The 72,089-nt window shown below is 45.2% G+C and overlaps 1 long non-coding RNA gene across 3 annotated transcripts; it reads left to right on the forward strand.

Moving 5' to 3' along the window:
* Positions 1–15,927: 15,927 nt before the first annotated feature.
* LOC132593246 (uncharacterized) lies at positions 15,928–58,618 on the forward strand. 3 transcript variants are annotated; one of them, XR_009558609.2, is made up of 5 exons: positions 15,928–16,482; positions 16,565–16,629; positions 17,406–17,618; positions 50,219–50,378; positions 56,490–58,618. It is a non-coding gene; the product is annotated as an uncharacterized LOC132593246 (long non-coding RNA). The 3 variants fall into 3 exon arrangements; XR_009558608.2 differs by lacking the exon at positions 56,490–58,618 and having other exon boundaries at positions 50,219–51,584; XR_009558607.2 differs by lacking the exons at positions 50,219–50,378; positions 56,490–58,618 and having other exon boundaries at positions 17,406–24,706.
* Positions 58,619–72,089: the final 13,471 nt, after the last annotated feature.

Below are 72,089 nucleotides of genomic sequence, written 5' to 3' on the forward strand. Positions count from 1 at the left end.
CAGGACCTACAGTAGACTTGGAAACTATGGCCTTCCATATTATGCTGGACTACAACTCCCACCACCCTTGACAATTGGCCATAACCAGCTGAGTCTCATGGAAGCTGGAACCCAACATAATATGCCTGTGACTGCCAGGAAGAGGAAAATAAAAAGGGGTCCCAGCTCTTCCGTAACATTACATAATAAAGCTACATAATGGCCAGATGTAGTGGTCATTGAAGGAAACCGCTATTGGAGGTATGTAACCAAAGCGAAAATTGGCGCTGGTGATGGGTGATAGAGTGGGCCTCATTTTCTCACTTCCCCCTCTGATGGAGCCAAACAGAGTGACTGAATGGAGACAGTTCTTGGAAGGGAGGATCCATTTGGAAGGCTCATTTCTGTCTCATTTCTCTCTTCCCTGCAGAAGAAGCCAAGAGGAATCACCATTGGTGGTGGCACTTCTGGAAGGGGAGAAGCTAAGTGGCAGTTAGCTCCAGCTGAGACAGCCGGGAGGGGGGGGGGGCTTTCTCACTTCTTCATATGTTGGCCACCTTCCCAGAATTCCATGGGAAGAAAGATTCATTGTTCAACGACTTTGGCAAACTGTTGCTCCGTGAAGGGAGCAGGGGTATCCTAACAACTCTCAGCATCCTTAACATACTACAGTTCCAATGATTATTGGGGGGGGGGGAGCTATTACTGTTAAAGTGGTATAATAGTTTTTTTAATGTGTGGATGTGGCCATTGGCAATGCACCTTTGAGCTGAAATTTGAAGGAGCAGGAACCTAGTGGATGTACACAAAGGACACCCCACCTAAGCAGGTAGAGACTGTGCTCTGGTGGCAGTGCGGTGATAAAGATTAATTTTCTTAGGTCCAACATTACTCTCAGGGACCTGCCTGAAATTATAAATGTACCATGAAGAGAAAGCCACATGGAGGATGCATAAACTGTTAGGATTAGAAGCAATTGAGTTGCATCAGCAGAAGCTGGCTGAGGGACTTACACATAGAGTCATACCAAGGCTTAAACAAATGCTTGGTTTAATGGAGAAAGTAAAAATAACAAAAATTAAAATAGGCTTCCACACAACCAAACCACCCACCAAGAGCACACTGGGAAATCGCCCAGCACAGAGGCAACACACAACACCCCTGATATACTCTGCATCATCAGCTTCACAGCAACACCTGTCGAGCTGCTCCACAGCTGCAGAATTCCAGTCACTAGATCTTTCCTGACTCTTAAAGGTACAGTGAAACAATAATGACACTTTTACACAATCATTCAACATAAACCACTTTACTGTAAAATGACTTGGAGGTGGGGGACAATGCAGCAGGCTGCTGCTTGTAATGGAGGACTGAAACTAAAAACACAGTGCCTGAGAACTGACTGTGCTGAATTTGCGGGCTCATGTTTCAGTTGCAACGAGCAAGCTTACTGCCTTGACACATGTTTCTACAAGTTTCAGGGAGCCCTGGGCAAACCACTCTTGTTCACCCCCCCCCCCACAAATGCTTGTTGCCCCTGTCCCTATTGTTGCACCTCATGCTGCCCCCACTCCTACTGGTGTACACCATAATGTCCTAGTCCCAGTTTTATACCCCATGCAGCCCTTTCCACAATGGAGGATAATGTCTGAAGCAGGGAGCCTGCTCTGTGTGCAAAGGCTTTCCATGAACTTAAGCACTCCAGACCTTCTCCTCCAATCCATGTAGAATGGAAGACAAAGCCAGCATGGGATGTTCTGGTGGTCAGAGCCATAAATTGTGGCCTGGCTCTTCCCCTCCCATGATGATAATTGTGTGAGGGGAGAATGACTAGAAGGGGATGTTGGAGATTACATCTACAAGTCTGGCCATTCCCTTTCCTATTGCCGATGCTTGGTCTAGCACTTTTGCTTTCAGTTCTTAGATACTTTCCCCACTAAATGGCCCTTTGGATCTGAAACTTTAAGACGCGGCGGCAGAACTTGGGAATAATAATGAACAATTATTGCACAGGAGAAGGTTCCAGCTGGTGTTATATCTGGTGGTTGAGCATATATCTAACTAAGGATTGTTATTTAAGCAATAACCCTTGAGAAATTGGTCGTTACCAGCATTAAACGACTCAGCCCATTGCCAAGGATGGTTAACGCTCTAATAAACTGGTCATTAACTGCAGTAACAATGAATTTCGAGGGGATTATTGCTATTATAAACCTTAATCAATGGTTTATAACAGCAGTAATGTGGTCCTTTCTTTCGGCAGTAAGTAGGGCGAGCAGGAGCAGACTGGCTGGGACAGTTTCCCCTGGGCTGATAAGGCAGACTCAGGAAGTAAAAGCATCAACTACCAAAACCACAGCCCAAAATAGCACCCCTTGCCCAGAGATTTTGACCACTAATAAGGGGATACTGTGTTTTTAGAGCATACTTGGGAAAACTTTCTGTCTCTGCAAGTTAGACCTGGTTATAGACAATATCTTGAGTAGCCCAGTTCAAACTCTCTTGGAATGTTTCAGTGTATAGATTTTGCTCATATTTTCAGTATAGTGGTGACCAGGAAGTAATTTTCCACTAGTCCAAGTGGGCAAGTGGTCTTGGGGACTTTTTCAAGCCCTGTAGCATTAGCCCACTTGCATGAGTTCTCTGTAGCCATTTGCTCCATACATACAGTATTGTCAGGAGAGGCTATGTAGTCAAGTGGTTAGAGTTTTTGGGCTGTGATCAGTGAGTCTATAGTTTGAACCCCTAGTCTACTAGTCTGGTGAACCCAGGCAGTCTCTGCTTCTCATACCCTAACCTACCTTACAGTGTGTGCTCCCTTGAGTTCTCTGGAGGAATAATGGGATAAAATACATATTAAAAAAAATCTCCAGCACACCTTTCTTCTGCCTCTTGGTCTTGGGTTGTACAGGTTAATCAGGAGTAGGGGTTTGTACACACACACACACACACACACACACGGTTTGGTCTCAGAGTTTTATGCCTTCCAACTCTTTGATTTTTAGGGAGGAACCTCAGCTTGGTGGCAGAGCACATGATTTGCCTGCTGAAGGTTCCTGTCTCAATCCCTTGCATTTCCAGTTGAAAAGGCTATTGGGAGCAAAGCTAGAGAAGATCTCTGCCTAAGACCCGTAAGAAGACAATACTAAGCTAGCTGGCCCAATGGTCTGAGTGACAAAGTATAGATATGGCACACCTTTAGTGGATTCATGGTGATTTGTGCTCATGGTGCTATTGCAATCCCACTTTCAATACTGCTTGTGCCCTCAACTTCCTGTTGAAATCCCTCAGCATTTAATGTCACAAATATACTTTTGTTGTGCCCCTCCAGACAGCAATAAAGTGGTAGCATTGGGGGAACATAGCAGAGCAGAACAAACAGGTGTGGCGATAGCACTTTATTTCATCTTCTTGACATTTCCTAACCTGTTAATTTCCATGTTTTGTGTGATCTTTCACATGATGTAAAACCCACTTATTGAAATCTAGTGAAATCCAGTGAAAGTTTAATGCTCATTCTGCGCTAATTGTTTCTGGCGGGGTGGTGGTGGGGGTGGTGGAGGGCGGTCCATTTGCGAGTCTGGAAACCTGAAATATCATGAGGGTTTTGTGTTGTTAGCTTTCCATGGTTTTCATAGATCAGTCCCCCACCACTCATGTATCAAAATTTGGGGTGGTATTTTAGCATACTACATGGTGAATCATGAGGGAAGAGTAGGGTGCGCAAGCAGAAAAGTAGGTGGATAGCGATGTGCCCTTTGACATTTATTATATCATAGCACGACCATTGGTGTGACTGAAATTTAGTGCAACATCATCAAAGTTCTGCAACATCATCAAAGTATATCAATCAGTAAGCCATTGTTCCATAATGCAACAGGGACAGCAGCATAAAAGGATGCTTAGAAACTGGGACAAAAGTGCTAGCATTATAACCAAGAAAATTAACACAAGAATCCCCATATCTGAATGCAGGCTAAAACAAAATAAACCCACCACTAATGTGCGTGTGAGGGATGCGGGTGGTGCTGTGGTCTAAACCACTGAGCTTAGGGCTTGTTGATCAGAAGGTCGGCAGTTCGAATACCCACAATGGGGTGAATTCCCGTTGCTCGGTCCCAGCTCCTGCCCACCTAGCAGTTCGAAAACACGTCAAAGTGCAAGTAGATAAATAGGTACTGCTCCAGCGGGAAGGTAAACGCTGTTTCCGTGTTCTGCTCTGGTTCACCAGAAGCAGCTTAGTCATGCTGGCCACATGACCTGGAAGTTGTCTGCGGACAAACACCGGCTCCCTTGGTCTATAGAGCAAGATGAGCACCGCAACCCCAGAGTCGTCCACGACAGGACCTAACGGTCAGGAGTACCTTTACCTTTAACGTGCGTGTCAAGAACACATTACAAAATACAGCTGCAATAAAAGACCAGTCCCTGGAGGAGCTGAAGGTGAGTGACCACCTCAGTGGGAGCCTAAGAAGATCAACACAAATGTCACTTTTTCTTTCCTTTTTACCCCAACAAAGGGGAGAGCCAGGTACCTAACAAAATGTTCTGGGGAACAGAGACATATTTTCATTGACAGGTCCTAACTGGGGAACTCTATAGCCATACATGTTTGCATTGAGATTTAACATCACTAGGCTAAATGTGCAGGCAGAAAGCATTATTTATTTTTCAGGCAAGTGGTCCCTTCTCTCTCTAAATGCAACATTTTAAAAGGGAACACATTTTCAACTGCCTTTTAAAACCCACAGCTGCCTAATATAACAGTTAAGAAAAATAACTACATGCCACAGAAATACACAGTGAGCTACAACTCAGGGGAAAGCAAAGTTCTGGGCATATGCCATAGAAAACAGACTGGTTGATGAATGTCTTGAGTCCAGTGTATACACATATACACACAAATTATTCTCTCTCTCTTTTAAGTGTCAGTGAAATATTCTTTCTAGGATTATTCTCTCTCTCTCTCTCTCTCTCTCTCTCTCTCTCTCTCTCTCTCTCTCTCTCTCTCTCTCTCTCTCTCATTTTTTAAATGACGTGTTTATAACATTAGTGTCCAACCAACTTTGGCCTAGAGTATACCCATTGAAATTAATAGATCCAAGTTATCCATGTCTAATAACTTTGAGTTAAAGTTATTAGACATGGATTAAAAAAAAAACTAATAACTTTGAGTAGGACTAACATTGGATACAACCCATTATCTTCCAAAGATGGCCCTGGCATCCTTTTTGTTAAGAACACTCCAATGGCCAAATATTGTAATGGAGGGAGAGCCACATGTTCAATGGATGCAATAGGATAGAAAGATGTTTAGCTACAGAATAAGAGGGTTTGACTCCCCAGCCATTAAAGCAGCCTTCCCCAACCTACTGTTCTCCATGTTTTGGACTCCAACTCTGACCGATCCTAGCCAGCATGGACAATGATCAGGGATCATTGGGAACTGTAGCTTTGTGAGGAGAGCAAGGTTCTCCCACCAACTCCCAGCACCCTTCACGAACTACAGCTCCCAAAATTCTTTGGGGAAAGCCTTGACTGTTTAAAGTGGCATCATGGGCAAGACAAAGAAGTTCTGCAAAATCCAAACACATTGGCAACCCCGAGAATAGACTACTGGGGATGTTGCAGAATTTCAAAAGTAGCTGAGGTTTAGATAAACAGCATGTGCCTTAAGAAAGAAAAGCTAAATTGCAACTTTACAAAGGAGGAGAAGGTTGCATTGGCATAAACTGAAAAGTTTACTTCATGCAGCATGGAAATAAAAAAACCTCATTCTGAAAGTTAATGATTTATTTTATAGTTTCATTATCAGGGTCACATTACTCAATAGCATTTCAAACATGTCATTTGTACAAACTATGGTAATTAAAATTTATAACGTACTTCATCAGCAGCATATGAATCTTTTAGCCAGCACTCTGCTGTCATATAAACAGTGTAATTTCAGCTGCAATTCACCCTTTATTGGCTCTCATTTGTGATTTAACAGCCATCAATGGCTGGGCTATAAAGAATAAATTAACCATCCGTAAACCTGATGATGACAGGGACAGTCAAACAGACTTAAAGTGCTCGGGTTCTGGTTACCCAAGTAGGATCAAATAACAGGGAGGTATGGGTGGAAGGGGGGAAAGGTGTCAGTGTGGCTGCCAGCCCAAAAGGTTAAACCAATAACCACTGCCCAGGTTCTCAGAACACCAGCTTAAAGGACAGGAGGCCTCTCTTGCACTATGGAACATTGGGAACTGCTTTATACGAGGATATTTGTCCATCCAGCCTCATATTGTCTACTCTGATGGAGGTTCCCAGGGCTTCAGGAAGAGAAGGGTCTTTCCCATCACCTGCCAAAAAATACCCTTGACATGCCAAGGATTGAGTCTGGGACCTTCTGTTGGCCATAGCTCAGTGGTGGAACACCAGTTTTCTATGCAACAGGTCCATAACATCCAAGTGTCCTGATTTTCCAGGGACAGTCCTGGAATTATGAAAGTCCTCCTGGTTTCTGATTCCTGGAATGTCCCTATTTCCCCTGCCAGAGCTGCCACCACTGAGTTCGGGAGGAGGATGAGCCAACGTTTGTTCTGAACAGCCATGATGACAACAGCAAGGGACCACCCCATTGCCTCTCCATGGCCTCACCATGGCTGCTTCCGCCAGCCTTCTTCCTTGGGCAAGGGGGAGGAAGAGATGCTGCCACCAACAACTTTCAGGTTTTCCTTAAAAGCTGAACAACCTTTGAGGTTCCCTGGTTTTTACTTTTTGAAATCTGGAAACCCTATGCCCTAGAATCCCTTCCATAAAGTACTGGCAATCTGGAGGCCCCTCTCTCTTATGTTGAATCCTTGACGTCACCAGCAATATTGTCATTAGAGACACCAAGGGTATTCTTTGCGGGATTATGGATGGTAAGATAAATTTGGGCTGCATTAAGGGGAGGGGTTGTAGCTCGGTGGCAAAGTATCTGCCTTGTATCCTGAAGGTCCAAGTTTCAATCCCCAGCATCAGGGCTGAGAATGTTTCCAATCTGGAATCTGCTGCTGCCAATCAGTGTGGATGATGCTGAGCTAGATGGACCAATGGTCTGATTGAGTCTAAGGCAGCTTCCCATGTTCATGGGGTGCAACTCGGCAATGCAGCAGAGCAAGTTAGGCATGTGCCAGACAAGACTAGGACAATTAATCCAGGTAGACAGACAGTTCTAGGAAAGCATTCAGGGTATGAAACAGAAACAAGCAGAAACAAAGGTCCAACAACAGGAAGACAAGGCAGGGGAGAGAGAGTACAACTCCTGCTTCCAGGCAAGTCCTTTATCTGCAGGCTGAGCTGAGCTGTAAGTATCACAATGCAGCATAGGCCAAGGAGGAATCTCTGTAGCTTGTTATTGATATCATCACTTACCCAACCACATTTCAGACAACAAGGGAAAGAGTCACATATTGCCAGAAGCAATAAAGCACATATTTATTTGTTTATAGGATTTCTTAGCTGTCCTTCACCATAGGTCCCCGAGCAGGTTGCACAAAACAATGATATGATGTAAAATAATATAAAATCCATACTTAATACAACACCAAAAGTACAGTTTAAAACCAGGTCCAATTCACATTCTTAGAACTTGCGTGCTGTTGTTGTTTAGTCGTGTCCGACTCTTCGTGACCCCATGGACCATAGCACACCAGGCACTCCTGTCTTCCACTGCCTCCCGCAGTTTGGTCAGACTCATGTTCGTAGCTTCGAGAACACTGTCCAACCATCTCGTCCTCTGTCGTCCCCTTCTCCTTGTGCCCTCCATCTTTCCCAACATCAGGGTCTTTTCCAGGGAGTCTTCTCTTCTCATGAGGTGGCCAAAGTATTGGAGCCTCAGCTTCAGGATCTGTCCTTCCAGTGAGCACTCAGGGCTGATTTCCTTCAGAATGAACTTGCGTACAAACCCCTAAATGACCTGGGGTTGCAGCCAATGGTTTGACTTCACTCCCAAAGGCTCTCTCCTCCGTTGACTCCTGCGAAAGATTGATGCCAGCAAAGTATCCAACTAAGTCCATTTCAGAGTAGACCCACTGGAATGAATCAATGAAATATATTTGTGTTCATTGACTTCAAAAGGTCTACTCTGGTTAGGACTAATATTGGATGCAACCCTTGGGGCCCAATTACCTAAAAGAGTGCCTCCCTCAATATGAACAATTTTGTGCCTCATGGTTCTCAGCCTTGCTCTGTGTGTGTGCTGTACAGTTGGTACTGCCCCACGACAGGGCCTTCTTTGCAGTGGCTCCTCATTTAATGGAATGCCCTCCATGAGACAGTGCATCTGTCTCATTATTAACATTCATGGAGAATTTAAAAGCATCACCCAGGCATTTGATGGCTAAAAGGTACTGTTCCTAGCAATCTTGACATTGTTTATCTGTAAAAATGTTTGATTGTTTTAAAATGTTATTAATTTTGCTGTATTGCTTTGCTCCTTTATTGTTCTTTGTCCTGGGCTCCTTTAGGAGGAATGTCAGAAGAGAAATTAATTATATCAGAGTTGTAGCCAGTGCTACTCATACTCAAATAGATCCATTGAAATTAATAGACATGGCAAACTATGTTAGTTGGTAAAGGTAAAGGTAAAGGACCCCTGGACGGTTAAGTCCAGTCAAAGGCGACTATGGGGTTGTGGCGCTCATCTCGCTTTCAGGCTAAGGGAGCTGGCATTTGTCCACAGACAGCTTTCTGGGTGATGTGGCCAGCGTGACTAAACCGCTTCTGGCGCAACGGAACACCATGACGGAAACCAGAGCGCATGGAAACACCAACACCGTTTACCTTCCCACCACAGCGGTACCTATTTATCTACTTCTACTTGCACTGGTGTGCTTTCAAACTGCTAGGTTGGCAGGAGCTGGGACAGAGCAACGGGAGCTCACCCCGTGGCAGGGATTTGAACCGCCAACGTTCTGATTGGCATGACCAAGAGGCTCAGTGGTTTCACAATGCTACAATCCTAAATAAATAGATATAATGTTTCTTGCCTGCTCTACCAGAAACTCATCCTTGGGAGGATACGGGGGTGGGGTCTGGTAAGAGAAAGGTTATTTTTAGTTCAGGGATGGTGGAGAGTTTTGTTCAGTCTGTATTTTTAGGAAAATTGAACAAACTTGTACTTCCCAGAATGGATCAGAATGCAATGATCCTGTATAGAGAAGCTTTTTAAGGTTTAATGTTAAAATTCCTTCCAGTAGCGCCTTAGAGACCAACTACGTTTGTCATTGGTATGAGCTTTTGTGTGCATGCACACTTCTTCAAATACCAATTATGTAATAATTATGTGTTATTCAGATACCAATTATTATCTTTTTGTATGTTGGAAGCCACCCAGAGTGGCTGGGGTAACCCAGTCAGGTGGGCAGTGTACAATTCTTATTCTTATTCTGCCTTTTTTCCTGAATTTTGCAATGCAGTTGTTGGCTCAAAAACACCAGTGAATTTTAGGAGAAAATTAGTATAGAATTATATATTTTAGGGTGAATGTTTTGCTCCTCCTTCCCATAACCCACAGAAAATGAGGAAGAACACTCGCAAAACTGTCATTGGCCAGAGATAGATAAATCCATCCATCCCTATTGTAGGTAGGATTGAACCTTACCAGGATCCCTCCTTGTGTATATTAAGCAAGCAAGTTAATCCAATATTTGTTAAATATTTGACACCAGCCTATTAACACCTGTATTAGGCATTCAATGGGCTAGGAGGGCAGCTTCTTAATCAGATGACAATTATCCAAGGCTTTGTTTGTGTCTATCCTTTGGAGAGGAAACAATGTGGTTGAATGGAATCCCTCCCCCTACAGTCAAGGCTGACAATTGAAAAAGCTCACACATGACGTGGATGGGATTTGTTACCAAGACATCTCTGAGGAGTGCAGGTCACACAGGCCAATAAAACTGGCCTCATAAATTTACCCTGGCGCATGGGATTACACCAGCATTGCTGAGGTCACCTTCTCAAACTGATTTATCACCAGCCTATGGGTTTATAATACTGTTTATAGGGGCTGCTGCTTTACCCACATGAACTAGATATTAATCAGAGCATCCCGGGTTCCGCGTGGATCAGTGGAAATGGAAGAGAGAGGATGGTAATGGGCTAGGGTGGGATGCAAGAAGAAGCAGTCGGTTGCTGATTGGTTGATTTTCAGCCCCAAGTTTCCTGTGCTTTAAAGAATGCTATCCAAAGGCCTGCAGAATCTCCAGGCTGATGTTTGCTCCAATTTAGTGCTAAAGAACAGGTTTTCCAGGGGAAAGCGTAGGGGGAAAGGCAAAAATGCTCAGACCTACGCTTTCTAGGCATGGGACAAGCAGAAATGTGGACAAGTCTGCTGTCTTCACAGAACTACATCTAGATCAAGGTTCAGGATTTAGAGAACGTTCATCCATCAGATGCTCTGTTTTCTTCTCTGATGTAATGCAAGAGCAACACTCAGCCATCATTCTTTCCCCCCCTTTTAAAAACAACAACAATACAAGCTATACGGACACGGGGGACAGGGACGGGGAACGGGATGGCAACTTAATTTAGGATGCCAAAACAGCAAGAAAACTGAGCATGCAATTAAAAGCCATTATTTACCATTAGAAAGGAGAAAGAACAGATCTTCCAAAGGAAAGTGGATGGCATAAATTGCTAGAGAAATTGCTAGAGAAATTGCAGAAGAAACACCAGGATATGAAATATGGTGTATTAGTTCTCATCTATTCACGGCACAAAGCATAACATCTTGTTTCCCCCACCCCCCAAAAAGCATATTATATTAGTTTCTAAGTTTGCAAAATATTCTATCACTTTTACCAAGCAGCACTAGAACCAGCAGCCCAGCATGAAAGTGCAGGACAATAAATCATACTCTGATCAACCTCCTATATTTTGCTGCGGTAGAACTGGAGAAAGTGAAGAGAGTCACTAAGTGTCAGCCTTGTTGCTAAATTTGTTGTCCCCTTTATCACCTTACAGAGTTGCTTTAGGAAGCACCTGTTGTCAGGCCTGGGGCCTTTAAACATTGTCAGACTGTTGTCAGACCATCAACGTTTCCTTACATGATAATGTTTGTGTGTGTGGTTTTGTGTGATCTCTCACATAACATAAAAGCAACTTCTGGAAATCTAGCTGAATCCAGCAGAAGTTAACCACCACTACCACCCTTCCCCACCACCCCATTTCAATGTTTCTTGCTTCCAGGAAAAAAAAAATCTATTTGCAAACCTTTTAACCCAGAAAACTGTAGGAGTTTCCCTGCATTTTCCATGGACACACCACTGTTGCTCACATGAGAAAACCATCACACTTCTGCTTTAAGCAACAGTTAGGATGCTAAAGACAAGGCAATCTTTGTAGCTTGATACCATTGATGCCTGAAACCTTGGAGAGTAGCTGCCAGTCAGTGCAGAAAACACTGAACTTGATGGACCAATAGTCTAACTCCATAAAAGGCACTTTCCTGTGAAGAGCCATCTGGTCAAAGTCCCTGTTGAAGATAAGGACCAACAGCAGAGGCCTTGAAGTTACCTATCCACCTGGACAACGGGCTGAGCAGTCACACAGGTCACATTCTAGATCCTGAATTTCTATTTAAAGTACACTTATTACTGCTAAATTTGCATCTCAACACATAAATTAGCATATGCAAATTCAAGACTCTTCAATGTCCTCTTTAGTCGTCTTCTCCGGTGATGTGTTAAGTGATCATCTTGCTCCTTCCCACCACACTTCTCTTTTATAGAAGATCTTCGGCTCTGCTTGTTCCTTCAATCTGATCTTAAGTGGCGACGGTATCCCCTGTTTACATCTAGCAGACAGGCTGTTGGGTAGTTTGCCTTGCTTCTGCCACCTCCCATTATTTCCCCTGCTGCCATAATGCAAGGGGACAGGTGAGATGTGCTTCAAAACACTGTAATCATATTTTAAATGGAAATGAAATGTGCGAATTAAATGTAAATTACAGCAGAATGGAAGGACAATCACTATTAGTTAAGGTCTGACACCTATTTTTGCAGACCTTTCCTAAATGCCACAACTTGTTTCTTCGCACTCATGACGAGAGCTGGTAATTAGGTGGCAGCTGCTTGCAAAGGCAGGCCAGCGGAGGGAGGGCCTGTCTGCCGCCCCACACACCGGCACAGCTGAAATGGATGTGGACGGTGGGCTGGTTCTGCAAAATTATGAAATGGGAATCATATTTTTTATTCAGGAACCATTAAAATAAACCTTAGTGGTTTATTGCCCAGAAAAGATAAGGGATTAATAGGAAGGGACATTTTCGCAGAGTCAATTCATTTAAAGGCTTCCCCGGTTTGCCTTTATATTGGAAAAATATGTAGCTTGCCAACGTACTGCAATTTCCCCGTTAGCTTCAATCTCCACCTGCCTTTGACCCACACACCAAAGGTTTTTGCAGGCTCGTCTTTTCATTGCAAAAGCAAAGTGTGCTTTTGTTCTCTCTGTGAAGAATCAAGTCTGAGATTAATACCTGTAGTTAGGGCTCCCAACACATTCCTACTTCAATGGAATATTCCAACTGGAATATTCCAACATTGCTGTCAGATTTACTGAAATCTAGATTACTCCCACCAGATCTGTACCTTCTCCTGGAAAGGATATTGTTTATAATACTAGTGTAATGTCCGTTATATGTTGTTACAATACCGTGTATGGAGTATTGGGGGAGGGATAGTATCTGTGATGGGGGACGTGTTGTGCTTCTTCTGGGGTGATTGGTTTACCTATGGTCCCCACCCTGCACTCATCTCTCACCTGTGGCTCCTAGAAGCTGCCAAGATGCAACAACGGCCATACCCTGGGAAAGGCTTTGACTGGCCAGCTAAACCAGGTGAGGGTAGCCAATGCGTCTCAAACCCTCAGTGAATTAGGAACTTCCCCTGCATGTGAAGAGAGGCTCCAGCAGATTGAGCGGACAAGACCAAGAGAGGGTCCAATGGTCAAGAAGGCGATTTCTGCATGTGCTGCAGAGGGAAGTGAGGGACAGATGGGGCTCATCAACCTGGGAAGACAGCCCATCTAGGATAAGGAAAACTCTGATTCCAAACCTCTGCTGCCTTTTGGTATATCTTTGGGAGAAGAAAAAGCTCAGGAGTAGGCCCTACACAAATCTGGAGTGGAGTCCCTAAAACAGCTCGATGGCCCCTTGTACGCCTCCTTCTGACCACAGGCAAGCTGGTGCAAAACATATTGCTATGCTTTCCTCTGAACCACATTGGCAAGGCCAAGGGGGGGGGTCTTGTTGTCTGGGCAGCCCAGGACCGTCCAAGATCATGCACTGTGGAGGTCCAATTTGGTGCTGCTCTTGTGGTTTGACTTCACCCCTTAGGTAAAATGGGTCATCCCCAATTGGGATCGGAAGCCAGTGTGGCTTCTGTCAATCTGGGATATCTTGCTTAAAATGAGAGACTTGGAGGGTATGTAACTATGTTTTATAGAACTGGAGGTGGGTTCCCTCAGTGGTCTTATGGACCCAACTCATAGCCTGGATAACCTTTAAAGAATTCTACTGTCTCCAGAAGAAGACAACCTGTTGAGGTTGCTACAGTGTGAAGTTCAGAGAACTTAAGAAGGAAGCCAGGAGACTGGGACTGCATTCGGATGTGGGGTTTATTGCATTAGTTCTAGTGTTTATAAGGCTAGTTCTTCTGCCCCAATTTCTAAAGTTCCTTTCACACTGCAGTACCTGTTCGATTATGGAACTGTGGCATTTTCATTGACCTACCATCACATCACACTAACTTTTAAATAATAGGGAAGAACCGTATGCCCAGGATACTACCCCAAATTTCTTCACTTTAAAGGCAGTGGTGTAATTATGAAAACTGTCAGAAAATCACAATGCAAAACCTTTGTGATTTTCTGAGTTAACAGGGTTGCAAATGGATTTTTGTTTACTGGACAAATTTAACAATACTGAAAAAAGTGCTAAACTTCTACTTCTACTTCTAGATTCCACTAGATTTCCAGAAATGGATTTTACATTGTGCAAAAGATCACATAAAACACAAAAGCCAATGGGTAATGGGATATTGGGAAGTCAGAATAAAGAGCTGCCTGAATGTAGCCTAATTGTGGACTGATCCTGCAACATGAGGAAATATTTAGTGAAAAACGAGCATACATCTTTTAAGAGTTGAATGACAGAAATACAGCAGATGCCTATGGTTTGCGGAATGGAGGTTGTGATGGGACAAGGTGTACCTGTTAAATTTCTGACTGTTTCTGTCTGTTCTAAAGGTAAGGAAGGAGAAACAGTATCTCTACGTGAGAAGTCTGAGTGTTCTCAGCTTCCTTTTGGCCTATGTCAACCTTGTAGGAAGTGTGAAATTCTGATGGGGGAAAGAGGAGGGAGAATAATTAAAAGAGGAATATGATGTCTGAAAATAAGATGAGAACCTCAAAAGAAGATTGTGGATTGAAATGTGCAAAAAGATGTCCTTTGAAGATCTGAAATATTAAGTTCCCTGCTAGATCAGAAAACTAGGCAGAACTGGCATCTGCGCAAATCTAAGGATGGATGAATCCATCCAGTTCAGTTTCAAGTTCTGTTTGCAATATTTCTGCATCAATTAGATTTTTTTTGGGGGGGAGGGGGAAACCTCATGAAAATTTGACAACATTTTAGTGCACATTTCTCCTAATATATACATTTTTTGTATGCAATCTCCCCAAGTATCATGCATTGTTGCATGCTATTTTCACAACATACACATTTTTATCCACATTTTCCTCTCATATGCACAGTTTTGTAGACCTTTTGTTTGCACAATTAGATCACAAATTTCAGAGAAGTGTGAATTTTGAAAGATACAGGTAACTGCATTTATGCCCCCCCATTGCTATGCCCCTGACCTCAACTCTACAAACTTTAATTCTATCTCCAACTATGAGAGCCTTCCCTCTAGCTATCAACTGCCATTGCTGATGTCATCAGCTGGAACAAAAGCAGCGCCCTAGCCCTCCTGCATTGTGCCTATAGACAGCTACAGCTGAGAGCTATGCATGTGAAGCTAAATTATCCTGTATTTGTGAGCCATCTTACAGAGGCTTTACACTCAAAGTTGACATACGGTATACATTTTTAGGATGGCATATAATTTCCCAGAGAAGACTGAACCGTTTGCTTGATGGAAGGTTGCCATCATTCCCCACCCCCACCCCACATCTGTGAAACATTCAGCAGATGAAGCATATCCCAGCACTGCGTTCACAGTTCTTATCCCCTCGCCCAATATTCATGACAATGCAGATGAACAGGGCCAAAGCCTTTTGATGAATTGTAGCATCACTGCTGGCCATTGGGCCCCAATAAACAAGGGAGACCCAGCTGGGACTTGTCTCTTCTGAAGGAACATCTGCAGATGTATCTCATTTCTTTAACAAGGAATATCTCAAACAACTTATAAATCTCTGTCGAGGTGAGCCCCCCCCCTCCCCCAGCATGCTTCATGCTGCTTTAATGTGCTCTTGGAAAGTTTGAACTTTCAGATCTGCCACATGGATTTCTGCATGGGGTGTAATGAGGCCTTCACCCCACTGGCTCAAGAAGACTTAGCTGCCATGATACCCAGCAGCTGTTGACTCCTTTTCCCTCTCTCAGCCAATTCACTGCACATGCCCAAGCCTTTCCCTGTTGCCTCCTTCCTTCCCACACTGAATCAAAAGAGCCACGTGTCGAGGATCTGGTGTTCTCCTCCCATATTTTTTCACAAAGCTCCTCCAGTTGTCAGATGGGGAAAGGGTACCATCTGGCTAGCCCTTGTTTACTGCACACCCTGCCAGTTTCAGCTTATTAATCATATTTATCCAAGTATCTTAATTACTCCCTGTCTAGAGACTCGCCTTGCACTCAGCTGTTGACCCTCCCTTTCTTCTTTTTCTCTGTTTTAGTTATTTTCTATCATTAATCACAAGACCAGTGTGGGCAGAAGAGGAATTCCCCAGCTTAGATTTCATTGGCACTGTTTCCACTCCCACGGTGGAGGGAGTGGAGTTCATTGTTGGCTTCTGATAAACTTCCTAATTAATCCATCTGAGATCAGGGGCAGACTAATAGGAGACTGTGCCTTTTGGTGTTTGCAAGGCAGAAATGAGTCTTGCCTCTGGGTGGGCTTCTGATGCCTGCACAGCTGCTTCCTTTACAGCAGGGATGGGAAGCTGTATGCAGCCTTCCAGGCCTCTTTTTATTCAGCACTCAAGTTTCTCCCCAGGCTACACCCTTCATTGGTTCTCCTCTGGACCTTCTTTGAGTGCTTGGCCTTGGATGGAATGTGCCCTTGAACACTGGTGCCCATTTGGACTGCTAGGGTGGAATGCAGGAGCCACAGCCAATGACAGGCTGCATACCGACTGGTTGAAAGAAAGAAGACAGACTGAGATTGGTGCGGCAGTGGCTCATTCGCCCAAACAGACCACCCTCCACTGAAGGCTGAACTGTGATGATGTCTCTGGAGGGATGTGTGGGTAAGTGTGTAAACCTCTTGGTTTTGTATTTCTGGAATGTCACCTACTGAGAATCACATCCAGGTTTGTTTGTTTTTTGCAGCCAGAACTCAGTTCCAGCACTTCTTAGGTGGGCACCATTGCCATTATAAGAGAACAAGGTTCATGGTGAGTTCCGGCAACTCTTTTTCTAGAAAAATAGCACTGGTCACATCCATATCTTCCTTTTGCCCCACCCATTTTTTGCCTCTGATCCCCCCCCCCACTGATATGCTCCCCTGCAGAAGATTGCCTATGATGAGGGATTGCTGCCCTTGGGGTGAGACAAGATTCCCCACCCCTGTTTTACAGCAGTGGCACAACTGAACTAGACTGGGCATGATTTTTCAAAGACCTCTGTTTTGAAACTTTGCCCAACCATGCTCAAGAGATAGGTTTGGAGGAGTCTACTTTGGTAACACCAGTGCTTAAATAGCTCCTCTGGCTTCTGGCCCATTTGTGAGGACCAGTTAAAGCACTTTGAAAGCCCTACATAGCTTGCGTCATGGACATCTGAGTCTCCCATATCAACCTGCCCATAAACTGAGGTCATCTTCAGATGCTCTCCTCCAGATTTGTCCATCATGCCAAGTGGCATCCCATTTGTGGATTTTTCTCTCCCAAGGAGGCTCACCTGTTGCCTTTCCCGATGTTCTTTAGATGCTAGATCAGGTAGGGAACTTTTGTCCCTACAGATGTTGCTGAACTGCAACTCTTATCAGTTGTCAATGTGCAGGGATAATGGGAGTTGTAGTTCAGCAACATCTGGATGGTCAAAGGATCCCGACACCTGTGCTTGATAAAGTTTTTATTTTCCCAGGTAATTTGTCTCTGGTGTACTTTTTGGTTCTGGATTACTGTCACAAACTGCTGTTTTATTGATCATTGGGCTTGATTCCATTCAGCCGCGAACTGCATTCTGCCATCAATTGCCCCAGTCAGCATGGACCTCATCCTTGATGGACAATCTTCTACATCAGAGGAGGCCCACCAGAGGTCACTGAACCACAACTCCCATAATTCCTCACCATTGGACCACGCTGGCTTGGAGGGACCAAAAGAAGCTGACATCTAACAAACATCTGGAGAGCCACAATATCCTTATCCTTGGCCCAGAGGTACTGAAAGCTGTGGTGAACCATAGGAACCCTCCATTTCAATTGTTCTGTTTTATATTTCTGATTTTTGTACAGAGAATTCATGCAGTGCTCTGAAAAGCATAAAACAGTGGAGGATTCACAATGTATTGGGTCCATTTTGAAAACAAGTCCAGATAAACTAGAAGCATAAAACCCAGACAGAAATTAGGATGATGTGGATTAATTTCAGGAACATCCCCACTGGATACCAAATGTACCTTGTAGCATTTTGATAGTCACTCACTGCTCACAGGGATGGGTAACCCAGGATATGCACTTGCCAGGAAGAGACGCCATTAAGGACTGTAATTTGTTGATCCAGCCTCCGCTGGCATTTCAGCAGTGAGAGTGGCACTGTTTTCTTTATGACCTCATAAAGTCACAGCCGAGAGGCCGATTTAGAAAACAAACTGCCTCAGGTTGACAGATAATTAGATACAGGGGACATATTATATGCCTTTGCATATAAATGCTCTCCGAAGCCCGTTGGTTCATCAGAAGTTTAGGTTAAAGGAGAAGCAGGTATTCCAGACGCATCAGGGTGTATTTTCTGATGCATTTTAAGACGATGGCTTATAGCACCTTCATCTTAATGTCGTCTGTGGAACATTGTCAGCACAACTGCACTTTGTGAATGGTCCTGGCTTGTTTTATTTCTGCTTTGGTATTTACCCGTCAGCCTTTTTTGCTAGTGAGAGAAGCAGAAGAAAAGAGGGGAATTAACATCACTGGAAATGGTCAATGTCTCTCCCCAGCCCCATGTCTTTTAGCAAGAAGTCCCTATCACTTCAATGTCATGTTTGTACCTTTAAGGGTATGGACATTTTAGGGTCCTTTTGGCCTAAGGTGTTCAAAGTACATGGTGCTTTTCAATTAGCTATTCTTTGGTTTGGGACAATGACAGAGAATATGAAAAGGTAGTGTGAGCTTTAAGAAGAAGGTGAGCGATAAGAAGATCAGATCCCCTGACTTTTTTCTTTTTAAAGGAAAGATTTAAATCATTGGTGGGATGGGGCTCTGCTTTTGGATGGAAAGCATTGCTAGGGCTGACATGTGCAATGCAATATGGAACTTTATTCATCTAAATTTCCCTTCCCAAAGCTATTAGCCTCCCAGAGGAAAAATATGCAGGCAGGCTACAGGTGTGGAGCTAAAAGATGGTTTCATTTATTAAATAAATATTGTTTTATTGTTTAAAAACACTTTTATGCTCAGAATCCTGAGAATTGTAGTTTGTTAAGGGTGTTTGGGCCTTAAGGTTCCAAGGATCCTTTGAAGAAAATCATGACAGGTAATGGTGATATGGTGATCTAAGGCTGCCTTAAATGGAGGGTGTAGATATATTCTACTCCCCCAGGTTTCAACTGCTAAAGCAGGAGAGGGGAACCTCCAGCCTGCAGGCCTTCTTAGACCTCCCAGGCTGTCTGCTTGGCTCTTTGGGTCATTTTAGCCAAGCCACACCCACCTGCCCTGCACCTGGTTTTCATATGATGTCAAGAACAGGACAGGTAAATATCGGGTCACCTGATGTCATTGTGATTGTCGCCTGTCAAACGTGGTCCATGAGGGTGGGTTGGGGAGATCCGGAGCCAATTCCCCACCCCTGTGCCAATCCCAAGTAGCAATTTGTGAGCAAAAGGCAAAGCAAAAACTGGGACAAAAGAGGAGCGATGATTTATGGCACATGGGCAGATTTGAGAACATAGAGACAATGAGAGCATCTTGCCTCCCAGTCCCTTTCCCACACCAAAGATGTGACTCGGGCTGGGTCCTCGCATGATTCAATGAGCCTGGGGCCCAATCTTCCGCCCAGTCCTCCAAGTTGCAGAGAAGGCCCCGGGGTCCTTTGCTGCCACTCACACCCGTTGAGATGAGTCCCGGCTTTAAGGGGAGGAGCGGAGAAGAAGCAACGAGAACCAAAAGTGCTGCGCTGTGTGGATTATTGTGTGTTTGTCATCCAGAATGGTATAAGCTGTAGGTACAGCATCTCTTGGCGGTGATTTATGGTCCCTGTCAGCCAGCACCAGCGCTTTGTCTGCCGTAGCGTGGAGGATGAATGCAGCGCTGTCAGCCCAGGCAGGGCAGTCTTTTTCCTCTCTCTGCTCCGCACACTCGCTCCCATTTCATGCCACTGAACATAAACAATCTTTTGTAAACCTGACAGTCACACTTACTTCTTTGGGAACATAAAGCAGAAATGTATGACTCGGTTTTCATTACCCAATTTCCGCGGCTCTATAGCAAACGCACTTGGGGAGCCAGCAGCCAAAAGGAGGGGAAAGGAGTGTTCACAGTGAGTAAGGAGGGGGAGGGAGGGAATAGTCATTGTCCGCTGCCTTCTTATGCATACCTACATGCACAAACAATTGATCTTCTTCCCTGCATTGCTTTGTGTATGTTCGCTGTGCACAAGGTGCATTTAAAATTAGTGGCTTCATTGTGCTGGTGTAATGTTTTTGCCTCCAACGGCTGCTCTTTCCTACTTGTGTTTTCTGTACAGCCCGGTGTGTCAGGAACCATTTTCTGCCCAAGAGGCATGTTCACTCATGGGCAGCCTATTGGGGAATGCAAACCAGTAGTGGGTGGGACCAGATTCAAAAGTAGGTGGAGCAATGGTACTCATACATTTGTACAGGAAGCTGCACCCCGCCCATGCTAAACGTCTGAGGTTTCCATATGGACACACCTCCCTCTGTATCCCACCTAAACAAGCCAAATGAATCCTCACATTTCAAGGACACTTTCCAGCCACACAGAAACATTTGAGGATGGCCAGTAAGGTGTGACTAGAGGGAAGTGGGGTGTCCAAGAGAGACTCCCAGTGGCCAGGCAGAGGGGCCTGGAGGGCTGCATTTGAAAGCATTTGGCTGTTTGAGGAATTTGATCCTCATGAATTCCAGTATGAACTGTCACGGTCTGTACCTCCAGACAGATGAGCTGATTGGAACTTACGTATCAAATGACTTCTGAATTTCACAGATGTTCCAGTGTTGTTTTCAGCTAAAGAGGTCTCGGTGTGCTTTCAGAAATGTGTGTATTTTGAGAGAAGTTTATTTGGGATACAGATATTTATATTTATTTGAGTGTGTATGTTTCTGCAAATTTTCCTGCTTTCTTTTTTCTTTTCTTTTTAAATCACAGTTCAGTGCAGAATTGGGGTGGAATTGATTCACAAGTGTGGAAGTGATATGGACAAACAAAAAAAAAACAGACTGAGGCCGCAATCCAACCCCCATTTTTTTTTGGGGGGGGGGCACTGAATTGACCAGCCTCCTGCCAGATGGTATTCTGGGTCCAAGTCATGTATTTATTTAATATTTATTTCAACACTATAAATACCACTTAATTGAAAGTGTCTCTCAGTGGTGTACAGTAAGTTATAGAATCATCTAGTCCAACCCCTGCAATGCAGGAATCACAGCGAACACAATACTGTAGCAATCAGATCGACCTATCAAATCAAAAGTTAGCTAAAATGCAGGGTTTCAAACACACAGGTGAGCCCCTTGAATTGGGCTTGGAACAGGCAACCAGTGCAGCTGCTTTAGGACAGGCTTGATGCTTCCACTGGCGGAAGAAGAGGGGTGCAGGGGGAGCACACCGCCCCCGGCAGCACGGTCCCAGTAGGGTGCCATTGTGGCTGCCCCCCGCTCACGCTGGGCACCAAAGCTCCTCAGGCGGTGTGTCACACTCCCAGGACACGTGTCACGCCCCTACAGGCAGCGCACCATGACCCAGGGACACGCACCAGCCCCGCCCCGCCTGCTCTCTGCCTCCCAGTGCCAGAGCATGAAGCTCCGCCACTGCATGCTTCTCCCAGCCAGACATCTCACCCAACATCTGGGGAGTGGCAATCTGCACTTCTTGTAGTCTACGATCCATCTTCAAAAGTGGCATCAATTGTATTGCAATAGTCCAGGCACGTCCAACTCACAAGACATTGATCTACTCACAGATCGACCAGGATCGACCAGAGGCATCCAGCAATGACAAGTAGATCACGACCAACCTGTTGGACATTTCTGCAGGTTGTCAGAACATGGACTACAGTGTCCAAATCATTTCCTATTCTGAAAGGGCTGTTGCTGACTTTATAGCCAGAGTTGGAAATTTATTTCTGACGCTGGAATTAAGGGATAACCACCCAGCAACTATGGCACAATGGTTTGCTGCTTACAAATAAAAGCAGAAAACAAGGAACAGATCGGATCATCCTTCTACCCCTGCCCTTAATTTATTGGTAAATAGTCAAATATGAAAGCTCAAGTATACAAACTTAAGTTCTTCCAGTCTTCCTTTCCTCATGATTCTTTTCTTCTCCAGCACATTGATATTCTACTGGAAGGTTCTTGAATGTTGATTAAGAGTTAATGAACTGAGAAGGAAAAATGAATAAATAAACAAATAAATAAATGAAAAGAACTCTGAATATACAGTGACATATATTAATGCATAGAAGCAATATATAATAATGATACACTAAAAAAATGTAAACATAAAATAAAATACGGCTGAAAAATCAAAGTGTTTTAAACTCTTTTTTTATTGCTGTTTTTTAAATGAATAGTTTATACCATTTTATGTAAACTGCTTAGAGATTTTTTATTATTTTTATTAAGTGGTATATAAATCTTATTAAAGCAATGAAATAAATAAAAATATACAATTACTTGGCAGGGATATAAGCAAAGGGTTGGATCAAGGTTTTCTCACTAAGCCTACAGGGAGAGAGAGGAGGAGAATGGTCTTTATGGGGTCAATGCACATATAATTTACATTGCCTGGGTACGTCATACTCCTAATGCTCTTTCAGATGACAAATGCTTCCATTCGGTATTGGCAGTCTTCTTAGCAGCAGTTATGCATTCACATACAGAGAGTCAGGCCCCCAGCTTCACGATACATTTAAATAGAGCCGGCTCACCCATGAGGCAAGGTGAGGCAGTTGTCTCAGGGCAGCAAACTCAGGAAAGCCGGGAGGGGTGACAGATCCAGCCTCTGTGAGCCTGATATTTTCCATCCACGTTCTAACCCATCACCCTTAACAAACTACAATTCTCAGGGGAGAATTTTGGGTTCACCTCAAGCAACAAATTGTCTTGGGCTGACCCTGCATTTAAAACTGTATCATATCATTACATACAGTCATGGCTTTCCACCAAGAATCCTGGGAACTGTAGCTTGTTTTGGGTGCTGTGAATGGCTAGGAGACCCTTATTCCTCCCACAGAGCTGCAATTCTCAGAATTGTTTAATTCAATTTTCCAATCATCAGTTTGTGATTTATTTTTTAAGTTCCTGATGAAAATTCATCAACTTCTTAATGCATTTCCCCCCCAATATACACATGATTCTATGCAATTTAGCTTAATATGCACCACCCCTTTTTTGGAAAATTCCTTACTATAATGCACTGTGTATGCTATTTTCACTAATATATGCATTTTAACGCACACTTTAGGCTAGTATGTGCATTTTTCCATGCCTGTGCAGAGCTTGTCTGAGGCCGGGGTGAGAGTCTTGTTAGAATAAAGTTATAAACTCAAACAAAAATGTAGCCGGCCCATGGCAGGCCTCCTGGACTGGCTTAGCCCTCCAAGGGTCAGGGCAAATGTACCCAGCTGCCCCCTCCCTGCACAGCCCTGTGTTCATGTACACATTACTTGACTGGAAAATTGTGTTGCAAACTTCAGAGACATGTGAATTTCAAGGAATGGCTGTGTTTTGGTTCATGTATTATTTCAGAAGATGTGAATTAGGCAGATCTGCCTTGAAATGTGAAGTGAACTGAATTTATCCCCCATCCCTAGCAGAATGGAACCAGCTTTTATCTTTGGCTGCTCTTTCTATCCTTGGGAAGTTACAGCCTTTGCCGCACCTGCAAGAACAGCATTATCCTCGGCCTTCAATGGTGAGGTCTCCTATATACACATGGACTAAGTAATGATTCCTTTCTATCTTTCATATCTGGATTTAAGAGCACCCTGGAGCTACAAAGTTTATTAGAGCTCATAAGAAGAATTGTACCATAAATGGGACAACCACAGCTATAAACCCACACCTTAGAGTTTGCAACAAATCTTGAAACACTGAACCAGGACACTCTCTTGTTGCTGTCAGCAAAAAGAAGAAGAAAAGATGGCAGGGAGGAAGAATAGCAAAGCAATACCCAGTGGGAATCAATAACAACAGCTACTGCCACTAATAAAAAATAACTGGACTATTCAGACATTCCCTGTGAAGAATATACATAAAATGGGGCTAGCTCAGACATTGCCCTTCATGTAATATGAGCATGTTCATAGTGATGTTTAAATTAGGACTGGGGTGAAAGTGAAAGGGCCTGGAGTGCAGATTGCAAGCAGGGCAAACTTTTGCTGATCTGACAAGCAATTAGCAGAGTGTGGGATGTGGAGCTGCAGAGAGGCAAGCATCTACATTAGACTGTGTCCTCAGGTGTTATTTGGCTCCAATTCCCATCAGCCCCAGGCAGCATGGCCAACTGTCAGGGGTGATGGGAGTTGTAGTCCACCAACATTTGGGGTCTCAAGGTTGAAGAGTGCTGTGCTGCATCAAGGATGGAGAATCTGAAATCACCCATTTGTTGGACTCCAGCTTCCATCAGTCCCACTCTACATACTTAATGGTCAAGGATGATGGGAGCTGCAGTCCAAAAACATCTGGTGGCCCACATGTTCCCTGTCTCTGACCTACATCTTTGCAGATGCCGGTAGTAGGAACTGGACCTCTGCTCCAAACTACAATTCAAACTGACTTGATCCTCATAGATGAATGGAGTTTTCCCCTTCTAAATATTCTGACACAATTCTCAGTTTAAAAGACCTCAAATCTTAAAGCTGGACCCACAGTTGCAGCCAAAATTCATGGATGTTAAAGTTGGGGAGACAATGTTGTCCTCTATCTGGACAGAGTCTATGACATCATCATGTAATAGGGTTGCTACCTTTGTTGCAAAATATAGGGCAGGGCAGGGCAGTTGGTGGACAATTTCTTTTTTCATCTGGTGCTGAAGTGACTTCAAAGGAACCCAGTACAATCTATTGCAGCCTAACAGGAATTCCTCTCTCTCTCTCTCTCTCTCTCTCTCTCTCACACACACACACACACACACACACACGAGAGAGAGAGAGAGAGAGAGAGAGAGAGAGAGAGAGAGAGAGAGAGAGAGAATCTGTTTGCACATGGCTACCCAAGAGCTTAAATACATGACCTTTCACACACCCTTTCAAACACATGCATTTGAAGAGGATCCCTAACCTTGCACACACACACACACACAGAGAGAGAGAGAGAGAGAGAGAGAGAGAGAGAGAGAGAGATCTGAAATACAGTACAAAATTGTATCCATACAGGAAGTTGCATTTTACGTTGGAATACGGGCGCAATCCTGTATTATATGGGACAGGTGAAAACCCTAGTCTGCAACTGACTGACAGCAGCTCTCTGGGGTTTCAGGGCTCTCTCCCACCTCTACCTACAGATGCCTGGGACTGAGCTTGAGACTTTCTGCATGCAAAACGGGTGCTCCACCACTGAGCTATAGGCCTTCCCTACTTTTATTACTGAATTTGAAATATTTTATATTGATTTCCTAAGATGTATCCTCAGGATGGGGGTAGGAGGGATAAGATTGAAGACAAGGGGGCGAGAGGAGATTACTTTCTTTTTTTATTATATATGACCCACTGTTAATTCTTAATTAGGAGTGGCAGATGCTTCCCTGTAATCCTGTTCCCAACATGTTCTGTTTGCTTTGTTTGGCACTGCAAGATATATGGTGACATCATAATGACCTTTCAAGGCTCCTCCGGAAAGTGTTATTGGCATTCCAATGATTTATTGCATGTTCCAGTTGATTACCAAGCCATTTGTCAACATTTTATTTTGCTCTCCATAAACCTGTCTCCTGCATCACAGATGTTCGTGGGCATGAAAGTTTAAACAAATACGATATATTGTTCCTGGTTGGCTCCTGCCTTCAGCTTCAAGGCCCCAAAGCAAATTTGCTTGTGCCTTTGCAGGGACCTTGCTTGCACCGCTAACTGGGAGAAAGTACAAGTGCTACACAAAGCCTTCAGGGGAAGTTTTGATGTTCCAACTATAAAGCAAGGAAACCCATTGAAGTTCCTCAGTGATTGATAGTAGCTTATCTGTGAGAATCAGAAATGTGTAGGCTATGAATTTCAACACAAACATTGTTATTATTTATTAAATATGTATCCCATCCTTTCTCCCGATGGAGCCCAGGGTGGCAAACACAAAATTGATTTAAAAAATCAAAACACAATTCCAGTACTGATGTAAAAGCCAGTGAGGGCCTGCGGAGAGGGCCAAGGGCCAGATTGATGGGTCTGTAGGGGCCTGAGGTTCCCCACACCTGTTATAGAAGATACATGAATTCAGACTCAATAAAGGACCACCTTGGATCACCTTTTCACTTACTGTACCAGTCCAAGGTATTGGATGTCTGGGGACCAAGATACCTGATGGAACACCTCCTGCTATATTGTCCTGCCCACACATAAAATAATTCAGTAGAGTCCTTCCTGAAGAGTGCTATGCTTGCATGGCTTTTTCTGTGGTGGTGCCCTACCTTGGAACACCCTACCTAGAGAAGCTTGACTGGTCTTGGCATTACAATTTTCCTGTGTCAGGTTCAGACTTTGTTTGGCAAGGCATTTCCATAGGCTACATTTTCCTATGAGGGCTTTTCTTTCTTTGCTTGATGTTATGTACTGAGCTGAATCCTAGAACAATAGGATTCAGAATCAGCGGGAGCTACCCAATCCAACTCCAGGTGGAAGTGAATCCGCAACCTGATTGGCCTGCTGGAGCAGCCAATCAGGCGGCTGGCAGAAGTGAATCTGCTACCTGATTGGCCTGTAGGAGCAGCCAATCAGGCTGCAGGCAGAAGTCAATCCACAATATAATTGGCCCACAGGTGTAGCCCTGAAGTAGCCAATCACGCAAGGCCCATTGTGTAAATAATGTATATAAGCAGATGGTTTTGGGAAAAGAGCCGTTCGTCTTCTCTTCTTCTCCTTGATGAATATGAGCTGAATAAAGAGCATGAAATTCACTCTCGACTCCGAGTATATTTCACTGGCGACGAGGATGGGATCCTGCTGAGCTGACTGCCACCACGCACTGCACCGCAGCATCGCCACCTGCTGCACCGCTGCATCGCACCGTGCATCCAGGCTTCAGCTCCAGGACCCAAGGAACCCAGAATGGCAACCGACAGCAGCTTCTCGCCATTCAAACCAGCATCAGGAGACTGGGAAGGGTACGCCGCCCGTTTCAACTTCCTCCTGCAAGCGAAAGAAGTCACCAACGATGCCATGAAGAGGGCGACATTCTTCAGCGTCTGTGGAGAGGAGACGTTTGAAATCGCCCGGGCTCTCCTTGCACCTAGAGATGTCGCTACCGTCTCTTACAAAACAATAATGGAACGGCTGAAGGAGCACTTTTCACCACAGCCCTCGGTGGTAGCTTGCCGAAATGCCTTCTACGCAAAGCGGCAAGCCCCGGGGAAACCATAACTGGGTTTGTGACCTCCCTCCGCCAAGCCGCCCGGTTATGCAACTTCTCAGAGTTGGAGAACATGCTTCGTGACCGCCTCGTCGGTGGCCTGAGGGACGAGATGTTGCAACGACGCCTCTACGCCAAAAAAGACCTCACGTTCCAGATTGCTCTGGAGGAAGCCCTGGCAACCGAAGCCGCCGAGAGGTCAACGCAAGAGGCACGACCGGCCCCGCCATCCCAACCGAGGGTCTACCACGAAGACCTCACCGACGAATCCGAATCTGACAGGGAGGAAGTACACCGAGTACAGCGGCGCACTCAAGCAGCACACACACCACAGCAGCCTCGACGAGAAGGAGGGAACTGTGCAAGCTGCGGGGAGAACCACGAGAGGAGGACCTGTCGTTTCCGCAACGCAGAGTGCAGGCAGTGCAGAAAATTGGGACACATCGCCCGGGTGTGTCGGGCTCGACTCACCCGTTGACAAGCATCAGATGACCGACCCAGGAGCCCCAGGTCACACGGCACCATGCACCAAGGCAACTCGACGGAGATCACGGACTACCAGGTATTCCAGTTGCCCCATCCCAGCACAGAGAAAATTTATATAGAGGTACAGATAGAGGGAGCCCCATGCCGCATGGAGCTGGACACGGGTTCAACTCTATCCATAATCTCGGCCCGAACATTAAGGGAACTGTGCCCTAATGGGGGTCCCAAACTAAGGCCGGCCCCATTCACCCTCCGGGACTTCCAGAAACGTAAGGTCCCTACAATGGGGGTGGGGACCTTCAGGGTGCAATATCGAGGGCGAAAGCAACAATTGGACTTGCTGGTAGTTAAGGGCCCCTACGTTAGCTTACTGGGACTGGCATGGTTTGGACCTCTGGGGCTAGCCGTTACCGGGGTGAACCGCACTAGCTTACAAGTGGACGTGGACGCCATATGCAAAGAGTTTCCAGGGGTTTTCGATGGGGCATTGGGACGATATACAGGACCCCCCATTGCCCTACAGCTAGACCCCGCTGTACGACCCATCAGGCACAAGGCCCGCCGGGTCCCGTTCGCCCTGAAACCCCGCATAGACGAGGAATTGGACCGGCTCGTGGAGCAAGGAGTGCTGGAGCCGGTGCCCAACGCCCCCTGGGAAACTCCAATTGTCACACCCGTCAAGCCTAACGGTTCGGTCCGCATCTGTGCAGACTACAAATGCACCATAAACAAGGCTCTCACGGCCCATGCATACCCAGTGCCAGTGGTCAGCCATGTCCTCGCCACCCTGGCTGGGTCAAAAATCTTTGGCAAACTGGACTTGGCCCAAGCGTATCAACAGTTGCCTGTGGACGAAGCCACAGCAGAGGCTCAGACGATTGTGACGCACAGAGGGGCATTCAGAGTAAAGCGGCTGCAATTTGGCGTTAGCGTGGCACCAGGCATATTCCAGAATCTAATGGACTCCCTCCTTAAAGGGATTCCTGGCGTCACCCCCTTCTTCGATGATGTACTGATCGCCGGGCCCACACCAGAGGAATTTGAGGACCGCCTCCGCTCCGTCCTGCACCGTTTCCAGACGGCGGGCCTCAAGGTGAAGCGGGAAAAGTGTTTACTGGGAGTGCCGCAGGTGGACTTTCTGGGATTTAAGGTGGACGCAGAAGGGGTCCATCCAACCGGTGACAAGGTACGGGCCATTTGTGAGGCCCCAGCGCCCAAGAGCAAGCCCGAACTTCAGTCATTCTTGGGACTATTGAACTTTTACCATGCCTTCCTTCCCCATAAGGCAGCGGTAGCGGAGCCCCTACACAGACTCCTAGATAAAAGGGCCCCTTGGGTGTGGGGCCAGCAACAAAGGGCCGCATTCCAGGCAGTCAAGGACTTGCTCGTCTCGAACTCGGTCTTGGCACACTTCGACGAGAGGCTGCCAGTGGTGCTGGCATGCGACGCCTCTCCCTATGGCATCGGCGCTGTCCTGGGACACCAACTCCCGGATGGAAGAGAGGTGCCGGTGGCATACTTCTCCCAGACGCTTGCTGCAGCCGAACGAAACTACTCACAGATTGACAAGGAGGGTCTGGCAATCGTGAAGGGCGTAAAAAAAATTCCATGATTTCTTGTACGGGCGGCCCTTTACCATAGTGACTGACCACAAGCCGTTGCTTGGCCTGTTTGCCCCCGAGAAGCAGACCCCCCAAGTGTTGTCTCCACGTGTCCTCAGGTGGTCAATTTTCCTTGCCGGCTACCAGTATGCACTAATCCACCGCCCTGGGAAGGCGATGGGCCATGCAGACGCACTCAGCAGGCTACCACTACCAGAAACAGGCCCCGACCCAGCGCCTGCGCAAGAGGTTATGACCCTGGAGCTGCTTCCCGACCGACCCATTCAGGCACAAGAAGTTGCGCACCATTCCACAAAAGATAGGGTCATCTCCCGGGTCCTGGACTGGGTGTGGCGAGGATGGCCCAGCAGCAGCCCCGGGCCAGAATTCGCTGGCTACACAAACCGCAAACATGAACTGTCGGCCCACAAGGGGTGCCTGTTATGGGGAAGCAGGGTTGTTGTTCCCCAGCCCCTCCACAAAAGGGTCCTCACAGCCCTACACGAGACACACCCAGGGGTAGTGAGGATGAAGGCCCTTGCCAGGAGTTATGTGTGGTGGCCGGGGATTGACAGAGAGATAGAGGCCTGGGTCCAACACTGCCAGACCTGCCAAGAATCCCGCCCGGATCCCCCAAGGGCCCCAGTCCAGCCCTGGGAGTCCGCCCGACATCCATGGTCACGCTTGCACGTGGACTTCGCTGGCCCCTTCCAGGGAAAAACATTCTTCATAGTGGTGGATTCCTACACCAAATGGCTGGAGGTCGCACTGGTACCGTCCACTTCTACGGCGGCAGCCATCCGGGTACTACGTAAGCTGTTTGCAACCCACGGGCTCCCTGACACCCTCGTCTCAGACAATGGAACCGCATTCACGTCAGAGGAGTTCCAGACCTTCACAGCGCAGAACGCCATCCGCCACATCCGCTCAGCACCATTCCACCCTGCCACCAATGGCCAAGCGGAGCGCATGGTGCGGACCACCAAGGACAGCCTCCGCCGCATAACACAAGGGGACTGGGAATACCGCCTTGCCGCATTTCTTCTAGCACAGCACAGCACCCCAAGCACAACGACGGGCCGGAGCCCAGCTGAACTACTCATGGGCCGGCGCCTTGCAACTAGACTGGACCGACTTCACCCCGACAGAGCTCAGGATGAGGTAGTGGTGGGGAAAGGCAGGAACCCCCGGACATTTGTGGCCCAGGACCCAGTGTATGCAAAGAATTTTGGGGCAGGCCCAGCATGGGTACCCGCCACAGTCACCAAGGTGACCGGTCCCGTGTCGTACGAGGTACTAACGGAAGGGGGGCAATGTTGGCGCCGCCACTGCGACCAGCTACGGCGACGATTCCCAGGAGGAACCCGGGAGGAGAGCGGGACAGAGGGGTCCCAAGGGGACAGCAGGGCAGTGAGGCCTGTAGAGCGAGAGGGGTGGGCAGGGGAAGCAGAAGCAGTAGGCACAGAGGGGCGCCCCGAGGCTGGAAGGACACCGGAACCAGAGTCACAACCTAGTGGTTCAGTGGCGCCAGACCAGACAGCCCCGGCACAGCCAGCAGCCTCGGAACACGAGCCAGAACCAGAACCCCTGACCAAGGAACACCCCAGGCCACAACGCACACGGAGGCGGCCAGCAGACCTTGGGGACTACGAATGCAACTTCCCGGGCAGGACTGGAACTTAGAGGGGAGGGGTGTTATGTACTGAGCTGAATCCTAGAACAATAGGATTCAGAATCAGCGGGAGCTACCCAATCCAACTCCAGGTGGAAGTGAATCCGCAACCTGATTGGCCTGCTGGAGCAGCCAATCAGGCGGCTGGCAGAAGTGAATCTGCTACCTGATTGGCCTGTAGGAGCAGCCAATCAGGCTGCAGGCAGAAGTCAATCCACAATATAATTGGCCCACAGGTGTAGCCCTGAAGTAGCCAATCACGCAAGGCCCATTGTGTAAATAATGTATATAAGCAGATGGTTTTGGGAAAAGAGCCGTTCGTCTTCTCTTCTTCTCCTTGATGAATATGAGCTGAATAAAGAGCATGAAATTCACTCTCGACTCCGAGTATATTTCACTTGAGCTACTGGTTTTCATATCTGAACACCTCCAGATGACGCTTCTGCTTTCAACATTTATCCCGTTTCGCTTTAACAAACCTCGCACAGAGGTTTACACAATGGCCACTCTTGGTTAAGCATTCTTCCAGGTTTGCTTTGCATGAAACTTATGCAGGGATTATATGATGTCCATTCCTTTACTGATCATTTATTTTGATTTGTTTGCAGGGAGATTTATATGTCTTCCCTTCAATCAATCGTTCTCCCACCCTTTCTAGTGGATTCCCCTCCACTTTCCTTATCATCAGAGTTTTTTTTTTTTGCACCAGAGAGGCATAACACTTTAATTCATTTTAATTGTGCAAATCTAAATTTACTGTGTGCAGTTAAATCCCTCCTACTAAATATTGGCAGTGTTGTTTTATGATTCCTAGGTATTGCACATAGAAGACCAGAACAGGCTTTTCCTACCAATTTACAAGCCAAAATGAATTTCCTAATTCAGCTGGTGGTGGTAAGGGACTGTTGTTTTTGTTGTTTGGTATGGTGATATAATCCTATCAGCATGGCTTCAGCCTAAACAGATCTGTTTTGCACAGTTTTGCACAGTCAGAAATTGGGAGTAAGGACTGCAGTCCAGATCCTGCTTCTCCCTGTCCATTCTCAACTCACAATCACACAATGTAATAGGGAGAAGGGAACAGCATCTGCTTTGCATGTGGAAGGCCCCAGGTACAATTGCCTGCATCTCCAAGTAAAGTTGGGAGAGACCCTTGTCTGAAACCCTGGAGAGCCACTGCAAGTCAGTGCAGGCAGTCCTACACTAGATGGACCAATGGTCTGACTCAGTATATTTCAGTTTCCCACCTTCCTAATGCAGATGCATTGCCTAAATGGCCTTTCTGAAAAGCTTAGATATGGAGCATCCTGGGCATGCTTGCTGTTATGGTGTCCTTAAGCATGTGTGATGCACTTCAAATGGGCTTTCCCCAGGCATGAGCATGAATTGTTGCTCTTTGGAGCTGCACTAAAGCAAGCGTATGGTTCCACTGCTGTGACATCAGTGCAGGGCACACATAAATATATTTTTTATTAAGTGTGCAGTGCCCTTTAAAAAACACACAGACGCGCCACCTGAGACAACGGTTGAGTAAATGCTGAAACATCACTGGAGGGAAACTCAAGCAGTCTTTTGTGCTGGAGAGAGGGCAAGGCTGCCAGGGCACAGCTCCAAGGGTGGCAATGGCCCTTCCAGCTTCCTCAATCTGCATGTAATGTACATCTTAATTTCCTCTCAAATTAGACACTTGATAAAAAAAAATGTTATTATATCTGTCAAGCTGCCAGGGCTTTTTATGGGAGTGATAAACTAAGAACCGTGGCTTTACAAACCTTGATATGATGTTTCAGTACCTGGAAAACTATTTTATTGCAGCCCAGACTACTAACAAATTGCAAATACCGATTAAGCTATAAAGTTACAACAACATTAAAAAATAATGAGTGGTTATTGCATATGGAAAGAGTCTTAGACGGCAGATTTTGCCACCCAGAATCTGAGGGCCAGGAGTACAAGCCAGCTGCACAGGGCCACCTGTGAGATACTCCTGGCACTTCTCAAACAGGCCTAATCTGTAAGAGCAACACAGGGATCCATTGTGGAAAAGACTAACAAACACCAAGGCTGGTATCAGGGTTGACATTGTAAGGCACCTGCCCTGCCCCATGTCTTAGAAGGGCCCCCACTATCTACCCTTGTGAAATCCTAGACCCACTGCATTTTTCTTGATTTAACAACCTGTTCAGCTGCTGTCTCTGAGCACGTAAGCCATGACGGGCGATCCATTCAGATGAATGGGGCACTGTGCCACCAACCTCTGTCATCCCTCAGCCAGCCCACCTGTGTGTCCCTGGCTGTCAGCTTCCTCCTCCTAAATATCAGTGTTGCCTTTGAATAACTCTTCCGGGAAGAAGCTGGGGGGACAATACTAAATTTAGTGGGCTCTGCCAATCAGTGGATCTGGCTCCACCTAGCCTTGGCCTCCCCTGCTTTCTACCTGATCTGCCCCAATCGGCACCAGCCACCACTGAGTGAAAGGAATAAGGAAAGGAGCAAAACCTTCTGGGCACCTTGGTTGGAAGACAGTGCAGACTGGATGCAGAGAGAAAGGGAACATGCACGGGCACTGGCAGTGCTAAGGAGGAAGTTGGCCTGCTCAGGGCTGACAGGAATGGACCATTTGGAAGGGAGAGCATGCAAGAGAGAAAGAGCGATATTTGTTGGCTAAAGACAACTTGGAGGTTCAGAGGCCTTTTCCTAGAGTCTGATAAGGAGTAGGAGGTCTGTCACCTTGCAGGAGCGCATTTACCTCTTTGTAAATTCTGCTTGTATATTTGCAAATTAACTGCAAATAATAAATTGTATCGATGCATTAATTGTGCAATGGAACTTACAGGGATGTTTGCACAGGCATGGAATCTTTAGGGTTGGTAGCCAACTAAGTTTGACTCCAAGTAGACTCAATAAAATTAATGAACCTAAGTTAGTCATGTCCATTGACTTCAGCAGAACTACTCTGAGTAGGACTAGCATTGGATACAACCCTGATTTCCCAATTTTTCTTATTCAAATGAAACTAAATCAGTAGGGCTACCCCTGGTGCTTATTATAGGGGAGGGATGGGGAGGGTCGCTATACTACCCCTATGGTAGTATGGTGGCTTTGTAAAGGAGATCTCTCTCATTTGTTCTGATCAAACCTACAAAATATTTCCTAGCAAAGTTTGGGAATAAAATGTAGGGAGTGGCTCCTTCCATCCAGCACAGTGACACTCTGGGTTTCTGTCAACAGGAGATACATTTCTCCCCTTCTCCTTTGCCACAGCATCTATTTATTACAGGAGAAATCAAAAGACAGGTGTGTGATTTACCTAGAGCCCTGCTTAGCAAGAGGGTAATATTTGTACTGTCACACGGAGCAATAATGGAAAATGTCACCCTTTTCTATTTCTGGGCAAAAGTCATCTGTGATATGTTTTCATTCTGATATTGGGGCTTTGCTGTCTAAGCCAGGGCTCCCGTCCTCCCTGATCCTTCCCCATAAAATGAAAATTGTGCTGAGCAGTCAGAGCTGTCAGAGCGAGATTCTGTGGCAAAGATGCTGACTCCTTAGGCTCATATCTGAGTCCTTGGAACATTTTGCAGGGTCAGGCCATATCCCATGACCATAAAGGGCTAGCACCATTGCTTCACCAAAGGGATCAGTTCATAGCATCATCATTCAACCCGGCAGATGTATTAGATTCACTGTGCATGGGCTATAGTCAGGCCAGGCTAGGGATGGGTACATCTGTCAGTTTCTGTTTCTCTCAATTTCTCATTTTTCCAATCTTAAGTTCTCCATATTCCTATACCAGTTGGAACCTTTTCCTCTCTCTTTTTTGAATAAAAAGGTCTGCATGAAAATTTCTCCTAATATACACATTTTACAAAGCAATTTCCCCTAATGCATTCTTATATGTTATTTTCATGAATATATGCATGAAATGGGGGCTTCCTCCTCACTCACTTCTTTGGTTGGGGATGGCTTCATCAAGCTGTGAGAAGCCACAGCAGTCTGAGTCAGGCAGATCGAGAACTGAGTTTGGGGTTCCAAAAATCTAACAGAATTTTTGGGCAGCTGGTGGCATCTCTGGAAATCAGAGATAGGGGCAGTAGATTCTGCCTTTCTGCTAGGATACTTAAACTGTGCCTCCATCTATAATCAGCCATGGAATCTTTGACTAATATACCAAGTAGTATAAAATGGCAATAAGCCACCAGTGAGCTCATTCCAAAGGGAACTAAATCTGGGTGAACGTCGTGGGTTGTATTCAACACTAGTAATATTGAGTAAGCCCACTGAAATTAATTAGCATGTCTAACTTAATTCATTTCATTGGGTCTACTCTGAGTAGTCATTGGATGTCTCCCAGAGCCCCTTTCCCGCCCCCAAGTCTCATTACCTCAAAAACTGGGCTGCAATGTAAAGCTGCTTGTGTTGTAGCAACACTTAAGAATTGTATCAAGTGAATTGCTTTTCACTTCCCACCTTGAGCTTTCCAGGACATAGTGAGACATATTCTTTGTTAATCTGCTAACAAATCTTCCGAACTCAGTGCTGGTTACATCGATCTGTTTTTATATATTGCAGCAATGACATTGTAAGTGATAGATAATTTGGTCCAGGATTTCTAGCACCAGTTGGAGAGATTAGGAAATCTCATCCTGATTAAAAATTAATCTGGGCCCAAAGGCAGCAACGGGATATTTCAGCCATATTTCAGGACCATCATAAAGGTATTATTAGAAGGATGCCACAATCAAATTCCTCATTTAGGTATGGGGTGGGGAAGTGATTTGCCTTGTTACATTGGCTCGGGATGCACGCACACACACATACTTTAAAATGGTACTCACGGTCATTTTTAATCTCCCAGTGAGACCAGATTCCTGTCACCTTCACGATGCATTTGACAGATACACTTATTGGTGACACTGATTCACTCATCCCTGCTGTCCCTTCTACCCATTCCTCCAGCAAACTGTCTGACTTTCTTTCTTTCTTTAAATATACCGACTCATTATTATTTACTTTAATGTTCACCCATTGCTTTATTTATTTTTTAGAAAAGAGAAGGCATAGTGATAAGAATTTCTAACATGCTCCAGGAAGGTGGAGTGCACAAACAGACTCATGACATTACAGGCACTAGCCAATCAGTACGTCCAAATCCAGTTTCTGCTGTAAGCAGGCCAGATCGATCTTGAAGAGAAAACTAGTTCAATTGCTCAAATCGTGTACCCTTTGAAAACTCATTTATTTCAGACAGTTACTAGTTTAAGGCACAGTTGGGAACCTCACCCCGGAAAAACCAAATGTTGCCCTCCGGGCCTCTGTATCAGGTCCTCGAGACTCCTTCCGCACACCCTCTCCCCTCATCAAACTGGGACTGCTCCATGCTTGAATGCTTTTGCCTAGTTGGAACATGTCCTTAAACTGTAGCAATGCCTGGAGGATGGAGAGATGTGTTTGTGCAGAAACCACTGGCGTTTGTGTCACCGGACTGTATCCTTCTGTCAGTCACTAGCATGTGGCTGCTAGAAGGTTGCGCATGAGGGAATGTGGTCCTCAGACTGGGGGAAAAAACAGGTTCATCATCTCTAATTTATTGGGGGGGGGGAAGGGTTTTGGAAGAGTAGTTTGGTTGCTAAAACATTTTTAAAAACGCTCAGGAAATACTTTCATAGCGTGTCAATGGAAACTTTGAAACAAATGCTGCGAGGGAAAGGAACTTTCTTTCTCACCCCAGCCCCAGTTACTACCTCAGTCCAACTACAATGGTGACTAGCAAATCTGTGGCAAGCCCCTGAGATGCCACCACCAGTCAGCTATCTGAACCAGTGAGAGGTAATAGACAGAATGTAATAATAATAATAATAATAATAATAATAATAATAATAATAATAATAAATTTTTATTTATACCCCGCCCTCCCCAGTCAAAAACCGGGCTCAGGGCGGCTCACACCAACAGATCCCCTCACTGGTTCCTTCTTGAGTACCTGCAGATTGCTTTTTCTCTCAAGCTTTACTTCCTTCCTACTGCTTCTTCGGTATTATTGTAGAGGTTTTCTTAAGCTCATGACTTCACGACGGCCACATGTAAATTTGTACTTAGAATGGCTTTGTCAGTATAATCTTTTATTTGTGCACTGTGCTGCAATGTGCATGCCAAACTTCGAAAATAATATCCTCAGCAAAAGAGAAGCTGCACTACCAAATGGAAGGCAAGCAAACTGATTCATGTTGCATTGAAGATGATTCGAACGAATGCTTCTGAAATCCTACTCATCTCTGAATTTAAAGTTTCTGATGACCTGTTCTTGTTTTCAAAATATTGCCATTTTTTTGTTATTTCTGTTTGGTTTAGGATGCTATGCACATTCAGTTTCCTGCAGCTTACAGTTCCTTTGGTTAAAACAAATGCAAGATTGCTGTTCATGAGGTTCCCTGTTATCTTCTGGCAAGCACTATGAACACATACTAGAGGGTTTCTTTCTGCAGCATTAGGCCATTCCTCCATTCTACATAGTGGTCCTCACAGCTCTTGTTAGTTATATATTTTACTCAGGGTTAACATCGGTCTATTCTGGTGAACCATTTCACCTTGGCAAGATACATTTGGTTATTATTAGGCCATAGCATAAAGCGATCCCTCCTGTCGTAGTGAAGCCATAGTGAAGCTGTCGGGTGGGAAGCAGGAGCCAGAAGTCACAGGGTGATGAATGGGAGCTGGGAGCCTGGACTCAGAGTTCAGAGATGCTGCCTAGGAACCAGAAACCAGGAATCATAGGCTATGGCGCAGGAGTAAGAATCATGGATCAGACTAACTCAACCAGCACAGGAATATTTTTCAAGTTCTTCCTCGAGAAAGAAATGATTGGCCAGTGTCAATAGACAGAGGCAGTTTGGAGACCAGGAACACTTTATTGTCCAAGGAATACTTTATCCTTGAGGATTAACCACAAAGGGCTTTGATTAACCCCAACAGGTTTTTGGTTTTTTGCTCTGTAGTTTATTGGTTCTAGCCCTGGCAGATCTTAACTGAGAGTCTGTCTGATTCACCCCCGTTGTCTGGTTTTCTGGCTGTAACTCAGATGCAGTAGCTTTGTATGGCCTTTGGCAGTGATCCTGCCATTACTACCCATGCCATCGAGGATCAATACCAGCAACATGGCATCTGGCCCCAGAGCAGCCTCCATGTTTGCATTTGGGAGGTCTTGCCAGCGCCTTATCTTTCATTCATTTCCATCAAATTTGCATCAGTCTCACATGCGTACACCCCATTTAATGCTGTCTGCTAAATTGCTGTGTTACAGTGTAGCTGAACAAATGATGCAGCAATTAAAAGCATTTTGGGGTTATTGCTAATAAAGCTGATCCATAAAGTTGATTAAAAATGTGCATTAACTAAAATCACATAATTAAAGAAATGTAATAAACAAACAGGTGTAAACATTAAAACAACCAAGCATTGGAATCTTAGTAAATGCAATGGATCCTCCTTGGGTTTGTGGAAGGAAAGTGGGATGCTGGACAGAGAACTTGGTTTGCTCTCCTTCAATGCTAGCTGATCCTTCAGGGATAATTCTGGTTATAGGAGATGAAGGGACAATCATGTTTATAAGCCTGAATTTAGCAAAGAGAAAGGCAGCTTTCTAAGAAGCACAGAAAGAAAAAGAATCCAAGGCTGAAAAAATGAGAATATTCTTTCAGAAATCCAGTGTGTACATATTGGAAACTATGACATAGGGATGGGGAACAAATTCTATTAAGTTCACAATTAAAGACGAATCTACCTAATTTGCACTTTCTGAAACAACACAAACTGAAACATGGCTATCATCCAAAATTCACACTTCTCTGAATTTTGCAATGCAGTTCTCCAGCCAAGTAATATGTACAAAGATGCATATGCTAGGGCAAAGTGTGCAAAAATGCATATAAAGTGGTTAAGAACTTAATTTGTTCTTGAGGTCCGTTCTTAACCTGAAACTGTTCTTAACCTGAGATACCAATTTGGCCAGCGATTTCTGTTCTCATCCTGAGGCAAAGTTCTTAACCCGAGGTACTATTTCTGGGTTAGTGGAGTCTGTAACCTGAAGCATCTGTAACCCGAGGTACCACTGTATTAGTGAAAACAGCATACAGAAATCTGTTATATTAGGGGAAATTGCTTTGCAGAAATGTGTACATTAAACAAAATTGCGTTAAATTTTGGACCAATTTGCATTAAAATGCTGATGTATTTTCATTCACAGGCTGATGTGGAGATGTGTAGAACTGAACTTAAGGAAGGAAAACTGAAAAACTGAGATAAACCAACATTGAAAAATCTGTTCTTGCAATTCCTCTAGATGGGCACGTTCTTGCAGAATGAGCAGATTGCTTTTTGTAAGCTTTGCAATGTAGGTGCAAATTATTGGGAGATACTGCTATGGATCACAAGCTTCTGTATGGAAAGTACAGTGGGTCTCAGCACACAGTATAGATGAGGGAGTAGTCAATGTTGCATGCCCCAGAAGTTCTGGACTACAGCCCCTATCATCCCTAACCACTGGCCATGCTTACTGGGGCTGGTGGGAGTTGTAGTCCACAACACCTGCAGGGCACCACATTGGCTACCCCCACCATAGGCACTTTGTGATCATATAGGCACTGTGTTTGGTTTGGTTTTGGTGACTGTCAGCCAATGAAAATGCTGGAAGTCAACTGGAAGATAATTATTTGAGCCCAAATGGCCAAGACTTGGGTTCAATATGGGTGAATGCTTGGATGGGAAATCTTATTATTTGGTTGGTAGACAATCCCTGGGAGTTGCCAACGGCAAAGATATCGGAGTTCCACTGGAAGATGTAGGAGCTCAATTGTTAGAAAATGTTTGACTCATCTGCACTTATGGCCAGGTCCCCCATGTCTCTTGGATGAGAATCTCTATTATCTGCTTGGTAGACAGCCACAGGAGTTTGCCATTCATCAGACATGGTAGGGAAAGACAGAACCTATGAATCATTGACAATGTAACACTTCCCTGTGCCTGACCTGAACCTCCTTGAAAGGTTAATTTTGTTCTGACCCAAATTTGAAATGCTTACTCATGTGATCTGAAACACATTTTCTTCTACGCACACATAGCTGGCATTTTGTTAGATTTTGGGAAGTATGTGAGAATTATTTGCTAGTGGAGGCTTTGCACCTTAGGCAATTACCGCTACAGTCTGGAAAACAAGAGCAGCAGGACTGCAGCAGGGAGGTGGGGGGGAAAATCCTATCATGTCAGAATAATGAGATCTGTGATTTCAGCACTTACTGGGTCAAAGACACACACAGTGTGTTATCTGTAATGCTTTCCTTCTGACATTTGGGGAAATTGCATTTATGCAGAGGACACAAAGCAATGAAGCACAGTACTTCGCTAGAGCACCGTGACAGAAGACAATCTCTCCTGGATGTGCCAGTCTCCCATTGCTGCCCAGATCCCAGCCTTCTGCTTTTCATGAGTATGATGAAACAGAAGGAAGAGCAATCTGCAGTGAACAAAGGGATAGGTATCCAGAGCATGAAAAACAGTTGAGTAGGGACATAGGAAATGGCCTTATACTATAATGGCTCCGACTATTTGTACATCTAGTCCAATCTAATCTGGCAGTGGTTCACCAGCAGGAGTCTTTTCCAGGCTATCCTACCTGCTCCTGCTAACTGGAGGCACCCAGGACTGATGCTGAGACCTTCCACATGCAAAACATGTCTGTTACTAGTGAGTCATTATCCCCTCTATCATAGCATGTCCTCTGCTGCAGATCTATGTGTATTCATAATGCTATTGTTTTGGTGGCTAAAAATCATAAGTTTCCACTTATATGTCAATATTTACCAGGGGGCAATGTTCGTTTTCTGATTCCTGAGTAAATCAACCATCTCCATTTTTTGTCCCCTCCTCCTTTTTTTGCTTTTCAACACTGTCTTAGTGTGCATTGCTAGAATTGTCATTCTTGAAGACTCAACCATTATTTATTGATTATTTCATTATTGGCTAATTTCACGAGTCTTTCATGAGGCTTGTCTTTCATGGTCTGTCTGAAGTGGGAAAAGGTGTAACTCAGTGGTAAAGAACATGCTTTGTATGCAAAAAGTCCCAGGTTCAATCTCTGGGACCTCTGGACAATGCTGGAAAACAGCCCTGTCTGGAATCCTGGAAAACTGCTGCCAGTCAGGGTAGTTCAGAGATGGGCAAAACCGCAGCCACATGGGAACCTCAGACTAATTTCCAATGCCTTCTGTAAGAGCTCAGTTCAGACCTCTTTTGGGAGCAATCTCCCTTTCCCGGCACTTTCCTTCTTGTTGAGCAAGAAGGAAAAGGAGGAGAGAGAAGGGATGGCAGAGGAAAGAGGCCCCTTCCATTATTATTATTATTATTATTATTATTATTATTATTATTATTATTATTATTGCCATGACTTCAGCTTCACCCACAGTTAGGGATGGGTGAATGTGTCAGTTTCAGTTTCTCTCAGCTTTCTTATTTTTCTAGTCTTGAGCTCAGTTGCATATTAGTCCCACTAGCATTTTAATGTGCAATTCTGCTAAAACACACAGGTTTGATACAATTTTTCATAATGTATACCTTTTCTGCAAAGCCCCCCCCCCAAAAAAAAATAATGCATGTTTTTGCACACTGTACCCTTGCAGATGCATTTTTGTACATATTCCGTGGCTGGAGACCTGCACTAAAAGATTCAGAGAAGCGCACATTTAAAAGGATGTGTTTAAAATGTAACCAGTTAAAACATTGCTTCAGAATGTGCCAGTTAGGTAAGTTTGCCTTTAAATTGGAACTGAGTCAAATTTCTCCACCATACTTATCCACAGCTGTCTTGCAGACCCTGAGGGAATGTGGCCCCCAACAGTAACCGAAAAGTTCACCCCCTCCTGTTGTACTCAATGGACTGAACTAAATGGACTAATGAACTAAATGGACTAATCGCCTTACTTGACACAAAGCTATTTCCAATGTTCATTAGCTACAGAAAGGTAGAGATGAAATGCATCCACATAGTAATAAAATTGGGCTTAATTCACACTTGTGCAAACTGATACATGGTACAAAAGACAGCTGCCCTTCAAAACCCACAGTTCTCTAAATTTTGCTAGGAGGCTCTCCACCCCCACCCAAAAAAATGCACACAGAAAATGCACATATTAGGGGAAAGCGTGCATAAATATGCATGGATTTGTGAAAATAGCCTCTGCATTACATTTGCAGAGGTGGACACTCCTCCAACTTATATCAAGATCTCATCATGCTCAGGTTAGTGCCCTTGCTTCCATTTTCTTCTTGGGTCTTCACCCAAAGGCAAACACGTGGAACACCTCACACTTGATAATCTATTAGAACAGGTGGCTGGAGCTTTGCTCTCAGCTGTCTTGTCCTCTTCTCCCCCCACCCTCACTTTGCCTCCCTGATATGCCCTGGCAGTGATGAAGTGATTGATTATCCTGCCTGAAGCATCTTACAAGGTTTGATATTTAATCCTGCCACAAAAGTGGCAACTCATGAGGGAGCTCAGGCAGGGAAGAGGTGGAAATTCAGCCTGACACACTCAATCTCTCCACCCTCTGAACGTCCACAGGCAGAGATGGTTCAGTACAAACGGACTGGGAGATTGCATAGCTAAGGGGTGGGGGGAGAAGTGGAAGAGGTTATATTAGTGTACTGGTGTACTGTACAGTGTTAGACAGAGAGATGTGGATTCGAATCCTTGAGCTGCCATGTGAGGGTTTATTTGCAGGGAGAGGGGCTCTCTAGCAGCACCCCTATGGGGGGAAAGTACATGTTTCCCTAAGGTGGTTGCACCTAAGTTGCATGCACACCACTTCACAAAATAGCAAACATTGCAGGCCAGTATCTGTCTTCCTGGCAAATTCATTCATAACTTTTGAACTGGGATTGTCTTATAGATGAAGTAATGCAAGTGTGCAGTTTTCTGTATGAAGTATAGATTGCAAAGTTGGTTTTCACTACACCACACTGCAACTTCAACATTGTAAGAGCCTGGCAGGCACACCATGGCCCCATTGGCCAATGTACCCCCCTGATGTGTTTTTCAGGCCAAAGGGCACCTGCCAGCACCCACAAGCCATGCCTAACAGTGACTAAGGGATGCCCACAACCTGTCAGGGTGCTGTCAGCGGCTCCTGGCTAGTTGCCCAGGAAAGTATAAAGACAAGGAAAAGTTGCTTACAGTCCTTTTTTATTTCAATCTTTATAGAGAAGCTATAGAACCCAGCCTCTTGGATAATGGTGTTGTCCCAAGTGAATCTCCACCCCCTGTCTCTCCCACTTCCTCATCCATCATTCTCATCATCTCCTCTATGGGTGCTGCGACGTGCCCTCTGTCTTTGAGCTCTTTGCTCTCCTACTTTTAAGGCTCGCCGGTTTCTAATGACCACGTGTCAGCCTGGTGTTGCTCTGGCTTTCCCATTATTTCCCAGCTTCCCCCCTCATCTGCCTCTGAGCTGTGACCTTCCTCAAACCCTTGTTGTAAATCTATACTGTTATCCTCTTCCTTCTCCCTGGAAGGGTGAGGAGGGGGAGGCGGTCTCCACCATTCCTCCTCTGCCTAGTCCCCGACACAACCCAACACTGCCTTAGGTATGTGTAGGGTTGCCAGACTCAATAGAGGACAGGACTTCTGTGCCTTTAATTGCCCTGCTCTCTTTTGAGTCTGGAAACCTTAAAGAGAAACCAGCAGACCCTTTGCTTGGAAATTAAACAAAGGGTCTGCTGGTTTCTCTTTAAGGTTTCCAGACTCAAAAGAGAGCAGGGCAATTAAAGGCACAGAAGTCCTGTCCTCTATTGAGTCTGGCAACCCTAGGTATGTGTTGCATTCTTTCTGAAATTTTACCACCTGCCTGAACTACATGCCAATTAGCATAGCTGCCAAGTCTCCCGTATTCTCTGGGAAACCCCTGTTTTTCTAGCTGAAAAAACGGATTTTTTTTGTTTTCCCCCGGTTTATTCTGGCGTGACGGCCATTTTGGAACTGGGCGGAGCATGCTCAGAAGCGACTTTTGATGCAGCTCTGCCCAGTTCCAAAATGGCTGCAGTGCGACTTCTGGTGCGGCGGCCATTTTGGAACTGGGAAAAGCAGCATCAAAAGTCGCTTCTGAGCATGCTCCGCCCAGTTCCAAAATGGCGGCAGTGCTACTTCCGGTCTTCTACTTCCGGTCCGGTCCCTTATTTCTCCCACAGCAACTTGGTAGGTATGGCCAATTAGCCAAATTGAAGTAACACTACTCCTACAGACAAAGATCACCCAACAGTGTGGAGTAGGCAAAAAAGAGAAGACCCAGAGCCCATTAAGTCCTTGCCCCCCAAATAATTCCTAATATGCCTCTGGAAAACAGACAACTAGCTTGTAGGCCCACACAGCGAAAGGGTAGGGGAGTGAGTGCCAAATAAAGAGGGGAAGAGTTGGGTGGAGCAGCACGCTTAAATAGCCTGTCACCGCCTCTCCCCATTGGACAAAATTGCCCTCAGGCCATAATCTTCTCCCTTAGGGAAGTACCAGCTCTCCTTTTCTTCCAGGGGAGGAGGGGTGTGGCAAATTCATCACCCCAATAAAAGGGGGTAATGGCATAGTCTTTAAGCTGTCACAGATGTTTTGTTGTTTTTATTGAAAAGCATGGGGTTGAATTCAATGTTAGCCATACTCTGAGTAAACACACCAAAGTTAATGGACTTTGATTAACATAGGCGTATTAATTCAAATGGGTCTACCTTGTGTAAATCTTAATTGGAGACAACCTATGATGTTGCAATGTATGACTGCAACCAAACAAAATGATAAATAGCAGGGTGTAAAATTATCACCCTGACGACACCATCCGCTCTTTTGTCTTCACCAATGACATAAAACTGCTAGCTCACCAACACTACCAAAGCTCCCTCTCCCTCTGGTTCTTTTGCAGAGATGAAATTGACTAACAGTGATATAAAGTGTTCTTGCCTGTCTGGCTGCTGATCTTTTAGGCAATTATTTGGGAGTAATGAACACGAATGCATGACATTTAAAAACAGAAACTCTGCTGTCAGCAGGAAACTGGTGCAATTCACTGGCCCCTTAGAGAATAAGCTTAGCTTGAAATAATGTTCATTTTAGCACAGTTGTAAATTACAAGTGTGTTAGGGTCCTGAGGGGAATTATTACCATTTGGAGGGAGGTTATAGGCCTTGAGCTGTTGCTGCTGCATCTGGTGAACTCTACAAAGTGGCCGCACAGCAAAGTTTGAAAGGAAAGGGACCTTTATAGGGTGTCTCTGGTGGCTTATATTGCTGATGTTCCACAGACACAGACAAATAACTTTCAGTGGAGAAGTGGTGAGGTTTTAAAATCTGCTCTCCCCACTCTCTTTCGGTGGTTGATTCAATTTGGTTAATGAGCAGTGACAAAGTCTTCTAAGTAGGGATAAGGGGATTTCCTCTGTTTTGTTGCCTCACTGCTCTGTGAGTTGACTCTGCCTGGTGCTGCACTTTCCCCAAATTCCAGTTGAACAAGGAGAATTTCTAAATTAATTTTGGAATTGGAGCAGGTGTGGTTTTCTGATGCTTTGGAGTCCTCTCAGTTTATTTGATTCTTTTCCTTATCCGATGCACACCAAGACCATTTATAAAACACCGGCTATAGCTAAAGGTGTAAGGCATCATGTATTTGTCACATGCAGCAGCGTTTCCTTCCACTGCAGTTCATAGTGTTCATAGTGTTATTCATTTACATAGTGTTATTCATAATATTGTAATATATTTACATATATTACAATATTACACCCCATTCATTTTAATGCAGAGAAAACACAATGCAAATGGGGGGGTGAGGCATAATCAATTGTATATATTTGTGGACTGAAAGCAGCTTAAGAAAATACTGATTATATTTGCTGGATGAATTTCCCTTCTGGGCATGGGATAAATAAACAAATAATGACAATTTCCATTCCCTTTCTGTTTTAAGTTGGACTTCTCTGACATTCCTAGTCATAACAGGGTGTCATTCTGCTACCAGTTTCCATCTTCTCTGACCATTGGCCATGCTGACTGGGGCAGATGGGACATTGAGTTTGAAAACATCCAAAGGGCCACTGGTTTCCCAACCCTGGGGTAACATTAGGAAACAAATACTTAAGGAAGCATTGCAGTTAATTCATAGCAATCACGGCAATTATGTGTCAACAGACACACAAAGATTTCTGTTTGCACAATAATTTATAAACTACCCCCAGCTTTTCACAGATAAAAATGAGAGCAAACTTCACTACCCGATGGACTCTCCACCCCTGCTTTACACACTTACATTAGAGTAAGCCCTATTGAGCTCAGCAAGGCCTTCTTCTGACTAGACATGCATAGAAATGTACTGGGAAGTGTTCAAGCAAAAGGATTTACATGCATGTGCTCCAAAGATATCCAGTCTCCACAGATTTAACATCTAGAGAGTCTGGGGAGGGAGATCAACCCTGAAGACTGGCAATTTTGGGAAAGTTGAGAAACCATGGTTGTTATAGCGCTCTTGCTTTGTATGCAGATGATGTCCCCTTCTGTCCCTATCATCTCTGGTTAAAAAGGATCAGGGAACTGGTGACTAGAAAGACCACTGGAAATACTGGGCTACAAATACTGGGCTTTGTCCTCCCAGATGATAGCGAACTACAACACCCATGAGCCCTGGCCAGGGATAGTAGGGATTGTAGTTTAGTAATGTCTGTAGGGACAATGGTTCCCCACAACTGTGGTATAAAGCAGCTTCTTATTTTCTAACTCAAGCAAGTCCCAGGTAGCAGCAAAAGAAAGGGAAAGGGGGAAAATGAAAACAAAGGTCAAAAATAGGAACATTGATTTCTGAGAATGTGCAGCAGAAAATAATAGAATTATAATTTTGCAAGGAATCTTGAAGGTCATCTCATCCATCCTCTTGCTCCATGTAGGATCTACAATGTAGAAGACAACTGTTGAGTCCCTGACAGATGGTTGCCCTGTCTCTGCTTAAATATTTCCAGTAAAGGACAGGCTACCACCTCTAAGGGCATTCCATTTCATTGTCAAACAGCTGTTGCTGCTGGAAGTTTAGCTGAAATCTGCTTCCTGTATCTTCCATCCATTCATTCTGGTCCCGCACTCTAGTGAAATAGCACAAATCTGTCTCAACTTCTGTGTGACAACCTTCTAGATACTTGAATAATGTTGTCATGGGTCTCTTTAATCTTCTATTCCTAGCCTAAATATATCCATCTCTTCCAACCATTCCTCATTGGATTTGGCTTCAGGCCCCTCCTCATCTTGGCTAGTCTCCTCTGGATAGGCTTCAGTTTGTCAACGTTAAAATGTGACACTCAGAATTGCACTCCAGTTGCGGCTTAAGCAGTATGGGGCTATTGTGGGTACATAGAGTTGAATGATATGTAACTTCCTTATCATGAATGAGAGGATTTTTTTGTTTTTGTTTTTAAGTTGTATACAAAACATAGGGACATAGGAATGTTGCTTATACCAAGTTGGTCAATTTAGCTCAATATTTTCTATAATAGGAACGGGGAATCTGTGGCCCTCCAGATGTGGTTGGATTCCAGCTTCCATTGGATTCCAGCTCCCATTATCCCCCACCATTGGCCATTCCAGCTGGAGCTCACTGCAGTTCAAGTCAAACAATATCTGGAGGGCAACAGATAAACCATCCCTGGTCTACACTGACTGGCAGCAGCTCTGAGTGGATTCAGGTAGGAGACATTCCCAGCTATACCTGGGGATGATAGCAATTGAACCCGTGACCTTCTGCATGCAAAGCAGAGACTCCACCATGGAGCTGTGGCCCTTCCCCCAAACATTGGGCAGCACTACCACGTGTATGAACCAGCCTCAGCACTGTGCTAGGTCTCTTCAATGATCTTCAGAAGAGACCAAAATAACCAAGTCACATGCGCCCTCCTTTCCTTTGTCATTGAAGTTCCTCTGCCAAGGTGCTTTTCTCCTCTTGTTTCCCAGTAACATCCAGGGCCCTGCATCTGGTGCCAAATTGAGTTGTAGATGTGAATTATTTAGAGGCATCAGTACAATATTGTTGTATCACTAGCAGAGACTATCAACTTGCAGCCTTGGGGGCTGCCTCGGCTGCGTACTCCATCACTATTCTCGCTCATGAATAATGTACGAGCAGAATTACTCGGCATGTAGAGAATTCATACCCTGAGAAAACAAGGTTGCCCCAAAATTAATTTTCCATACTAAAAGAGCGACAGAAAATCAATTAATCGCGTATTATTCTATACTGAGACAGAGTAAGGGAAACAGTGGGAATGGCTGTAGCTATACATCAGCAAATGCTGTATTGGCAGAGTGCTTTGTGGGGCTGTGAGTTAGAGCCAGCTACAAAGGAGGTAAATATATTCCAGCCAAGGCTCAGACTGTGGAGTTCACAGCACAGCCAGCTGAGCTTTCATTCTCTCTCTTGGCTGTTTGTCTGTGTACAACAACTGTCTGCTGAGGCCAGAAGGGTTTCTTATTGTCATCTTCTTTCACCACTAGTGGGCTCACGCTGCTTCCTTGGAGTGAGTCGGCTACAAGAGGCATACTGAGTTTTGTTGGATGCCACCATAACTCAATTCCTAGACAAGCCCTTCGTAAGAATTAAGAACGGAAGCTGTCAGCGGCACAACATCTCGCACTGGGTGGGAAGAGGGCAGAGCTCATGCTCTGTGCAACAGAATAAATGGGCGTAAATCGGACACCAGAGACGGTAACACAGAAAAGCCAGGGGGGGGGGTCTGTCAGGGTAGAACAGGGATGAGGAACCTCCACCTGCAGGCCTAATTAGGCCCACGAGTCCTGCCAGCCCATTCTAGCCAAGCCATTCCCCCCTGCCTTCAGATGAAAAGGTGGCCAGGCTGGGCCAAGAGGGGCTGATTGCTGGGGGTTCAAATCACTGCGTCACCTGATATGTCTACCTGACAGATTTTGCCTGCATAGGGTAGGGGAGGTAAGGATCTAGCCCTGTGGCCGAATCCACTTCCCTATCCTGCGTGTAGACAATACTGAGCTAGATGGATCAATGGTCTGACTCAAGAGGCAGGGCTGGCTCCATGTTTGAGAGGGCCCTCAACATAGTGACCTCTCTTAGGCCCCTTACTATATTTGTGGTCCCTCAGTTGGTTGGGCTTACCTGTCGGCAGGTGGCAGCAGTGGTGTGCTGCAATTAGTGTAGGCTGACCACCATTTTCATTTCCCACAATGAGCATAAGAAGAGCTTGCTGGGTCAGCCACGTGGCCCATCTAGTCTAGCAGCTTGTTCTAACAGTGGCCGTAGGATGCCAACAAGCAGGACCTGGTTGAAACAGCACTCTCCTCATTTGGGATTCTCAGCAAATGGCATTCAAAGGCATACTGCCTCCGTCAGTGGAGGAATAAAATAGCCATTGGTGCTAGGATCCCTCAGCCTACCATTGCTCTAGATGCATTATGGATAATGCATCCGGCATTGTCAGGGCATTGAGGGCCCAGCAGCTGCTAAACAATGCAGTGTGCTGTTGCCAGGGCTAGCCAGGACTTTCACACCTATGCAACATCCTGCTACCATCTGTTGCATTAACAATAAAAATGTTCAGGGTGATGTTTATCACGGCAGCATCTCAAAATTGCAGCAGTGAATCAGAGCTGGAAGGGCTTTTACAGTACAGGCCTGACCACTGGTCCTGTTAGCTAGGGATTATGGGAGTTGTAGTCCAACAAAAGCTGGAGGGCTGAGTTTGGGGGTGCCTGCCTTATGTGGACAAGCAAGGGGCTTATTTATCTATATAATTTAGTCACCCATATTCATTTTTTACCTATTTTATCTGCATTACAATGATAATCATTTTTACATGTAACTTTTAAATAGCTTTGTGGGTTTTAGCTTTGCTTTACAAGAATTATTTAAGTGGTTTATCCATCTTCCTAGATAGATGAATAAAAAATATTGGAGTCATCTGGGAAGATTGACATCACAAAGCACTCTTGATATCAGTAGGATGTGAGGAACAGCTTTGCAGTATTGCAATTGCTGCCTTTGCACCACATTGCGCTGTTAGCTCAAACCCCGGATTACAAATTGGTCAGGCCCATAGCCCAAAGAGACCATAGGATACTAACTATCTGGCAAATGTCTTTTTGTATGTGCAGCAGCAGCAGCAGCAGCAGCAGCAATGTGTGGCTGGAACTCATCCGATAATGTCTCACCACTAAGGAACAGCAGTTCTTTTGCAGGCAGATTGTGAGAGCAGATTCGGCGAGGCAGCATTCTCCTTGCCAAAGTGACTCAAAAGAGGCCCTTTCACTTTCCTCACCAAGTGAATTGTTTGCCATCTGCAGGGTGATGGAAGCAGAGCTCTCCGCTTTGGAGCCAAGGCAGCCTGCTCAAGCTGAGGTAAGGCAGTATCCAGGCAAGTATGGAAGTGCTTAAGGAGCGTTAGCTGAATTCTCCAGCTCATCAGACATGAAAGAGAAGACACTGTGAATGATTTATGGCGCACCGGGCAACTTGACAGTCGTACTGTTTGAAACCAGTGTCCTTTGGCTTCCGCACTGACAAGGGGATCGCTCAGATTAATGGTCTGAGGGAGGAGCAGATTTATAGCCGAGCAATGCCAAGTCTCTCTCACTCTACATGCTTGCTCCTCTCCTCCTCTCTCCACTTCCTTGCATTGCCAAACCACCAGATGTGGATCAAGGAGGGACTTTTGCTTTTAGAAGGTGCTGCTGAGATGCTAAACCTTCAAAAAGTATTATTAGATAGTGAATCTTTAGCAAGCCATTAGAAACAGGCTGGAAGAGGGGTTTGTCAATGTGGTGCATTCCAGGTTGGACTACAACTCCCATCAGACACAGCCAGCATGGCCAGTGGCCAGAGAGGATGACAGCTGGAGTCCAACAACATCTGGAGGCACCACATTGGCTTAGGGATGGGAGGGTATCTCTGTTTCTCATTTTACCAATCTTAAATTTATTTCTTCACATTTTCATATCAAGTTGTGATTTATTATTATTTCAAAGCCCTAGTTATGCAATTTTGCCATATATACATATTTTTGCAAATCAGTTTTCCCCATGCTATTTTGCAAATCAAATTTTTCATTCTATTTTTGCTAGCAGATGCATTTTTGTGCACACTGTACCCTAGTATTTGCATTTTTGGACACATCATTTGGCTGGAGAAGCACGTTGCAAAATCTGGAAATGTGCAAATGAGGGATGACTGTGTTTTGGTTCACATATTGTTTGACAAAGTGCAAATTAAGAAAGTGTGCCTTTAAATGTGAACTGGATCTTCCCCATCCTCATGTTGGCTAGAGCCAGACCTGCTCATGTCTCCCGTAAAGCTTTTGTCTGCCTTCCATTAAAGTCACCAAATTATGTATTTCTTCCTACCTGGCTTGTCTTTGGTTACTCAGTCTCTCACCATATTTCATGGCAATGGACAATCATAATATTTACATAGATTTACAATAGGGCTTCATCAGAATTAATGTGTGGAATGAATTAATTTGTGGAAGTTGCCAAGTTGTAGCGATGGCCTCTGCTTTTGAAGACTTTAAATAGGGGACTGGACAAAGCCGTTATTTATATAATTTATAGAGTGCTTAATATATAGAATAAACTCTTGAGCAGTTTATATGAACTATAATCAGGAAAAAAAATAAATTCCTTATACCTGTAAAGGTACAACAATGAAATAAAACTTTTAAAAGGGTGGAACATTCTGCATATCAAACACACACACACTTCCTCTGTGCCAGACTTTCCATTCTTATTTTAGGTATTTATAGTATACTGCTTTTCAGGCATACCATGCAAAGTCTTTTACATAAAAGAATTAAAAGCATCAGTTTTAATAATATACAATTATATTGAGAAGAAGGCTTTTGTCTCACCACAAGGAAGACAGGGACAGCTATCTATTGTGAATAGGCTTTTGTAACTAGGTAAAGGTAGGGACCCCTGACCATTAGGTCTACTCGTGACCGACTCTGGGGTTGCGGCGCTCATCTCACATTATTGCCCGAGGGAGCTGGCATACAGCTTCCGGGTCATGTGGCCAGCATGACAAAGCCGCTTCTGGCGAACCGGAGCAGCGCACGGAAACGCCGTTTACCTTCCCGCTTGGAGTGGTACCTATTTATCTACTTGCACTTTGACGTGCTTTCAAATTGCCAGGTTGACAGGAGCTGGGACCGAGCAATGGGAGCTCACCCCGTCACAGGGATTCGAACCGCCAACCTTCTGATCAGCAAGCCCTAGGCTCTGTGGTTTAACCCACAGTGCCACCTGTGTCCCTCTTTTGTAACTACTTGGGCCTAATACCATTTAGTTCAACCACTGCATTCTACTTTATTTAAACATCCACTTATCTCTTATGAGTTTCATGTCTGGATGCTGGAGTGTGAATGTCCAGGTTTGGTTGTCATGCATTGCTTTCATTTTTTCCTCAGGTGCTTTCATCCATTTATTGGCTTTCCCATCTGCCATTTGTTAAATGTCTTCCTGTGGTGGTGATTCAAATGATCTGATGGTGCTAACTTTGTAGGAAAACAAACAAACAGGTGGTTGGGTTTTTTTCTGGGATTGCTCTTGATCTTGCGTTTCACTTGGATGCATGTTGATTCCGGTTACATGTCCATTCAGAGTGCCAGTAGCTTCTGCTGAATTTTTTTTTTTTTGCTTGTCACAGCCACATAATTTTTCAAACACATCCTTTCTTTGCATGGCATACCTGACTGTGTGCTCACTGGAAGGACAGATCGTGAAGCTGAGGCTCCAATACTTCGGCCACCTCATGAGAAGAGAAGAATCCTTGGAAAAGACCCTGATGTTGGGAAAGATTGAGGGCACTAGGAGAAGGGGACGACAGAGGACGAGATGGTTGGACAGTGTTCTCGAAGCTACGAACATGAGTTTGACCAAACTGCGGGAGGCAGTGCAAGACAGGAGTGCCTGGCGTGCTCTGGTCCATGGGGTCACGAAGAGTCGGACACGACTGAATGACTAAACAACAACAACACCTGACTGTGTATCTTGGGTAGTCATCTATAAAAGTCATCATGTATCTGTTGCCTCCTCATAGCTGCCAAGTTATCCCTTTTTTAAAGGGATTTTCCCTTATGCTGAATAGGCTTCCTCGAGAGAAAAGGGAAAACTTGGCAGCTATGTGCCTCCTGGCCGGGCTGTTTTAAGCATATGCAGCGCTGGGGTTCAAAGATCCACCTGGTGCCCCCCCCCCAGGTTGCCCAGTCCCAGGCGCACAGAAGGGTGCAGCCAGCAAGCTGTCTCAGCATCTCGCTGGCTTGGTTGCCCCCGAACTAGCGGCACAGAGCTGCCCGCAGCAGAAGAGCCCGCTGTGGTGCTCTGACTGATGGGCGGGCTCTTCCCTGGACTCAACTCTCGGGCCCCGGACTCTTGGCCTGGTGCCCCTGAGAGCCTGGTGCCTGGGTGCCCCATACCCTTAGCACCTATGGGTAAGACAGCCCTGCCTCCTGGTGTGGATACCTTCCCAGAATGGCACACATCACTGTACATGAGGTCAAGTGGTTCTTAGGTTCTGGTCTGGCTTGGCTTGAGTAGTGATGCTCTTTCAGTTTTGGCTGTGATACAGCAATCACATCCCATGGTCACGGTACATGTAGATCCCTTAAGATCCTTTGTCAGCTGTTGTCTCTGTAGTTGTTTCGTGCCTTCTGGGTGTCTGTTGCCCAAGCGCCAAAGCCACAGGTGGATGAAACTATCATGTTGTTCGTGTGAGTTACTCTTGCTTTTTCTTTGACTGTACTTAGGCAATACAGGTGCTCATCTGCAATTGCTCTGCGAGTTCCATTACATTGGAACTTGACGGTGAGCATGCTAATGCCAAGTGCTTAACTAATAGGATCCCTTCTTCCAAGCTGGGAACATAAAACATAATAGATGTGTTCCAGAGCATAGAACTGGATCATGACACAGAGAAATACGAACAGCTTAAGAACAGCACAACATGCCATGGTACATGCAATGTTAGGAGTATCATTAAAATATAACTGAATATAAGCAAAAGTTCTGGATGTAGTGGAAAAGGCTGCAAAGTTAATCCAGACAGATGCAAGACATGTAGTATATGGTCACTTTTGGTGTGTGGATGATCTAAAACAGCAGAGCTTATGTGGATGCTACAAGTAAACAACTGAGAATGCTGCCTAAATAAATAAATAAATAAATAAATAAATAAATAAATAAATGTTCAGTAGCACCTTAGAGACCAACAGAGAATGCTGGTGAGAACTTGGGAGACGTATATCTAAAGATGGATGTGAAATGCTGTAGGAGAAGAAGAAGAAGACGAAGACATCACTGCCACACCTTGAGATGTAAAGCAGTAGAGCTATGTGTCATCAGCAAATTGCTGACAATGTACTCCAATGTACCCCACTCAGCAGTTTCATGTAGATGTTAAACAGCATGGGGGATAACAATGAACCTGAGCAACCCCACACTGAAGGCTGCATGAGACTGGAAAGCATCCATCACCCACCTGAAGCAACCATCCAAATAGGACCAGAATCACTACAGAGTGATACAGCCACTCCAAAAGAATGCTGTGGTCAATGGTATCAAAAGCCAGTGAGAGGCTGAGGAGAATGAACAAGGACACATTTCTCCTGTTTCTCTCCTGACAGAGTAATAATACAGGGCAACAAAGCAGTTTCCGTGCCTAAACCAGGCCCGAACCCCAACTGAAATGGATTTAGAAAATACTCCATGCAGCTTGTCGCAGTTCAAGAGACTTTGTCTGGTTTTGTATGTTTGTTTTGTTTCTTTGCAGTGATGCTAGTCAGATGTTTGCTTCATTTTTCCTGTCTATCTTTGTAAAGAAGCTTCTACCACTGGTCATGTGACTTGCTACACCAGAGTTTATACACCAGCCATGGGATAAGTTTCCTTGTGTCCCTTCAAAGCATCTACTCCACTTTTTTTGTAGCAGTTTCACTCCTTGTGGCTTTGGAACTTTGCCTTGGTGCCTGTTGAGAGCATTTCTGCTGTTCTGCTTTCCATATGGAACAGGTGTCCTTTCTTGCACCTGAAGCATGCCTTCCTTTCCTTCTCCTGCATCTTATGGCCGGAGCTTTTTAGTGCAGCTTCCCTACCCTGGGTAGAATCTACACACATATAAAAATGCTGCGAAAACACTTAAAAAAAACTTTTGGAAAATATATTGAATTTGCCATAGCTCACCATCACCATCTAGTGTCACATTTGTATATTGCACTTTACAACACACTTAAAATGTTTTATTTGCAGCTTTATAGCTGAGTCCCTGTTACCAGCTGTCCTGCATAATCTTCTTCTTGCCCTTCACAAATGGCAGTGTATGGTCTGCTTCAGGTCTTATAAAGACACCGTATGATTCAGGAGCAAGGCTGTTACATGGCTATCCTTTATGCCTTCCCCCATACCATGCAATGCATCAACACTTCCAACACTGTGTTTATGTGGCCTTACATTTTATATCCTTAACCAAGTCTCATTTGACGTAGTTTTCTTAGGATGAGGAGCTTACTGTTCAAAACCACCTTACTGGTTCTTTCACATGGTCTTTGAAATGCATCCTACATGTTCTTTGCTGTTGCCTCATTCCTTATGTGGATTAGCAATCTTCCACTGGTAAGCTCACTGTTACCCTTGCCTGTCTATTTTTCTTGTCCCCTTTCTGGGGGTCTGCTTCTGGCCCCCCTGTGTTATTTGCCTCCCATAAATCAACCTTGTAAAGCAGTGGTTCAGCTTTAAACCTCCTTATTTGATCACCATCCCCTTTTTCAGCTTAGTCACTAAAAACTTAAACTCCAAGCTGCTGGCCATGCTTTCCCCTTCCCTTTACCTCACCCCAATTCCCTTTTAAGAGAGATGGCTAAGCCATTTCTTTTTCTCCCCTCCCTTCCCTCTAATCTCAAAATGGTTCTCCAGAAGCTCCTGTGATGGCAAGTTAGGGGAGACAGCGGATGCCAATGGAATGCATTTTTCCTGCTTCTTCTCCCAACTCCCATTCTCTCAGGGCAAGATGCTGTTTGCTCTGTCAGTCCACTCCACAGATTTTTAAGATGGGGTTGTTAGGAGAGCTTATCCTGGATTCTGGAGCTGGGTAAGATAACTAAAAACTCTCCTTCACCTGCTTGTGTGTTCCAAAATGGTTTAAAAAGCACACCAAAGCAATGAGCGCCTCAGGCCAGCTCTTGTGATTCCCATAGTTGAAATCTATTAAGGGTGACAGAAAGAAAGCTAAGGTTTAAATCCATAAAAATAAAAATAAAAATAAAAAATTCCTTCAGTAGCACCTTAAAGACCAACTAAGTTTTTATTTTGGTATGAGCTTTCGTGTGCATGCACACTTCTTCAGATACACTTGAAACAGAAGAGTCAGACCCTTATGTATATACAGAGGGTGGTGGGGGTGGGTGGGAATGGGTGATGGGCATCTGCATTCTGTACCATATCATACAATGACTCCTTTCTCTAGTCTCCCCAGCAGAGCTACACATGATGATTCCAGAAAAGAAGAGGAGTGGGAGGAGACTAAATTTGGCTGAAGTATGGACCAGGATCTTAAAAACACTAAAACCCTGGGCAGTCTGCTGTAATCCATCCTCTCCATTTTCAACAACCATAAAGGACATCTTAAGCTAAAGGTCAAGCGTCACATTCAGAAATACTACCCTGATTGGGCTACACCACTTCAGATAGAGAAGGTACTCGGGTGTTGATTCTTCAACATCAACTTCACTGAACTGGTCATGTTGTGCAGATGCCTGGTGATCGTCTTCCAAAGCAACTACTCTATTCCAAACTTAAAAATGGAAAGCGTAATGCTGGTGGTCAACAAAAGAGGTTTAAAGACTGTCTCAAGGTAAATCTAAAAGAAGTAGTATAAACACTGACAAGTGGGAAACACTGGCCTGCGAGCGCTCCAGTTGGAGAACAGCCTTTACCAAAGGTGTCATGGACTTTGAAGACACTCGAACTCAGGACACAAGGAAGAAACGTGCTAAGAGGAAGGCACGCTTGGCAAATCCAACCGTGATCAACTCCTGCCCAGGAACCAATGTCCCCACTGTGCAAGGACATGTGGATCCAGAATTGGCCTCCACAGTTACTTACGGACTCATTGTTAAAACCGTTTTTATGGAAGACAATCTTACTCGGCTATGAGCTATCGCCAAAGAAAAAGAAGAGAAGATACATCTATCCTAAATACTCTGCATGCAAAGCAAATGCTCTACCAGTGATCCACTCTTGGGTTATAGAATTGGAAGATACCAGAAGCTATGTCTACCTAACCCAGGATCCAGTGATCCAGTTAGGGAATCTTAGACTTTGGACTTCATAATTTTATACCCCCATCCAGCTCTTTACATGGCAATGTGTTTTACTTCAAAACACACATAGGGACATAGGGTACTCCCTTTTACTGAGCCAGGCCATTGGTTCATCGAGTTCAGTATTGTCCGCATTGACAACCAGCAGTCTCTCCCAGCCCTATGCGGATATGTTGGAAATAAAACCTGGGACGTTCTATGTTTAATACAATACTTTAGTTTCTTAATAATTATGTGGCTTTGAAAATACAGTTTGTAGTCAAGCTTCTTTTACAATGTTTTATCTAGTGTCTTAATGTAGGTTGTAAACAGCTTTCTTAAAAATATAAAGAGGTATATAAATGAAACAAATAAATGTGACAAAAATGAATTAATTTTGCATGCATTGCAGATGTTCTGCCATTGAGCTCCACAAGCTCCCTGCTTCTTTCGGAGGCCTTCAGGCTCATTCAACTGACCAGGGGTGCCAACTTGAATAAAATATTGTGGGGGCCCAGGCAAGCCCCGCCCCGCATATTCGATCACATGGTGCTGCACGCACACACCATTTGAATGGCAATGCCCATCAACTTTGTGGAGGCCCAGACCCCTCAAATATTTTATTGTGGGGGCCGAAGAACAAGAACAGTGATTGGTCAATAGTCTGGGGAAATAATTGACAGCAAAAAAAATGATGATGGGAGTTGGAGCCCAACAACAAGTGGAGGGTCACAGTTTCTCCATCCTTGGTTCAGATAAAACAACCTGCCCTCCCCAAGCAGTATACTATACATTACATGTTTTCTGTTACACCAAGTAAGATGTTGATTTGGTTAATTTCTGTAGCCTTGAGGAAAGTCTATTTATGGGCAATTCTGGGAAATGTGCTGTGTTTGGGTTATGCGGATAAACCCGAGGAATGTTTTGATGCATGCATTCTGTACCTCTATAAATATACAGAGAGGAGCCCCCTATACGATATCTGTTGATATACTGTGTGATATTTTTCGATGCATATAAATAAGTAGGGCTTTTGTTTAGAGTAGAAGTGCCTCAAAGTGAGAGGAACGCTGGCGGGTTTGGCAAAGGAGATAGTGCTGGAATCAGAAATGTAAACTGTTTAGGAAAAGAAAATGGTTCTGTCAAATGCAAGGAAAAGGTGGCTTTAGAGAATAAACATCCTCCAGAGAACTAATCACTTTTGTAACTCTTTGGACTCGTTCACAATACAGATATATATATATATGTACCCCAAGAGCAGCAACCACAAGCATCTCTAGGAATAACATGTGAACCAGGCAATCAGGGATGGATAGCAATGGCAGCAATTCCTGTGATTGCTGTCCCTAGGGGGCAGGCAGTGTGTGTGTGTGTGGGGGGGGGGGAGATAGTGATCACAGGGATTGCTACAAGCTATTGTCTGGTTCCCATATTAAAAGTGTGACAGCTACACGTTGCATTCCCTATTTATCAGGAACAAATCTGATTTTCTGTGATAGATAAGCACTCCTATTTTCTGCTTCTAGGTCAAAATGAAATTTTTTTATCATTACCCTGAAAGGGGCTTAATGTTTTCCTCTCTACTCCATGTGAGGACACAAAATACCCCACCCATTCCTTTGCTCTTCGAGATCAAGTCTACTGCCCTCAGAAATTCGGAGGGGTGGTGGTGGCCCAGGAGAGAACATTCTCTGTGGCAGCCCCTAAGTTGTGGAATTCCCTCCCCACAGATGTGTGTCTGACACCTTCCCTATTCCAGCTTTTGGGGAATGCTGATGATGCATTCCTCTTCCCTAGCTGCTGACTCTTGAAATGTGCGTTTTCAGGAACCAACCTATTCCCATGACCGTTATTTGTTTGCACCTGGTCTATCTAGTCACACTCTCTTTCTTATAGTGGCCATCCAGATCTCTATTGGAAACCCACAAACTTGAGCTGAGTGTAATACTACGCTCCCACTTGGGTCCCCCAGCTGTTGGTGTCCAAAGATATGCTCTGTTCCTGAAGGTAATACTTGGCCATTGGTTAAACCCATTTTAAAGCCATCCAAGTTGATGGCCATCACTATGTCTTGTGGGAACAAAATCCTTAGCTTAACTATGAGCCGTGAATAATTACTTTCTTTTGTCTTTCTTGAAATGTTCATTTAATTCTGTGTCCCTGAATTCTAATATTCAGGGTGAAGGAGAAAAAGCTTTTCCCTATCCTCTTTTGTTGCACCGTGCATAATTTTACATGATGCTTCCTAACTCACCATTTTCCTACAAGAATACAGGCACATGCATGTGATTACTCTGTTGTAAACTGCCTTGGGAATATTTCTTAAGATGGTATAAAAATATTTAAAAGAAATGAACATGGAAGTGTGAATGAAACCCCCGCTTGATTCAAAATCCTTTGAGCATACTCACCACAATAAAGGAATGAGACTATGGCTAGATATCCCGCTCAGTCAAAACCCTGCCAACAGTTAAGGTTCTCATTAGGAATTAGGAGTTTATGGAGTTCCCTCATTCTATTCTCACATTGTGGGAAAGAGAACAGACAGAGGTTATACTAAATTAGAAACCAAAATGTCCCCTGAGGATGCAGCAAAACTACTCACATAATAGTTTGTTCGGTAAATATTGAGACACTTCTGATTTAAAATGACAGCAGGGAAATGATGAGCGAAATTAGCAAAGACGTCTTTCCTGAAAAATGAAGAAGGAACCAAACCAAAATACAGTTCTGTCCCAAATACAGTTCTCTCCCAAAGCCAAATGGCAGCCATGGGGAACATGCAGCTCTCCAGATGTTGTTGAACTAAGCCCCCATCTTCCCTGACCATTGGCCATGTTGGATGCAAATGGTGGGAACTGAAGTCCAGTAGAAACATAGGAAGCTGTCTTATATCAAGTTAGACATTGGTCCATCTAGCTCAGTACTGTCTAGACTGACTGGCAGTGGACCTCCAGGAATTCAGGCAGGGTTCTCTCCTCCTACCTGGAGATGCCAGGGATTGAACCTGGGATCTTCTGCGTGCAAAGCAGGTGCTCTACTTACTGGATGACAGCCCTGGGAGATGTTGGGCCACAATTTCTCCTATTTCCCCTATGGATGGGGGTGGGGGTGGGGAGAACAGACTTGAGTGTTGAAACAAACAATGGCAAAAAGTGGCCACTTTTTAATCAGTGTCTACTTCAATTTTACTGTTCTCTTCCAATTAAGGTTTCAAAAGGGTGAAGAGGTGAGAAATCAAATGTGCTGCGAATGGTAGGCCACTGGTCCACCCAGAAGAGGTGAAACCCTAGAACTCGCTAGTTGGAGTTCTCAGAGGCAGCTAACTGGACCAAAGCGATTCATTTATAATCCCCATGGCAGTGAGAAACAATTGAGCAATTTAAATCATTGTTACACCCCCACAACTTCCCCAAAGTTGAGGGAAACCTTCAACATATCAATGCAAAGAGGCATTAAGGTCACTGCAGTGACCCAGCATCTTCCAGAGTTCTCCACACCCTGATGTGCCTTTACCAGGAATGGCTGAATACATTTTTGTTTCGCTCAGTTTCTCATTATTGCAAACAATAGTTCACTTCTCATCTCCACACTGGTTTGTGGATGTATTTAGATGTTTAGAAAGTCCTTATGAAGATTTGCCAGCATTTCAGTGGGTTCCCCCAGTCATTCCTTTTGTTGAATATTCTCAATGATTTGTACTATTGGGGTGGTCACATGTGACCATGCTTTTAATGCTGTTCACAGCTGCTAAAATTTTGGGCTTCTACACTGCTTCACTTCCAAATAAGTGCATGCCCTATAACTTGAAATATTATCTCACCCCTTATATACACAACTGGTCACTGCATTCTGCAGGTACCATCTTATCAGGTGATCCATTCTCCACAATGCAGGTACTGTACCTTGAGCATTGTGAGACCAGCCCTTTGTCATCCCCCCCTCTCTTTATCTGTATTGGAATTACTTTAAAGCTGTTGTAAAGATGATGATGATGATGATGCTTGATTTTGCCACTCTGATCTCCTTGGGAGGAAGGGTAGGATATAAAATTAACAAACAAATAATCAAACTCCCCACATAATTCCTGTAACTTCTTATACTACAAATCATAGAATCATAGAGTTGGAAGAGACCACAAGGGCCATCCAGTCCAACCCCCTGCCAAGCAGGAAACACCATCAAAGCATTCTTGACATATGGCTGTTAAGCCTCTGCTTAAAGACCTCCAAAGAAGTAGAATCCACCACACTCCTTGGTAGCAAATTCCACTGCCGAACAGCTCTTACTGTCAGGAAGTTCTTCCTAATGTTTAGGTGGAATCTTCTTTCTTGAAGTTTGAATCCATTGCTCCATGTCCGCTTCTCTGGAGCAGCAGAAAACAATCTTTCTCCCTCCTCCATATGACATCCTTTCATATATTTGAACATGGCTATCATATCACCCCTTAACCTTCTCTTCTCCAGGCTAAACATACCCAGCTCCCTAAGCCGTTCCTCATAAGGCATCGTTTCCAGGCCTTTGACTATTTTGGTTGCCCTCTTCTGGACACGTTCCAGCTTGTCAGTATCCTTCTTGAACTGTGGTGCCCAGAACTGGACACAGTACTCCAGGTGAGGTCTGACCAGAGCAGAATACAGTGGTACTATTACTTCCCTAGATCTAGATGTTCCAGGTTATTTTTGCCTGCTTTTATTGAGTCCCTCACCACCACCCCTTAGAATCACAGAACTGTAGACTTGGAAGGTCATTCAGTTCAGCCCCCTGCAATCACAGCTAAAGAATCACAGACAGATGGCCATCCAACCTCTGTTCCTAGGCAGCAATGACATGGTAGCATTGGGGAAGCATCACAGAACAAAACAAAGCATGAATCCACCACTATTACTGTGAAAAAGTATGCTGAATGAATGAATATACACACTATAAATCCCCTGTCTGATGGTACCCGCTGTGTATTTCTTCAAATATACACATTTTGTAGATTCCCCCCCCCCCCAATATAATGTAGCAGCTTTAATCTTACAACAATATCCTCCATATTTGGGCCAAGTAATGCACTCCCAGTTTACTCCCTTCAGTCAGAGTTGGAAGCATCCATGGCAAATGTTGCTTGTAGCCCATAGTAGATCGGTTAGTGGGTCTTTTTACTCAGAGATCTATAGCTTCACTCAAACCAGCCTCCTCTCACCCTGGACACCTCCCACCCGCTCTCTTTAGCACTTTGATTTGTGCACTTCTTCAGTGAATCTCCATTGCAGCATGTTGACTTATCACTCATCCCAGTGTGCTCCTCGTTCCCTCTCTTCTCCTGACAGCTCCTCCTAATGTACTTATTCATTCAATTTAAATAAATTGAACGCTGGCCTATGACAGCCGATAAGTGACTCACACGAGAACAAACAGAACGGCAGCTTTGCAAATAGTCAAATGCCAAGCTGGAATGGAAAATGGGTCTCCCAGCATCAGCCAACCTTAGATGTCTAATATTTATGGCCAATTGATGTCATTAGAAAGTAAATAAGCCCTCTTATGCTGCATTACAAAAGATTAACGGCAAGCAATGGAGTTTAAATAGCACAGATAAGTGCAGATGGAAATAAACCTGTTTCAGGGCTGGAAATATTTGCTGGACCTCCTCACAGCTTTTAAGATAATGGATCTCTGTATATCTATATTGAATCTGGCCATAAAAGCTTTAAGGCATCTTCTGGCAGAACCAAGCTCAGAGGTGACCCTTTGTTATCTCGGGAAAAGATTTCACAGGACTCCTGCAATTCCCCAAATACCAGAATATGTGTGGGTTAAAGGGTGTTAGGTGAAGGGGTTATCTTAATTTCTTGTATTAATTTTCTCAGTTCCAAGATGCATAGCATCCACAGAGGCTGGGGCTTGGTAGGTAACAGTGGTTAGGTCATGCGGAGGTTTAATTGATGCTGCAGCTGTATGCAAGAGGCTTTCGTAATAGTGAATCCCACAGCTTCTTCCAAAGAACATTTCCCAAATTGTCTTGAAATACTTTTGTACTTTGTTACTGATATATATCTCACACAGATGCTGTCTGAGTACACAACACACCTTTAAAGTATTTCCCCATCCCCAAAGAACTCTGAGAACTGTAGTTTGCTCCTTCTAGAGCAGGGCTCAGCAAACTTCTTCAGCACGGGGCCAGTCCACTGTCCCTCAGACCTTGTGGGGGGCTGGACTATATTTTGAAAAAAAAGAAAAGAAGAGTGAATTCCTATACCCCACAAATAACCCAGAGATGCACACATTCTACTCATGTAAAAACACCAGGCAGGCCCCACAAACAACCCAGAAATGCATTTGAAATAAAATGAAACATTCTACTCGTATAAAAACATGCTGATTCCCGGACTGTCTGTGGGCCGAATTTAGAAGGCGATTGGGTCAGATCCGGGTGCCGGGCCTTAGGTTGCCTACCCATGTTTTAGAGCTACCCTTAAGAAACCACAGCTTTGATGATCCTTTTTTGGGGTTGTGTGCTTTAAGTGTTATTGTGTGTAGGCAGAGATGCATTAAATAAGGTTAACTTTAATATTTATGCCCCACTTTCCCATTCAAATAACACTCAAAGCTGCTTAGACTGAAAAACAACTAGATCACTGGACATCTGTGGTAGATCACTGGCTCCCCACAAAGAAGCTCGACAATTTTGGCTCCCATAAAAAATGCTCAACATTTTAGCCCTTCACCCCCCCCCCCAAAAAAAAGAGGGCTTTCCTCCCACCTCAGAAAAGCTCAACAACTCTGACCTGAACCACTAAAAATTGGGCCTTCCTCCTTCCTAAAAAAATCTCAACTTTGACCTGAACCCCTAAAAAGCGAGGCTTTCCTCCTTCCTAAAAAAAATAACACCTTTGACCTGAACCCCCCCCCCAAAAGGGAGTAGAGCACTGCCAGTTTTTAACTTTGTGAGTAGATCGCAGTTTCTTCGGAGTTGGCTACCCGTGCCCAAAAGGATCCCCTTGAAATGCTGCTTTCGCTTTGACAGCCTCCTGAAGACAGTCACTTTCTAGCCAGCATCATTTCATAACTGCTTTTTTTCTGGACATCAGCTACAACTTTCTCTCTGTTTGTTCTAATTGCTGTCTGTCTGTCTGTCTGATATTTTCCTTCATTTTTTGTGAGGCAGCGGTAGTACAGTGAAAGGGGTGAGGCTCTCTGGCAGTAGGAGTAAAATTGTAGGAGTAACATCAGTGGTAGAGCACCTGCTTTACATGCAGAAGGTATCAGGTGGTAACAGGTCCAATTCCTGGCAACTCCATGTAGAGCTAAGGGAGAGAACTGCCTGAAGTCCTGGAAAGCTGTCAGTCAGTGTAGACCAGGCATATGCAAACTCGGCCCTCCAGATGTTTTGGGACTACAATTCCCATCATCCCTGACCACTGGTCCTGTTAGCTAGGGATGATGGGAGTTGTAGTCCCAAAACATCTGGAGGGCCGAGTTTGCCTGTGCCTGGTGTAGATCAACCTTCCCTAACCTGGTGCTCTCCAGATTATGTTGTATGCCAGCTCCCATCAGCCCCAGCTACATGGCCCAGCCTTGAGGGTTTGCGGGCTTCCCAAAGGCAACTGATTGGCTACTGTGAGCAGCAGGATGCTGAACTAAGATAGTCCTTTAAATATTACAACTAAGCAACCAGAGATGGACCAAAGCAGCACCTTTGCTACCGTCAAGCTTGGGATGGATTTGATGTAACCACCCATTGGCATTGGAGGACAACTGCCATGGGCTACCAATTTAAGAAGATTCATAGATTTAGAGTCTGATTAGTACAGAGAATGGTATGAGCCAGTGCTCTAGAGCTGAAAATAGTGCTTCAAGTCCCATCTTAACCTGCCACAGGTGGATGTGACTTGGCCGAAATAATGTCAAGGGCCAAATGGGAAGGCATAGCAGGCCTGGCTAGGCCCACAGGCTGCAGGTGATCCTGGTTTATAGTGTTGGGAGTTGGTGTGGGAGGTATGATGAAGTTAGAATTGTCTTACTGCTTGAAAAGGGGCTTATAAATCTAATAAATACAATATATAGATATAGTTATAGGTTTTCTTAGACTGATCCTTTTAATATTTAATCTTCATCCTCATTATTAATATGAGATTTTTGACAGATGTTGCTTATATGGCAGATGTTGCTGTGAAAAGCTGCATCTGAGAAAATTCCTTCTTGTACAGCCACTCTTAATTAATTGATTGTTTGAGCACATTTATACCTCACCTTTCCCCCAAGAAGCTTAAGGTGACATTCATGGTTCCCCCCCACCTCCTGTTTTGCTCTCACAACAACCCTGTGGGGTAAGCTGGGGTAAGTGGAGGATTTGAAATATTCCAGCTTTCCTAACTTACTGCCTAAGAGGTATTGAGCTCATGACTGAAGGTGAGGAAAATAACTCCTGGATACAAGTTGCAATGGATGGCTGAGAATAAGGAGTGATGAACTGAAGGAGGGGGTGAGTGAGCTCCAGTTCTATCTCAGCGTTGGCTGTTTCCTTACATCCGCTCTCTTGCGTTTGGAGAAGAAGACCTGACAAGTCAGACTGGCACTCCTCTTCCACTGCAGGAGTCTCTATTGAATCCTCCACAGAGGCTCTCAGGATGATTAATTGGTGCGTGGCTGTGTGTTTAGGCTCCATAAAGGCAGGTGCATGTGTTTCTGCACTGCCGCTGTCAGAGCGGTTAATGCAAGCGTCTGTTTTACAGCCCAATTGACAGCCGCATTGTTCTGGCAGGGTTACAGCTCTGACATGTGGAATCAATCTTTTTAACCTGTCAATTAATCAGTGGGCAGCTGTCAGCCCAGCTGAAAGGCCTGAAGGACAGTGCCCTTTCAATGGATTACACTGGATGCTCGGCGCAGTGAAATTGAACACTTTGGCATGCTGCATTCAGACTGGTGCTCAACTTCTCTGGAACTATGGAGAAGAAACAGAGGCACAGATGCTTGGTAACAGGCTTCAAATAAAGGATATCCTGTACTTTGGGAGCTCAAGGTTCACAGTGGAAGCCTGACAGTGTCCCACCAAGTTACTAGTCTAAGCCAGGAAACTAAGGCAAAAATCTATGGCACCCAGAGCACCCGCAGGACCTTGGAGAGCTCCCAAATTTCTGCCAAGCTCTTGTCTCTTATAAGCACCCAACTCCAACTTACGCCTTTTATATGCTGACTGTACTTGTAGAGTAGTAAGCCCTGCCTTTCAAGAGGAGCTTGCTAGCTGTTAAAGTACCGAATGTACTGCAGGACACCCCTCCTCTGAATTCAAGGATGGTAACAGGGCTATGTCCTCCAGCTGGGAGAGTCCTGAAGGTCCTGATGGTTCTTCTCCCAAGGATGGACCCAGAGTCTCATCTTCTTCTGGTTCCTCTATCACATGGTACTCAGTCCCCAGATTGTCAGTCATGACACTGGACAACAGAGACAGGATCCTTCATTTCATAAATCAGCTGGCAAAGCGGCAAACACATTGGTGTATAATGTTGGGTGCTCATATCACATGTTGATCTGTAGTCTGTGGCCATAACCCAGTGATGCTTCAGGAGCCCAATGCTGTACATGTTAACTCAGAAGAAGCACCACTGTGTTCAATGGGGCTTACAAAGTCTGACAGGGATTGCTGGACTCTTAACACCAACCCCCACCCCTGACCATTTCTGACTGGGTCTGATGGAAGTTGGAGTTCATTATCTGGAAGGACATTACTTGTCCATGTAATCCTAAACATGTTAACTTAAAAGTAAGTCCCTCTAAGTTCATTGGAATTTACTCTCTAGCAGCTGCATTCAAGATTGCCTCATTTGGCTCATTCAGATAAGTGACATTATGGATAGCTATTTATATTGTTTGTCTGCAGCCAATCTGTGATTGTGGGCTCTGCTGCATTACTTCAAAAACAGGAAATACATCACCAAAAGAGAGGACTGACTTCTGTAAAGCAGCACACATATCCACCATTGGAAAAGACCACAGAGCTGGGACCAAGTCCTATTCTTTGACATTTGATGGATGCAAATTATGGCATCCTTCCCTATCCTCACGTGAAATTGGTGCTAAGAGAGGCAAATTTTAACAAGACTTCTCCAAAAGGCAAAAATAGGGACAAAATGAGGAAAGTGATTTACCAGGGACAAGCAGCAAAACAAGAACAAGAAACAGGGGCAGCCCTGGGTAAATATTGAAGATTAGAGCCTGTGCCAAAACCATTGACAAGAGTTTCAGTGAGTTTATGGGGCTTGTCATTCACATAGTCTCACAGCAATCAAGAAGAGTTTCAATGAAAATAAGGCATTTAACATTAAATAGCAGCTTACGGGATCTTACAATGCAGCTGGCTTTGGGTGCCTGGCCTGCTTAATACTTCAAGTACATATTCAAAATCCCACAGCAATTGACAAGGGTCTCAGTGACAGCAACTGCTTAACATTAAATAACTTGTTTTGCATGCACCCAGCAGACAGCTGGCTTTCCAGTTCACATGCAGCCAAACTACACATTATATTAACAACATTTTCAGCTAAAGTGCTTTAGACCTGGCCATGTCTTTCTCTTTAGAAAAAGCATCCACAACCTCAAAATCCAGGTTGAAAACAATGCACTGGTGAGGGTGGGATTTTCACCTATCCCGTATGCTGTATTCTCACTCCAAATTGCTACCCATCCCTGCTATTTGCCCTGGAAAGGTATGGAGAAATGTTCAGGCAGTAAGATAATAAAATGGCTAGGAAATAAATTTCTGGATCTCAGTGGCAGACCTCATGCTTTGCATGCAGAAGGTCCCAGGTTCAAACACTGGCATCCTAGTTAAAAGGCCAGTCAATTTAGACAATAGTAATCAGGGCCAGCTCGCCCATTGGCTCTAGTAGCGTGGGGCGCCAGGGTGCCTGGGCGCTGAGGGGTGCCTCAGCAAGTGGAGGAGCTGCGCGATGGCCTCCCTTTTCCCTCCTCTGAGTCTTGCACGCCCGCCAGCCGCGCCGCTCAGGGGAGAGCAGGGAACAGGGGCCATGGACCCTGTTCCGCTCTGCAGCGCCAGGGTCATCCCTCACCCTGGCACTGTGTTTCATTGGTAGAGGCAGCAGCTCTGTTGGCGGGAAGGAACGCAGCGCCCTGTTGGCGTAAGGAAACGGCCGGGAGGCCTCCTGGCACTGCCCGGACCCACCCGGGCCCTGTGGCCCACCCATGGAAGGGGGGAGGCCGCGTGGACCCAGCAAGCGCTGGAGTCGCGGGAGACAGCCGGGAAGGCCCCAGCGTGGCCCGGGCCCGCCCAGCCCCCCCCCGGCCTGCTGGGAGAAGGGAGGAAGGTTGTGCAGAGCAGCAGTGCCCCTTCCCCCACTCACTCCGGCATCTCCGGCCCCACGGGAGACAGACAGGGCCATGAGAAGCCACCGGGCGGCCTCTAGCACAGCGCGGCCCCGCTGTGAGGAGTGGGGGCTGCCGTGAGGCTCACCCCGCCACCTGGCACGCCAGGCCCTAATGCTGTGCCAGGGAGGCTCTCCCCGCTGGCTCCATGGCGTGCCCATCTGGCCTCCGCTGCCGGCGGGAGGGCTCCTGGAAGCCCCGAGGCCTTCCGGCGCGAGCGCCTCCAGGGAAGGTAAAAGCTTTCCTTTCTCCTTTTTTTTTAAAAAAAGGGGGTGGGGGTGGGGCGGGGCGCCCGAGGGATCCCTGCACCAGGGCGCCCGATGAGCTTAAGACGTCCCTGATAGTAATGTTCCAAATTCTGCTCTCTTACCTACGACAAATATTCCCCAGAAAAGAGGTGTACTTTTTGTACATTTTTGCTTCTCTTTCTGGATTTATTTTTAGGGGCTAAGGTGAGTGTGTGCTTTCTCTTACATCACAAATAGAAAGGTGGCTAGGGGATGTCTATTACCTCCCCCCCCCTTTAAAACAAGTTTTGAAAATCCCATTTGCCCTCCCAGCACCATAGGATTTCACTTTGCCAACAGAACAATCTCCCTCCTCTCCTCCCCCTGCCCCACCCAAATCTGTTCTGCCCCCCCCCCCCAACCCTTCAGAGCAGATATGGGGAGGAAAGAGGAGAAACCCCCTTGCGCGAGTGCTCCTTTTTGTGCTAGAACAAAAACGTAGTTGAATACCTTCCAACATGATTAATCTAACTCAGTGTTTCTCAACCAGTGTGCCTCCAGATGTTTTGGGACTACAACTCCCATCATCCCTAGCTAGCAAGACCAGTGGTCAGGAATGATGGGAGTTGTAGTCCCAAAACATCTGGAGGCACACTGGTTGAGAAACACTGATCTAACTAGAACTTAGTTGGATACAACCCAGAAGTGTGGCGTGTGGGGCAGGGGGGCAATTGCTTCAGGTGCACATTTTTGAAGGGCACAATCAGGCGCCCCATGACAGGCACAGAACCCTGGCAGCTGAGGTGTGGCGGCAGGTGGGTTGGTCTAGTGGGCAGGTGGATGGAGGCATCAGTCAAGGAGAGTGTTGGAGGCAGGCTTTGTCCACCCTCTGTGTACAGGGCCATCTCTAAGCCCGGGTCTGGTGGCGCGGGTCTCCAGACCACCAGGGGCGCCGCTGCGCCCCTGAGAGGCACGGCGGAGGCCGCCCCAGGCGCACCGGATGCAGCCCTAGGCGCGCCTCTCAGCTGTTGAGGCTGCTCTCCGGAGGCACGTGGGCCTGGGGCCGCTTCCGCCACGCGCAGGGGCGTCGCAACAGGGGGGCGGCCAGGCTGGATGGCACAGGGCGCGGCCCTCCAGGCGGCAGTCGCCCACCTGCCGTGCCGGGAAACGGGGTGGGGGGCGCCAGAGGGATCCGTCGCGCCAGGGTGCCAGGCATGCTTAAGACAGCCCTGTCTGTGTAGGTTCTGTGTGTGTCCCACCCCCCGGTGCATGTCCTCACCCAAACTGCCCAGTCCACCAGGGGGCCCCAACACTTGCCCCATCACGGGCTCTGGCAACCCACCCTATGTCATTGATACAACCCCAAGTGACCTGCCCTTTTCAGAGGCATCTTTGCTTCCTTGCCACTGCTCCCAGAATGGTCAGAACAAATATCACTCAAAAGTTTGGCACAGCCCTAGTGGATGTTGCTGGACTAGATGGAAGAATAGCCTGAAGTGTTACAAGGCATCTTCCTATGTTTCTAATCTCATTACTCAAATCAACAATAAATATAATAAAAATGGCTCATATAATAGAAGAGAACATTGAGTATAAAGAAAGGCTGAACTTATTTTGGCCAATAAGGAGAAAGTGACCGTTTTTGTGTTAATCCAATTATATTTAGTGGCTGTTTTCTGAAAATCCAGCCAATTACTATGGCCTTCTAACAGCCGAGGGAGAAACTTGTTCACTCCACATGGTTACAGAGCACTTACACAAATAATACACAGCACTCTGGATATCTCCATTACTGCAGACACACAGTCATAAACAATAAGGAATCTTCTGATATTTCTCTTCATGCCTAGCAGAGGGCATTTGGTTTAATCGAAGAAGAGTGAATACTATTCTCAGCATGAAATTATTCATTCCAGTGAGATAATTCTCCTGCCACAAGGTCTGAGGGACAATGGACCGACCCCCTGCTGAAAAGGTTTGCCGACCCCTGTTGTAGTCCAACAACCACCGGAAGAGATGCAAGTTTGTGAACCCTGGTCCAAAAGCATAACTGATGCATTTAAATTGTTGTTCTTGCTGCTATTATTATTATTAAAATTTATATACCGCCCTATACCCACAGGTCTCAGGGCGGTTCACAAGATAAAATTACAATATAAAAACACAAAATACATAATCAATATATAAACAGAAACAGCCAGATAATCCCCCTCCAAAAAAATTAAAAACACAATTAAAAAGCAGTTTGAAAGATTGTAAACAATACTCTCTGCTGGGCAGCAGCCGTCCATCAGGCCCTGTCCTAGGCCTGGTAGAGAGATGCAGGAGCAGGACCCTCAGCAGGTGTTTAAAGACAATGACTGAAATCATAAGAGAACTTAGCAAAAGGAAGTTCATGGGAGGAAAGTTTCCCATCTCCTCTTCGGTCTGTAGTCACATGCATCCTCTCAAAAAGCTACTCTGGGAAGTTGTGGAACCCACCTGGGTAGGGTTGCCAGACTCAATAGAGGACAGGACTTCTGTGCCTCTAATTGCCCTGCTCTCTTTTGAGTCTGGAAACCTTAAAGAGAAACCAGCAGACCCTTTGTTTAATTTCCAAGCAAAGGGTCTGCTGATTTCTCTTTAAGGTTTCCAGACTCAAAAGAGAGCAGGGCAATTAAAGGCACAGAAGTCCTGTCCTCTATTGAGTCTGGCAACTCTACACCTGGGCAAACAGGGACTGCTTTGGGAGGAAAGAATCGCCCCAAACTGATTGGTAGTAATATCAGTAAGCCAAAAGGAAATGCTTATTCATGCAATGAAAAAATAATTTTATAGGATTCACTGCTGTGACTGTGATTATAGCCACTGGCTTTCAAGGGGAATTCATCAAATTCATGTAATATGAGGTCTATCCATGGTTGTTATTATGCCAGTGAAACAGAACCTTCAGATATTGCATCTCACTGAATATTGGGAGACATCGGTGTTAAAGTGCAACCGTGGGGGCATTTACTGCTTTATGTTCTGTTTGTATGAATCCTGAAGGTACCTGGGTGGCTACTGTGGGAAAGAGATTGCATAGATACATGGACCTTGCTATTATGCCCTTAAGGGTTTATAGGATACTGTACATGTTTCGCAGGAGATCACTTGCTTCTCCTATGTCTTTTCTCCAGCCATGGC

This window comes from Zootoca vivipara, chromosome 14 (assembly GCF_965207765.1).
Source record: "Zootoca vivipara chromosome 14, rZooViv2.hap1.1, whole genome shotgun sequence".
Classification (NCBI taxonomy): domain Eukaryota; kingdom Metazoa; phylum Chordata; class Lepidosauria; order Squamata; family Lacertidae; genus Zootoca; species Zootoca vivipara.